At 37.9% G+C, this 72,089-nt stretch overlaps 1 protein-coding gene and 2 long non-coding RNA genes across 3 annotated transcripts; 2 read left to right on the top strand and 1 right to left on the bottom strand.

Annotated features, from left to right (window-relative positions):
- Window positions 1–26,037: 26,037 nt before the first annotated feature.
- On the top strand, window positions 26,038–26,907 carry LOC122053806. Its single transcript, XR_006132371.1, has 4 exons — window positions 26,038–26,069; window positions 26,151–26,206; window positions 26,302–26,414; window positions 26,836–26,907. It is a non-coding gene; the product is annotated as an uncharacterized LOC122053806 (long non-coding RNA).
- A 2,443-nt stretch (window positions 26,908–29,350) lies between these two features.
- Window positions 29,351–33,472, top strand: LOC122051964 (auxin response factor 17-like). The gene is made up of 9 exons (XM_042613328.1): window positions 29,351–29,866; window positions 30,038–30,078; window positions 30,187–30,466; window positions 30,545–30,728; window positions 30,951–31,045; window positions 32,081–32,116; window positions 32,699–32,809; window positions 32,966–33,113; window positions 33,203–33,472. The coding sequence occupies exons 5-9, from the start codon at window positions 31,028–31,030 to the stop codon at window positions 33,310–33,312; spliced, it is 423 nt and encodes a 140-aa protein (XP_042469262.1). The 5' UTR covers window positions 29,351–29,866; window positions 30,038–30,078; window positions 30,187–30,466; window positions 30,545–30,728; window positions 30,951–31,027; the 3' UTR covers window positions 33,313–33,472.
- A 33,417-nt stretch (window positions 33,473–66,889) lies between these two features.
- On the bottom strand, window positions 66,890–69,326 carry LOC122051965. The gene is made up of 5 exons (XR_006131639.1): window positions 68,695–69,326; window positions 68,306–68,350; window positions 68,093–68,235; window positions 67,351–67,384; window positions 66,890–67,091 (listed from the first exon to the last, which is right to left on the bottom strand). It is a non-coding gene; the product is annotated as an uncharacterized LOC122051965 (long non-coding RNA).
- Window positions 69,327–72,089: the final 2,763 nt, after the last annotated feature.

Raw genomic sequence — 72,089 nt, forward strand, 5'->3', positions numbered from 1 at the left:
GAATTTGGAATCAATAATGTTAAGTTCTGTTTGCGATTCCAAATTTAATTTCTAAAGAACATAATAGGTTGTTAGGAATGGTTCAGGACTTGTACAAAATTTTTGTATAGGGGAACCGGTATGATTTTCCGAGTATCAATCGACAAGCCAGCCCTTAGCCGTTCGGGTGGTCTAGCCCTTTGGCCGAGCGAAATGGCCGCTCGCCCAAAATTCTACTGTCTGAGTTCGGTTGTTGCGTTGTGATCCCTTTTCACCAGCTCTGAGGTTTAATGTAAGTTCGAGCGAGCTGGCCGCTCAGCGTATGTCTTGTTTTGAGCGTCAGAAGCTTGGTGCCTGGCCGAGCTGTGGTGATATCTGATCGGTACTTCTTTATCCCGGTCGAGCGAGTGAGTTGTTCGACCAGGCAGTGACACATGGGCGTCGACCGCCTAGACTTTGACTTCCACCATGGCCCTGACCCTCTGAGGGGTGGGCCCTTATCACCGGATAACATTATATGGGCGTCGAATGCCTAGACTTTGACTTCCACCATGACCCTGACCCTCTGAGGGGTGGGCCCTTATCACCAGATCACATTACATGGACGTTGATCGCCTAAACTTTGACTTCCATCGTGGCCCTAACACTCTGAGGGGTGGGCCCTTATCATTGGATCAATATGGATTTCATAAGATGGACAAATAAACAAATAGTCTTGTTCATCCAATGATACAAGAGTTACATATGATGTAATTGGTAAATCTTGCCTACCTATATTATACTAAGTCTTGGGTGATTTGTTAGAGTGTATACTAAAAGTCTACATTTTTGTATAAACATTTATTTAGAAAAAGAATCACATGGGTCAAATTTCTACATTTATGCAAAGTGTAGTTGTTCAATTAATTTATATTGTAGATAACATTGTGTGTGGTGTCATACACAGAAGATCATATTATCAATTCCTTATAAATTATAAAAAAGTAGCTCACAACTAAGATAGAAAGGAACAAACCATTGGAATAGTCGTAGTGTAATTTGGTATTAGTTTATCTTAACTATAAAATTACACTAGTACACTCTGAGTGTATTGAGCAGGATCATTTAAAGTAAGTTCCTTTTATACTGGCTGAATAAAAGAATAAGACCTTTGTTATTATGGAAATGTGTGCTCTTAATCCTGATATAAAAACAAGCGCATATATCTAGTATTTATTTCTTTGACTTATTAATGGGTGAGATTTAGTTTGATAAATCAAGAGGCTCGATAAGTTGGGAAATAATATTATTTATAGTGTGTGTTGTTGATTATAGAAGGAAATTGTGTCCTACTGATCTAGGTTGATAATGCCCCCAAGAGGAGCTCATAAGGAGTATCATGTAAACCCTGCAGGTGGACTTAGTCTGACATGACAATAAGGTTGAGTGGTACTACTCTTGGAGCTAGATATTAATTAAGTGAGTTGTCAGTAACTCATTTAATTAGTGGATATTTAATATCTTAAACACAGGGAGATTAACACACTCATGATAAGAAGGAGCCCATATAGTAATATGTGATTGGTACAGTAGTTCAATAATGACTCTTTAGTGGTATGAGTTATTATTGATGAACTCGAGTTGGGTATTCGGGGCGAACACGGGAAGCTCAAGTTCATCAGGAGACCAAAACTAATTCCTCCTCTTGGTCCATATCATAGCCTCTTAAATATAAAGTGTTATACCCACCCATACCCACCTTCTTACCCACCTTAAGGTGGTCGGCCAAGCTTAGCTTGGAGCCCAAGCTAGGGCCGACCAAACCAAGGTTAGATGGGTCAAGTAGGTGGTCGGCCCTAGCTTGAATCTAAGCTTAGGTGGCCAGCCACAATAAAATTAAAAGGATTTTATTTTTTAAAAATCTTTTTTTATGTGGAAGCCATGGTTTTAAAAGAGAGTTTAAAATTTAAATCTTTCTTTTTATAGCTTTCTATAAAGGATTAAGTGAAAGGTTTAATATCTTTCCTTATTTGTAGTTAAAAGGAAGATTTTAATTTTTGATAAAACTTTCCTTTTTTGTAACCATCCTCATAGTTTTAAAAGAGAGTTTTTAAAATTATAAATCTTTTCTTTTATAGCTTTCTACAAAAAATTAAAAGAAAGATTTGATATCTTTCCTTGTTTGTAGATTGTAAAGGAAGATTTTAATTTTTGATAAAACTTTCTTTTTTGTAATCTTCCACATGTTTTAAAAGAGATATTTTAATTTATAAAACTTTCCTTTTATAACCAACCATGAAGGGAATTTTTTAAGATAAATTTTTATTTTAAAAATTTTTGGAAACAAATTAGGAAGTTTTAATTTTGTGTTTAAAACTTTCCTTGTTTGGAGGAATTAATGTGGTCATCCATTAAAAGAGTTAAAAGGAAATTTTAATTAAATTTTCCTTTCATTGGCAAAAAGAATAAGAAAGTTTTATTAAAACTTTCCTTATTTGCCAAGACCAAGGAATATAAAAGAGAGGGTAGAGGTGCCTCACCTCATAACAATACTTCTAATATTCCTCTCCTCTCTTCCTTGGTGTGGCCGACCCTCATCCTCTCCTTCCTCTCCTCCTTTTCTTCTTCTTTGGCCGACGGGATTAACTCTCTAGGAGACTCTTGGTGGCTGAATTTTACTTGGAGAAGAAGTAGAGAAAGGAGGCTTTGTTTCTTTGCATCCCTTGGAGCTTGGTTGGTGGCTAAAGACCTTCATCTCTAGGAGATTCTTGGTGGCCGAAACTTGTTTGAAGAAGAAGGAAGCTTGGGTGGATTCTCATCTCGATAGATTGTTGCCCACACGATGTCCGAGATAAGAAGAGGAATACGATAGAAGATCGTGAGGCCTATAAGCTACTAAAGGTATAACTAGTTATTAGTTTTCGCAACATAACTAGTTTATCTTTTTGTGTAGATATTGAAATACCAAACACAAGAGGCTAACATTTCTAGTTTTCAAATTTATGATTCGAGTTTGTGTTTTCTTTTGTTTTTTCGATCTTGTGATTCGATTGTTCTTAATGGTTAAACCTAGGGTTACTATAAGGAGATTAAATATTGAATTTCATTGAAAGACTTTGTCTAGGAAGTGGTGGATGCTCCCATAACCAAGAAGGCCTAGTGCCTCACCATGTTTAACCTGGAAGCCAATCTATGAAATAAATATTTAATCAAATTTGTAACATAGACGGATTTGGATCAATAATATTAAGCATCGTTTGCGATCTAAGTCTAAACCTCTAAGAACAGATAAGTTGAATTTGGAATCAATAATGTTAAGTTCCGTTTGAGATTCCAAATTTAATTTCTAAAGAACACAATAGGTTGTTAGGAATGGTTCAAGACTTGTACAAAATTTTTGTACAAGGGAATCAGTATGATATTCTGAGTAGCAACCAACATGATTAGCCAAAGCTAATTCAAGATGAGGTATAATATGGATTTTATCCCACATAAATGTCATTGCGATTAGATTTGGAACTAGTAGTGTGGATAAAACCACATCCATGACTTACTCCTACCAAAGCTTTACAATTCAGTAAAAGAATTATTTAATTAAAGGCCTAATTAAATGATCTAAGTATGATACTTATTTCTATATTTTATTGTTGTAGATCACCATGTCATCAAATACGTCGAATACTCTCTCTCTCTCTCTCTGCGATCTATCCTTGATAAGGACAAGATCAATGGAGCTAATTTTCTGGACTAGTACAGAAACCTGAGAATAGTTCTCAAGCAAGAAAGAAAATTGTACATTCTAGAGCAACCCATTCCTGAGACACACCCCACAACTGCCACTAGAGCCGATAAGGATGCTTACAAGAAGCATCAAGATGATACATTAGACGTATCATGTCTTATGCTTGCCACCATGAACTTTGAGCTTCAGAAGTAACATGAGAACATAGATGCTTATGATATGATTGAACATCTTAGACAACTATATCAAGGACAAGCAAGGCATGAGAGAGTTGAGATCTATAAGTCTGTATTTCAATGCAAGATGTAAGAAGGAAGTCCCATAGAGCCTTATGTGCTCAAAATTATCGGGTATGTAGAAAGCCTACAAAGATTAAGATTTTCACTGGGCCAAGAAATGGCCGCTGACCTTATTCTATAGTCATTGCCTAAAAGCTATAGTCAATTTATCCTGAACTATAACATGAATGAAATTAACAAGTCATTGCCTGAGATGTTAAGCATGTTGAGAACTATTGAACTTAACCTTAAGAAGGCAAAGCCTAGCACCATTTTATTAGTACAAAAGGACAAAGGCAAATGGAAGCCCAAAGGTAAGGGTAAGACCCAAGACAAAGGCATGGGCAAGACTTATACATTGAAGCCCAAAGGTTGGACTGCTAAGGAAGGAACATGCTTCCACTATGGTGAGACCGGACACTTGAAGAGGAACTACAAGTTGTACCTAGAGAAACTGAAAAGGAAGAGAAGTGAGACTTCTGCCTCACGTATATATCTTATAGAAGTCAATCTATTTATTTCTTCTTCATGGGTGTTAGATACTGGGTGTGCATCTCACATTGGTACTCATGTGCAGGGGCTGAGAAATAGTAGATCATTGATAAAGGGTGAAGTAGACCTATGAGTAGGCAATGGCGCAAGAGTTATTGCTATAGCTATAGGAACATATTCCTTATCTTTGCCCATTGGGCTTGTCTTAGAACTTGAAGAGTGTTGTTATGTGCCTGCCTTGACTAAGAACATTATCTCTGTTTCTTATTTGGATAAGAAAGGTTTTCATTTGTAATAAAAGACAAATGTTGTTCTATTTATTTCAATAAAATGTTCTATTATAATGCACATCTTATGAATGGACTCTATGTTCTTGACTTTGACAACCCAATCTATAACATAAATACCAAACGATTTACGTCTAATGATTTGAACCAAACATATCTTTGGCATTGTCACTTAGGTCACATAAATGAGAGTCACATATCCCAACTCCATAAGGATAGACTTTTGACTCATTTGATTTTGAATCATATGAGGTATGCAAATCTTGTCTTCAAGGCAAGATGATAAAGACTTCATTTAATGGACACAAAGAAAAGGCTAATGACTTGTTAGGACTCATACATACTAATGTATCTGGTCATTTCAAAATACCAGCTAGAGAAGACTATCATTACTTCATTACTTTTATTGATGATTTCAGTAAGTACGGCTATGTGTATCTGACGAGACACAAGTTAGAATCCTTTGAAAAGTTTAAAGAATTCAAGAATGAAGTACAAAACCAACTTGGTAAGCGTGTTAAGATGCTTCGATCAGATCAAGGTGGAAAATACCTTAGCCAAGAATTTCATGATTGTTACGCAACCGCAAGTGCACGGTTTCATCATCAGTAATAAAAGAATATTGAATCTACAGGGACTGTTGATTAAGCACTAGTTAACTTCGCACGGTGAATTATCTAGACAAATGTAAGATTGGTTGGGAAAGAAAGTATGAGAAATAAAAGAGGGAAGAGAGAGAATGGATCTTGAGAGGGGATTGAGCTAAGAGGATGGAGGATGATTTAAGTTATGATTCTAGGATTTTGATTTCCTTGTGATGCTATGCAATGTTGCATAGATTGCTTAGTTCCTATCCTTTATATTCATGCTCTTGTAGGAAGTTAGATTCATTACCAACTCTCCCCTGCAGTGGATAAGCCGGCATGATCTCCTACTCCATGTCCTATGCTACTAAATGGAAGTGATTCCTATGAAGTCCGTTAGCAGGACAACCCTGTCACGACGCCCCTCGGTCATACAACATAGAAACACACTAACACACAATTAAATAGAAATAGAAATAGTGATTATGCCCGATCCCCTACTTCCTTGTGGAAATCTTCTCTTTTCAAAGTGATACCCTAGATGTCTGTTAGCGGGGCAGCCCTATCATGATGCCCCTCAGTCATATGATCTAGGGTATTCTCCCTACGGGATTAACAATTCTACAGAACCATTATATTTGATAAAATATGCAAAAGATATATATATATATATATATATATATATATATATATATATATATATATATATATATATATATATATATATATATATATATAAGCTTCACACACATACTTCATCAAACATGAACAAGGCATTAACAAGTCATTAAATAGAAATATGGAAAATTTACATAATTTTACATCTCCATCACATCACAAATACTTCCTACATCCTAGATCTAGAGATCTACTCCATTGCAAAGGAAGAACAATCCCAAAACATAAAGTAAAGAATACTTACAACCCTAGATGTGAGAAGAAGGGGAAGAAGAGATGCTTTCCAATGTTTCCGATGTCTTGGGGATGCCTCCTTGCTCCGAAGATGGACGGATCGTCAAGGGATGAAGGTGAATGAAGCTCTAGGATTTCCCCCTAAGGGGAGAACCCTTCCCCAAGGAGAGAGATGAAGTCCCAAACCCAAGATTGGTGAAATGGAGAGAAAACCCCCTTTTATAAGCGTCCAAACTGGTCATGACATGACCCCGTCACACGACCATGTGGCCCACATGGCCATGTCTTCTTTCTTCTCTGGATTAGTGACACGACCGTGTGGATCCACACGGCCTCATACATCTTTCTCTCTGCCAGGATGACACGACCGTGTGGCTCACACGGCCTAGCTCAACTTTTTCTCTGGAAATGTGATAGGGTCATGTGGCTCACACGGACATGTTCTGCTTCTTCTCTGGAAATGTGACACGGCCATGTGGCTCACACGACCATGTTCTGCTTCTTCTCTGGAAATGTGACACGGTCATGTGGCTCACACGGTCATGTTCTGGTTATGCTAGTGGGATGACAGGGTCGTGTGGCTCACATAGCCTGGGTGACAAGGCCATGTGGCTCACACGGCCATGTTCTGGTTATGCTGGTGGGCTGACAGGGTCGTGTGGCTCACACGGCCTGGGTAACATGGTCATGTGGCTAACATGGCCTAGCCTTGTAGGCCATTTTAGCACCTCTTAATATGGTATTCATGAGTTGAGGTCTTCAGAAAAGTTGTAGATCTTGAAGTTATCTACAATTTGGTATAAAAAATAGTCCAAAATTTCAATCGAGAACAAAGTCATGCCCATTTTACTATTGGTGTGCAGTGCAGGATTTGACACGGCCGTGTGCCAAGGGCGTGTCTCATAGAAACACATTTTTGGCCTTCAAGACGTGCTTTTATCTGGTTGATGTCTTCATAAGAGTTGTAGATATGGATGTTATCTACATTTTTTTATAAAGAATATCCGAAAACTCCAACGAAGCAAAGAGTTATAGTCAATTTAGTTTCAGTCTACAGTGCTGAAAATTCCACACGGGCTTCACACCTTGACATGGCCGTGTCGATTCCACATGGCCTCCACACGCCCCCACCCACATGGCCTTGACATTGCTGTGTCAATTCCACATGGCCAGAATATGGAAAAACATAGTTTTCACATACCCGTGTGAGTTCCACATGACCGAGACACTCTGGAAGCTCTAGACTTCATTTAAGCTCCGTTTTTGCTCCAAATAGCATCCTATCAATCAAAACAAGCAAAGAGTATATCTCCGAACAAAATGTAATGGAAGTATGACATTATGATGAAATAGGGTGCAATAAGAATACATTATATGCATGAAGTACAAGTAGATATGCATCAAAGTATACATAAAAGTGTATATAATCTGCACACATCAATGACCATGTCGTTGAGTGTGGTATCATATCTCAACTCACTCGACCTAAAACACCACAATGGAATGGTGTATCAAAAAAGGAGAAATCATACTTTATTAGATATGGAGACATGCTCTAGAGACGGCCGCTTTCACACTTAACCACATTCCATCTAAGTTCATCATAAAGACATCATATACTATTGGATCATGATCGTTCGATAGAGAGGGGGGGGTGAATATCGATTTAAAAATTTCGTCGAGTACGCAGCGGAAAATAAATAAGCGAAAAGAACAATGCAGACATAGTTCGATTTACTTGGTTCGGAGCCTGTGTCGACTCCTACTCCAAGGCCCGCACACAAGGATACTTTCGATGGGCAATCACTATCAATTTGAAAATAGAATTACAAGATTAAAGTACAAGAACTGATAGAAAGAAAATACCGACTATAGAATAAAAAAATAAAAGACAGCACTGAGTCAGAGAGCTTTTCGCAGTGTCGCAGGAGCACTAGAGATCGAATTCAGAGTTGTTGTTAGAGCTCCACCTTTGACCCTCCTTATATAGGAGGCTCGGGGCGCATGGAACCTTCAGGGTGCCTCGACCATAACGTAGCTGACCTAACCAGGAGGCGCCACGTGACGACGATGCGAGGAGGATAAACTTTGCCTTCGGATGCCCGGGTACCTCCGGGCGCCTGGGTACCTCCCAGGTGCTCGGACCCAAGTTTCCAACAGACTCCTTCCTGCAATAAAAACTTTAGTCCGAGGTAATTATACCCTGCAACACAGATTGTTAGCACAGTTTTATAGATAAGAAAAATAGTAATTAGATTCCGTCTCTCCGAGCCCAGAATCTAGTCAAGATCTCGACTAAGAGTTCCGAGATGGTTCTAAGTCGGATCGGCGCCTAAGTTCCCTTCCCGGGAACGCGTCCTCAAAGTCACTCCCCTCCAGTGGCTTACCTCCAATTACCTTCCAGACGTTTGGTCAGCCCTTCGACCCGTCTGGAATTTGTGCCAGCTATCCGGTCAGCCCGTCGACCTAGCTGGACTTCGTGTCAAACATCCGGTCAGCCCATCGACCCATTTGGACTTTGTGATAGCTATCTGATCGACCTATCGACCTAGCTGGGCTTCGCGCCAGACATCCGGTCAGCCCGTCGACCTGTCTAGACTTCTCCTGCACACTCGGTCAGAGTGTTAGATTAATAGCAAAACTAACTTAACCTATTTTGTCATTCATCAAAACCTGGGTTCAACCATTAGTGCTAACCACACCAACATATATGATATGGACTAGGAAGAGTCCCAAAATATCTTTCATGAAGATTTAGGGATGTGAGGTGTATGTTCGACGACAAGTCCCAGATAAACTAGGACCTAAATCAGACAAGTGTTACTTTGTAGGATATCTCAAGGAAACAAAGGGATATTATTTCTATAATCTCACATAAAGTAAAGTGTTTGTTGCCAGAACTAATGTCTTTCTAGAAAAAAAAAATATTTCTAGAAAAATTAGTGGGAGTAAAGTCAATCTTGAAGAAATTCAAGATACATAAACTAGCACTTATGCCTTGATGGAAACTAAACAGGTATCACAAGATGTTGTGGATCATGATTTTATTACATTGGAAAAAGTTGTGAAGCAACAACATGTTCAAATAGCACAAGCTCTATGCAGATCTGATAGGACCCATCGTCAACTTGAGAGATATTCTTTTCTCTTGTCTAGCCACGATGATGTAGTGCTTGTTGGTCTTGATGAGCCTACATCTTATTAGGAAGTTATATAGGGCCTAGATTCTGAGAAATTGCTAGAGGCCATTGATGTGCGTAGATTATATACATTTATTTATCATGTTTTAATACACATTTACATATTTTACGCATGCTTTATCTATACACTTTCATACTCTTTGACTTACTTTCAGCATAAATACTTTTCTTTGTTCGGAGATCTGCTCTTGTGTATTTTCTGTCTTCAGGAGTCAAATTTGGAGAAGAAATGATGTTCGTGGCAGATCTAGGCAACAAACAAAGGAACACAACATTGGGCATGTGAACCACACGGCCGTGTCAATGGAGCAAAGAGGAAAATGACCTTGGCCGTGTGGAGCAGATAGACCGTGTAGCTTCACCAGAGGAGGAGAATGACATGGCTGTGTGGATTGGCACGGTCATGTCATCCTAGCAAGCATGACCAGAACCTGTCCATGTAGATCTACATGGCCCAAGAAACTTCTCCACATGGTCGTGCAACATTTCCAAAGAAGAGGCCAGCCCAGGTTTGTGTGCCACACGGCCGTGTGAGGTTTCCAGAGGTAAAGATTGGCACGGTCGTGTGATCCACACGACCGTGTGAGCCAGCCAGAGGCAGAGAGTTACATGGTCATGCGAAGGCCACACGGTCGTGTGACCTTGGCCGTGAAAAAGTAGTGTCCGGTCCGTGTCATCCGAGTTCATCTGGTGAAGTTTGGTGATGCTATAAAAGGGTCTCTTCTTTCACACATCTTTGGCTTGAGGCTCACCCCCATTCCTTGGAGGAGGGTTCTCCCCCTTGGGGGAACCTTAGAAACCACATCTTCGTTGATCAGTCCACCTCCGGAGCAAGGGAACGCCTCTAAGGACGCCCCGCATTAAGGATAAGCACTCTCTACTTCTTTGTATTGGGTTGTAGTTTGCTTCTTTCTTCGTCTTTGGTTGTATTTTCTTTGTTATGGAGTAGATCTCTAGATCTAGGATGTAGGAAGTAGCTGTGATGTGATTGTGAATGTATGAACTATGTATTTGGATATTTTCCTATGCAATGAAGTGTTTATATCATCATCTATGTATGTTATGCCTTGTATGCGTTTGACAAAATGTGTGTGAGGTAAATCCATGTAGATGTAGGGTTAGATCACCATGTAGAGGAAGAGTCTTGGATTGTAAGATCATGGGACCTTGTTACAGAAGGTATCCCTTACTTTCTATGGCAGTTCCTTGAAACAGGGATCGACTCTCTACTAGGAAAATTAATTAGAGTTTAAAGGGGTTCTCCCAAATTAATGTTAGGAAGTGGCTTGTGTAATTTAGGAATGCGGACTGTGAGTTGTATGAGAAGGATATTCCTTATAATCGGACTTCCTAAATTAAGTCTTCTACTTATTTGCATTAATCTACAGTTAGGAAGTGATCTGAGTAATCTAGGAACGTGGATCATGGGCCCTTGTGACAGAAGGATGTTCCCTATAATCGAACTTCCTAAATTACCTCTTCTACTTAATGGCGGTACAACTTAGGTAAACTCTTTGGTGCAATCTTCGCGGGATTGTACCGGACTCTAGTTAGAACTCTTACACGAGTGTAAGCATGGAGTTAGGGAGATGAATAATTCATAGAGACATTAACTAGTATCATAACGAAACCAAAATCCTAGTATCTATCCATCCCTAAATCTAACTCTCCCTCTTTCTCTACTCTTTACATTCTCTCTTTTCTTTAATCTCTCTTTTGCAACCAATCTTACGTTTGTCTAGATAATTCACCGTGCGAAATTAACTAGTTCTTAATCAATAGTCCCTATGGGATAGATAATCTTTTATATTACTGACGACGTAACTGTGTACTTGCGTTGACGTAACAGCCATGAGATCTAAAATGGAATCCATGTACACTAACCTGTTAGTTGCTACTCGGAAAACCCAATGGCTCTACTGTACAAAAATTTTGTACATGATCTGAAATTTTCCTAGCTACCATGTGTTCTTTTAAGTTAAACTTGTATCTCCTGCGGAACTTAACACGTTTGATTCCAAGTTTAACTTATATGTTCTTTTAGGTTTAACCCATTAATTTTATTATCTTGTCAACCTAATTTTTTGACAAATAAAATTAATAGTTGGTATCCTTCGGTCACACAAATAATAGCAGTGACTCCGATGGGGAGGATACTATTAGTTGTGCCTAAGTGTATACCATTACTTGACATTAAGTCCATTAATAAAATTGTGCCCATTCCGATGGGGAAGATCACACGCTCTTAATTAATTTCCTATAGTCATCCGAAATGGAAGTTTGGTCTAGTGATCCGCAAACAAACTCATCCGATATGGAGGAAGGCACTCAGAGCTAATGCGCAAGTTTGTTTGCATCACTTACAAACCAGTAATGGAGAAAGTGGAATTCAATAAAATAAATTCCTCTCCCACTTAGTTATTTAAAGTGAGGAATTTTGATGATGCTAGCCTACTAAACATGTACACTAACATTCACACACAGCACAATACAAAAGCAATAAATAGAAAAACTAATTTTCAACTATTATGGCTTTTATCTATTGTTGTCCTCCGTGTGTCGCCATCCCTAGCTGCTGCCATCTTTGGCCACCGCCACCGGGTCTAGTTGTCGCATTCATCTTGCTCCTTGTTCCGCTGCGCCACTCTGATCCTCAAAAGGTTGCACGCCTTGCAAGATTCGATCCGCGATATAAATAGAATTTTACATTTTTCGATCCTATATTCCTCGAAGGAATGTACATGTAAACTAGATCAAACATAAAATAAAATTTACATCCATCGATCCTATATTCCATAAAAGTAATGTACATGTATCTAGATCAAAAAATAAAATCCTAATAAAACTAAATACAGCTCCTGCTGTATTTTATAATACAATCATGCACACATAATAAATGCCCTTGACATGTCCAAGGGTCCAATCATACACATAATAACTATAAGCCATAATAGTTGGATCCTGCATCCACAAAGTTAGCACAGCCTACTATTAACCTGCCTAAATTATGTATGACATGTGCATAATTAAACTAATACCAAATACACAGAGGCAAAACCCTAGCTCTGATACCAATTGTTGGTTGCTACTCGGAAAACCCAATGGCTCTACTGTACAAAAATTTTGTACGTGATCTGAACCTTTCCTAGCTACCATGTGTTCTTTTAAGTTAAACTTGTATCTCCTGCAGAACTTAACACGTTTGATTCCAAGTTTAACTTATATGTTCTTTTAGGTTTAGATTTGGATCTCCTACGGAACTTAACACGTTTGATCCAAATCACCTAGGTTATAAATTCAATTAAATATTTGTTTCCAAAATTGGCTTCCAGTGCTGCATGGCGAGGCACTTGGTCTTCTTGGATATGGGAGCAACCACCACCGACTAGACAAAGCCTTTTAAGGAAAGTTAATATTTAATTTCCTTATATAACTCTAGGTTAACCAAAAGGAACAATCAAATTACAAGGAAAAAAGAAAAAGAACACAACATCGAAATTAAATTCGAAAAATAAGAATCGAATGCCTCTTGTATTTGGTATTTATACAAAGAAAAATTAAATAGCATGATGCGAAAATTAAATACTAGTTATACCTCTTCCTTGTATGCTAAAAACCTCGAGATCTTCTGTCGTATCCCTCGCCTCCTCTTAGACGTCGTGTGGGCGACGATCCTCCAAGACGAACACCACCCGGAAAGCTTCTCCTCCTTCTATAGAATTCGTCCACCACCACAATAAAGGAGCAAAAGAGAGCAAAGGGAAGAGAGGGAGAGGGGTCGGCCACTTGATGATCTCCAACAACACAATATCAATTGTTATGTTTTTCAAGGCCTCCTCTTCCCCCCTTTTTATATTAGTTTCCCAACGGAAAATTATAGAAAGAGTTTTATAAAAAAATAGACTCATTCCTATTTCCTTTTAATTTTTTCTTTTTCTTTCCTTTTAATTAATCAATCCTAGATTGATTTATTAATTAAACAACTATTTGTTGATGTTTAATTATTTGACTGGCCCCTTGCTTGGGCACCAAGTACGGTGGCCGACCACTTATTAAAAGGGAAAGAAAGAAAAAAAATTTATAAAATTTTAAAAGAAGAAAACTTCTAATAAAATTTTACAAACTCTCTTTTTTTCTAATGCGGATATTAAAAGGAAAGTTTTAAAAATTTAAAACCAAGTTTTAAAATTTAAAACATCTCTAATAATATTTCTTTTTAAAAGAAAGTTTTATAAATTTTACAACTCTCTTTTAAAACCTTGTGGCCTAATTTAAATTAGAAAAATTTTATAAATTTTTAAAATCTCTCTTTTTACAAATTGTAAATATCTAAGGAAATTTAAAAATTCAAAAACAACCTTCCTAATTTAAATATTGCGGCCGACCCCTTTGCCCAAGGCAAGGGCCAGCCACTTCTAGAGAATATGTGGTCGGCCATTGCTTGGTCACCAAGCAATGAACCGGCCCCTTCTTGGACACCAAGATAGACTTTTCTTTGGATGGACTTGAGGCTTTATTGAGGCTACAATAGGGACCTAGAGGAGAAATTGGTCTTGGCCTTCCGATGAGCTTGAGTATCCTATGCTCTCCCCGAACACACAACTCAAGTTCATCGATAATAACTCATTCCACTAGAGAGTTATTACCGCACTACCGCACGAATCCCAAATTACATTATGGGCTCCTTCTTATCATGAGTGTGTTAGTCTCCCTGTGTTTAAGATTACGAATGTCCACTAATTAAGTGAGTTATTGACAACTCATTTAATTAATATCTAGCTCCAAGAGTAGTACCACTCAACTTTATTGTCATGTTGGACTAGGTCCACCTGCAGGGTTTAACATGGCAAACCTTATGAGCTCCTTTTGGGGACATTCTCAACCTAGATAACTAGGACACAAATTCCTTCTATAATCAACAACACATACTATAAGTAATATCATTTCCCAACTTATCAGGCATATTGATTTATCGAGCTAAACCTCACCCTTTGATAAGTCAAAGAAATAAATATTAAATATACATGCTTGTTATTATATTAGGATTAAGAGCACACACTTCCATAATAACTAAGGTCTAGTTCTTTTACTAAGTCAGTACAAAAAGAACTTACCTAAATGATTCTACTCAATACACTTAAAGTGTATTAGTGTAATTTATTAGTCAAGATAAACTAATACTTAATTACACTACGTCTATCCTGATGGTTTGTTCCTTTCCATCTTAGTCGTGAGCAACTGTTTATAATTTATAGAGAACCGACAACATGATCTTCTAAGTGTGACTCCACACTCCATGTTATCTACTATATAAATTAATTGAACAATTACATTTAACAAATAAATGTAAACATTTGACCAATGTGATTCTTTATTTCAAAATAAATGTGTACAAAAGCTAAACTTTTAAGTATATACTCCAACAATCTCCCACTTATACTAAAAGTCTAAGCTGCCATATCTGTTGCCATACATCTGATTCCCATCCCCTCCACATGCCGATCAAAAGCTTTCGCCGGAAGGGCCTTAGTGAAAGGATCTGCCAGGTTATCTGCTGATGCTATCTTGGCGACGACAACTTCTCCTCGCTTAACGATGTCTCGTATCAGGTGCTACTTGCGCTCTATATGTTTACTTGCCTTATGGGCTCATGGTTCCTTCGAGTTTGCAACTGCTCCACTATTATCACAATAAATTGTGACGATCTTGGGCAAACCAGGAATCACATCTAAGTCCATTAGAAAGTTCCTGAGCCATACAGCTTCTTTGGCTGCCTCAGAGGCTGCCACATACTCAGCTTCCATGGTTGAGTCTGAGATGCATTTCTGCTTAACACTCCTCCATGCAATGGCTCCACCTCCTAAAGTAAACACATAGCCTAATGTAGACTTACTGTTGTCCCTATCTGATTGGAAGTCCGAATCCGTGTAACCCACCGGGAGTAAATCGTCTGCTTGGTAAACTAGCATATAATCTCTAGTCCTTCTCAGGTACTTTAATATATGCTTTACTGCAGTCCAATGTCCCTGTCTCTGCTAACCATGCCCACGGTAAAACAGATATCAGGTCTCGTACACAACATTGCATACATAAGGCTTCCTACAGGCGAAGCATAAGGAACTGCCTTCATATCCTCAATCTCCTTTGATGTTTTTGGAGACATCTCTTTAGATAAGGCTACTCCATGCCTAAAAGGTAAGAAACCTTTCTTGGAGTTTTGCATGCTAAAACGAGCAAGGATTGTATCTATATATAAAGCTTGGGATAGGCACAACATTATTTTCTTGCGATCCCTTATAACTTTGATCCCAAGGATGTGTACACATTCTCCTAAGTCTTTCATATCAAATTGTTTAGACAACCATACGCTTACGTCTGATAATACCTTGACATTGTTGCCAATTAACAAAATATCATCTACGTATAATACAAGAAATATCACCATATTTCCGTTACACTTCTTGTATACACAAAACTCATCTGGACACTGAATAAATCCATATGACTGGATTACTTCATTAAACCGGATGTTCCAAGATCTTGAATCTTGCTTCAGTCCATAAATGGACCGATTAAGCTTGCACACTAGATGTTCTTTACCCTTTTCAATGAACCCTTCTGGTTGCTTCATATGGATGTTTTTTTCAAGACTTCCATTAAGGAAAGCTGTCTTGACATCCATTTGCCAAATCTCATAATCCATATGAGCGGCAATGGATAAGAGTATCCGGATAGACTTAAGCATAGCTACCGGCGAAAAGGTCTCCTTACAATCGATTCCCTCTTTCTAAGTGTACCCCTTCGCAACAAGCCTTGCTTTGAAGGTTTCTACCTTCCAATCTGTCCCTCTTTTCCTTTTATAGATCCACTTGCATCCAATGGCTTTTACACCATCAGGTGGTTCTACAATCTCCCAGACCTTATTAGAATACATAGATTCTATTTCTGAATTCATTGCCTTTTGCCAAGATACTGCATCTATATCTTGGAGTGCTTCATCATTTGTCCGGGGATCTGGTTCATGTTTGCCTGGAATCAAGTCTGAAGACTCACCCAAAAACATGAATCTCTCGGGTTGCCTTACAACCCTCCCACTACGACGAGGCACCATCTGTGGTTGTGTATCATGTGTGACATGTGTTGCAGTATCTTGTGGTACTTCATCTTGTACTGTTAGTACTGAAGTAGATGTGTCCTCTCTAAGTTCTTCTAGAATAACTTTACTACTGGACTTGTGATCCATTATATAGTCTTCTTCTAAAAACTGGGCATTGGTGCTAACAATGACCTTCTGGTCTTTAGGACTATAAAATAAACCGCCTTTCGTTCCTCTGGGATACCCCACAAACATACGAACTTCTGTACGAGATTCTAACTTATCAGCATCTTGTTTCAGCACATGTGCTGGACTACCCCAAATCCGAATATGTCTTAGACTGGGCTTCCGCCCATTCCATAATTCTATGGGAGTAGAAGATACTGATTTAGAAGGTACTAAGTTCAGAATGTGCACTGCTGTTTCCAGAGCGTATCCCCAAAACGAATTTGGTAATTCTGAATAACTCATCATCGATCTAACCATCTCCATAAGAGTCCTATTCCTTCGTTCTGCCACACCATTCTATTGGGGTGTACCAGGTGGGGATAATTGGGATTGAATCCCGGCCTCTGATAAGTAATTCCTAAACTCTCTTAAGAGGTATTCACCACCACGATCAGACCGTAGTGTCTTGATACTTTTACCTAGACATTTCTCCACATCAGCCTTGTATTCTTTGAACTTATCAAAGCACTCAGACTTGCGGCGCATTAGGTAAATGTATCCATATCTTGAATAATCATCTATAAAAGAGACAAAATATTCAAAGCCACCTCTAGCGTGGATAGACATAGGACCACACAAATCAGAATGAATCAATTCTAACGCTTCTTTGGCTCTATACCCCTTGGCCTTAAAAGGTCTCTTGGTCATCTTACCTTCCAAGCAGGATTCACACATTGGAAAGTTTTCCAACTCTAATGGACCCAAGAGTCCATCGGCTACAAGCCTTTGAATCCTACTTAAGTTAATATGACCAAGCCTTAGATGCTAAAGATGTGTTTGGTTCATTTTCGAAGGTTCTTTTCTCTTATTAGAGTTAGAAGATGTGTTATTAATTTCCATATTTTGCTTTGTGGGAGAAATTGGATTTAAAGTATATAAATTGCCAACCAATGCACCAGAACAGATAATCACTTTATTTCTCTTTATAACCACATTGTTACTAAAGGAAACTGAATATCCATCCAAATACAGTTTAGAAACTGAAATTAAATTCTTTCTAAAACTAGGTACATAAAGACAATTCCTTAAAACCAATTTCCTATTCCTATCAAATGATAAGTAGACGTCTCCCACTGCAACAGCCGCCACCTTAGTAGCATTGCTCATGTAGACAGTTATCTCTCTATCAAATAGTCGTCGGATTTCCTGGAACCCCTGCAAAGAATTGCAGACATGATCAGTGGCTCCCGTATCTACACACCAGGTGCTGGTAGATAACACCGCTAAATATGTTTCAACTACTAGAGTATGAGATATACCTTTATTGTTCTGTTTCCTACGAGGACAGTCCGCCTTCCAATGTCCAGTCTGCTTGCAAATAAAGCACTTGCCCTTCGGCTTCTTTAATCCAGCTTTTTGTCCTGCACCTTGAGGTTTATTCACCTTCTTTGCTGAGCCATTTTGTTTCTTCTTCTTCTTGCCTTTCGGCTTAGATGTAGAACCATTTTCAGCATAGTGAATTTGAGAATGTTGACGAAACAACCCTTCGGCTGCCTAAAGTTCTGTCAAAAGTTCCGCCAATGAATACATCCTTTTATTCATATTATAGTTCAGGCGAAAATGCTCAAAACTTCTGGGCAGCGTCTGGAGGATGATATCGACCTGGGTTTCCCCATCAATTTCCCCTCCAAGAACTTGTATTTCGTTTAAGTAAGTCATCATCTTGAGAATATGATCCCTCACGGGAGTCCCCTCAGTCATGGTGGCTGTCATCAGTTTTCTCATTGCCTCTTGCCTAACAGCCCGATTCTGATGTCCGAAGAGTTCCTTGAGATTATTCATTATATCATAGGATGTTGGTAAGTCCTGATGCTGATGTTGCAATACATTTGACATCGAAGCCAAGATGTAACACCACGCCATCTCATCAGCTTTTACCCATTTACTATGATGTTGAATCTCCTCTAGGGTAGAATCATTGTTAGGTGTTTCTGGGCATTCCTCTGACAGTACAAACTTATAGCCCTCAGCAGTTAAAACAATGTCCAGGTTTCTTTTCCAATCTATATAGTTGGGACCAGTAAGTCTGTTTTCTTTTAGAATAATGGCCAGTGGGTTGAAAGTCATCCTAAGAATCACAAAATAAATTTTGGTCAAAACTCTAAATTTAGAATAATATTGATTCCTCAAACAATACTATTTTAAATTAACCAACACCTTAAAACACCGTGAATTTTGTATGCCACGATAGTGTGGACGTATACAAATTCAACATTTGTAAAAGGAGGGTATATCCCATTAATTTTATTATCTTGTCAACCTAACTTTTTGACAAATAAAATTAATAGTTGGTTTCCTTCGGTCACACAAATAATAGCAGTGACTCCGATGGGGAGGATACTATTAGACGTGCCTAAGTGTATACCATTACTTGACACTAAGTCCATTAATAAGATTGTGCCCCTTCCGATGGGGAAGATCACACGCTCTTAATTAATTTCCTATAGTCATCCGAAATGGAAGTTTGGTCTAGTGATCTGCAAACAAACTCATCCGATATGGAGGAAGGCACTCAGAGCCAACGCGCAAGTTTATTTGCATCACTTACAAACCAGTAATGGAGACCGTGGAATTCAATAAAATAAATTCCTCTCCCACTTAGTTATTTAAAGTGAGGAATTTTGATGATGCTAGCCTACTAAACATGTATACTAACATTCACACACAGCACAATACAAAAGCAATAAATAGAAAAACTAATTTTCAACTATTATGGCTTTTATCTATTGTTGTCCTCCGTGTGTCGTCATCCATAGCTGCTGCCATCTTTCGCCACCGCCACCGGGTCTAGTTGTCGCATCCATCTTGCTCCTTGTTCCGTTGCGCCACTCTGATCCTCAAAAGGTTGCACGCCTTGCAAGATTCGATCCACGATATAAATAGAATTTTACATTTTTCGATCTTATATTCCTCGAAGGAATGTACATGTAAACTAGATCGAACATAAAATAAAATTTACATCCATCGATCATATATTCCATAAAAGGAATGTACATGTATCTAGATCAAAAAATAAAATCCTAATAAAACTAAATACAGCTCCTGCTGTATTTTATAATACAATCATGCACACATAATAAATGCCCTTGACATGTCCAAGGGTCCAATCACAAACATAATAACTATAAGCCATAATAGTTGGATCCTGCATCCACAAAGTTAGCACATCCTACTATTAACCTGCCTAAATTATGTATGACATGTGCATAATTAAACTAATACCAAATACACAGAGGCAAAACCCTAGCTCTGATACCAATTGTTGGTTGCTACTCGGAAAACCCAATGGCTCTATTGTACAAAAATTTTGTACGTGATCTGAACCTTTCCTAGCTACCATGTGTTCTTTTAAGTTAAACTTGTATCTCCTGCAGAACTTAACACGTTTGATTCCAAGTTTAACTTATATGTTCTTTTAGGTTTAGATTTGGATCTCCTACGAAACTTAACACATTTGATCCAAATCACCTAGGTTATAAATTCAATTAAATATTAGTTTCTAAAATTGGCTTCCAGTGTTGCATGACGAGGCACTTGGCTTTCTTGGATATGGGAGCAACCACCACCGACTAGACAAAGCCTTTTAAGGAAAGTTAATATTTAATTTCCTTATATAACTCTAGGTTAACCAAAAGGAACAATCAAATCACAAGGAAAAAAGAAAAAGAACACAACATCAAAATTAAATTCGAAAAACAAGAATCGAATGCCTCTTGTATTTGGTATTTATACAAAGAAAAATTAACTAGTATGATGCGGAAATTAAATACTAGTTATACCTCTTGCTTGTATGCTAAAAACCTCGAGATCTTCTGTCGTATCCCTCGCCTCCTCTTAGACGTCGTGTGGGCGACAATCCTCCAAGACGAACACCACCCGGAAAGCTTCTCCTCCTTCTCTAGAATTCGGCCACCACCACCACAAAGGAGCAAAAGAGAGCAAAGGGAAGAGAGGGAGAGGGGCGGCCACTTGATGATCTCCAACAACACAATATCAATTGTTATGTTTTTCAAGGCCTACCCTTCCCCCCTTTTTATATTAGTTTCCCAACGGAAAATTATGGAAAGAGTTTTATAAAAAATTAGACTCATTCCTATTTCCTTTTAATTTTTTTCTTTTTCTTTCCTTTTAATTAATCAATCCTAGATTGATTTATTAATTAAACAACTATTTTTTGATGTTTAATTATTTGACCGGCCCCTTGCTTGGGCACCAAGCAAGGTGGTCGGCCACTTATTAAAAGGGAAAGAAAGAAAAAAAATTTATAAAATTTTAAAAGAAGAAAACTTCTAATAAAATTTTACAAACTCTCTTTTTTTCTAATGTGGATATTAAAAGGAAAGTTTTAAAATTTAAAACCAAGTTTTAAAATTTAAAACTTCTCTAATAATATTTCTTTTTAAAAGAAAGTTTTATAAATTTTACAACTCTCTTTTAAAACCTTGTGGCCTAATTTAAATTAGGAAAATTTTATAAATTTTTAAAATCTCTCTTTTTACAAATTGTAAATATCTGAGGAAATTTAAAAATTTAAAAACAACCTTCCTAATTTAAATATTGCGGCCGGCCCCTTTGCCCAAGGCAAGGGCCGACCACTTCTAGAGAATATGTGGCCGACCATTGCTTGGTCACCAAGCAATGAACCGGCCCCTTCTTAGACACCAAGATAGGCTTTTCTTTGGATGGACTTAATGCTTTATTGAGGCTATAACAGGAACCTAGAGGAGAAATTGGTTTTGGCCTTCCGATGAGCTTGAGTATCCCATGCTCGCCCCGAACACACAACTCAAGTTCATCGATAATAACTCATTCCACTAGAGAGTTATTACCGTACTACCGCACCAATCCCAAATTACATTATGGGCTCCTTCTTATCATGAGTGTGTTAGTCTCCCTGTGTTTAAGATTACGAATGTCCACTAATTAAGTAAGTTACTGACAACTCATTTAATTAATATCTAGCTCCAAGAGTAGTAACACTCAACTTTATTGTCATGTTGGACTAGGTCCACCTGCAGGGTTTAACATGGCAATCCTTATTAGCTCCTCTTGGGGACATTCTCGACCTAGATAACTAGGGCACAGATTCCTTCTATAATCAACAACACATACTATAAGTAATATCATTTCCAAACTTATCGGGCATATTGATTTATCGAGCTAAACCTCACCCTTTGATAAGTTAGAGAAATAAATATTAAATATACATGCTTGTTATTATATTAGGATTAAGAGCACACACTTCCATAATAACTAAGGTCTAGTTCTTTTACTAAGTCAATACAAAAAAGAACTTACCTAAATGATCCTACTCAATACACTTTGTATCAGTGTAATTTATTAGTCAAGATAAACTAATACTTAATTACACTACGTCTATCCTGATGGTTTGTTCCTTTCCATCTTAGTCGTGAGCAACTGTTTATAATTTATAGAGAACTGACAACATGATCTTCTAAGTGTGACTCCACACTCCATGTTATCTACTATATAAATTAATTGAACAATTATATTTAACAAATAAATGTAAACATTTGACCAATGTGATTCTTTATTTCAAAATAAATGTGTACAAAAGCTAAACTTTTAAGTATATACTCCAACATAACCAAGTATGGACCTTGGTTGACCCACCTGAAGACATCAAACCCATTTGGTGTAAGTGGATCTTCAAAGTGAAGACTGACTTGGATGGTCATATGTATACCTATAAAGGTAGATTGGTGGCTAAAGGATTCAAGCAGATTCATGGTATAGACTATGATGAAACATTTTCACTAGTTACAATTCTCAAGTCTATTCGGATCATGTTTACTATTACAGCTTATTATGATTATGAGATTTAGCAGATGGATGTCAAAACTATATTTCTTAATAAGAATCTACTCAAAGATGTGTACATGACACATCCTAAGGGTTTTGTTGATCCAAAGCATGCTGGAAAGGTATGTAAGTTGCAACGATCCATTTATAGATTAAAGCAAGCTTCTAAAAGCTAGAATTTTCAATTTGATGATGCAATCAAAGCATTTGGTTTCATCAAGAATAAAGATGAACCTTGTGTCTACAAGAGGGTTAGTGGGAGCACAGTCATCTTTCTCATATTATATATAGATGACATACTTCTCATTGAAAATGATATCTTTACTCTTCAGTCAGTGAAGACATGGCTTGAGAATTGTTTCTCAATGAAGGACTTTGGTGAAGCAACCTACATTTTAGGCATCAAGATCTATAGAGATAGATCTAAGAGATTGCTTGGCCTAAGTCAGAGTATATATATTGACAACGTGCTTAATCATTTTGCCATGAAGAATTTCAAGAAAGGATTCTTGCTGATGTCACATGGTGTGAGTCTTTCGAAGACTCAATGCCCCTCTTCAAGGAAGAAAGGGACCGAATGGATCAACTTCCTTATGCATCTGCTATAGGCTTTGTCATGTATGTCATGCTTTATACTTGCCTAGATGTCTTGTATGCATTAAGCATGACGAGCAGATACCAATCAAATCTAGGTGAAGGTCACTGGACACTTGTCAAGAATATTCTTAAGTACTTGAGAAGAACTCAAGATTATTTCTTGATCTTTAGACGCGATGAAGAGCTTACTGTAAAGGGGTTACAGTGATGCTAGCTTCCAAATTGATAAGGATGATTCTATATCCTAGTCAAGGTATGTATTTTACTTAAATGGTGGTGTTGGATATTAGATACTTCAGTAGTTCCATCTCATTCAAGAGATCATAGATAGAGGAGATGTGAGACTATACAGAATATCGACTGATGCTAACATTTTCGATCCTTTAACCAATGCTTTAGCATAGAGGAAGAATGATGGTCACACTAGGTCAATGGATATTAGATATCTCAGTAATTGGCACTAGTAACATAAGGAGATTGTTAGTATTAGCCCTAGTACCAATTATGAGATGATTGACAAGGGTACTTTTTGTATCATATTTTTCTTATTAATAAAAGGTAAAGTTGATTATTATATTTGCTTCAATTCAGTGCCGAATGAATAAATATAATAATGTCCTAGAGTAGTAAGTTCTAATCTACAACATATTAATTGGTTGAATTGATTGTCGGATATTGTAGATTTATATAGAACGCTGCTCTTAACTATTCCTAGTCAAGCTTTAATATATAAGGATAATATTAATGTGTTAAGACTAGCATATAGGTCAATAGATGACTTAATCTCACAAGTCATGGATATGAGATATCAGGTTGACACATGGGTATCTATTAGAGAACATGTACTGAATGTCCTATCATGAGAATGATTCATGGATCATTATATGAGTGTCATAAATATTCTCATATGACTATTAGTATGAATAGTCCTTAGACTTGAAGTCACTACAGTTCCCTACGTAAGGAGTTGTGTACTTTGGTATCGGCAAACTTCACCTATAACAAGATGGACTATAAAGTCGATCATTGGATATGCAATGAGTTATGCGGAGGGTTGTGAGTGATGTAGATAGGATATATCTCTTCCATATGATGGAAGCGATATCTATGGGCCCCTTGATTAGTAGCACACAAGAATTTATGGGCATGCTCAAATGAGTTAATATGAGATATTGAGCTTATTTGTTTGAATGTGTCTACTTAGATATCAAGAAACATAAAGATTGATAAGAGGATGACACGATCTATGTCTCATTGATCAATCTAGATATCAAGGATAGAAGGACTATGTAATATATCAAAAATATAAATAAAGATATAAAAATAATTAAAATTTAATATAATTAAATTATTTTAAGGAAAATAAATATTTTAATGGATAATTTATCAAGAAATATATTTATATGAATTTATAGAATTTTAAGAATTTTTCTAGATTTTATATGAGTATTTTTATATTTTATAGAGATAAACAGGTAAGAACAAAAGCCTGTTTAGAATATATATTTAAAGTGGGAGTTGATTGAATCAATTTTTCTAAGTTTAATTTCCTAAACCTAAGTTTTATTCCCTCCTCTCTCTCACCCATCTGCGTTTTCTTCTTCCCTTGCACGTCCGCAGTGTTGCTCAGCCGCGCGGATCGACCGATGCTGCCATAGCGTGAAATTTTCAATAAGTAATACTTTATGAATAAGGAAATTAGACTCGAGATCAATGTTACCTGTACCTATTACCTTAAGTTTGCCATTATTTCCAAATGTGACCATTCCTAGGCTTTTATATTTGAGTTTGGTGAATTTGGTGTGATCACCAGTCATGTGTCTGAAGTAACCACTATCCAAGATCCACTTACACTCCTACAAAAAGGAAGGAATTAGGAATAGGTTAAAATGTTTTAATAATAGGTAAGTTAGGGTATTAAGTTTAATTTTAAGTTTAAGTTTTAGTTTTAGTTTTAAGTTTAAGTTTAATTTTAAGTTTAAGTTTAATTTTAAGTTTAAGTTTAAGTTTAAGTTTTAAGTTTTAAGTTTAAGTTTAAGTTTACACTACAAGAAAATCATCATTCAACAACACTCAAACGATAACGGTTTTATACCAAATCATTATTTTTTTTGCCTTTTAACAACGGTTTAACAAAAATCGTTATCTTTTAGCAATTTTTTTTGGCCTACGACAACGGTTTTTAAAAATCATTGTCTATTTATGCTTTTTTGGGGCTACGACAATGGTTTTTAAAGGCTACGACAACGGTTTTTTAAAACCGTTGTCTATGTGCGCTTTTTTTTGGGTTACGACAACAGTTTTTAAAACCCGTTGTCTATTAAATGTTGTTGAATACCATTATTTTTTCCCTCGCCATTTTTTCCCTTCGCCATTTTTTGCCACCGAGTTTTTCTTTCCCTCTCCCTGAAATTTTTTGCCGCCGCGTCTCCCTTCTCCTTTGCCTTCTCAAACCCTAAGCATTTTCATCCACGATCTCTTCACATTTTTCTTTCTTTATCTCTTCACGCTGCCGAACCCCCTCTATGCCGACGATCCCCTCTTTGCGAACTCCTCTCTGCCTAACTGCTCCTCTGAACTCCTTTTCGCATAACCCTTTTAAGTTGAATCCTTCTTTTGCTGAAAATCTCCGCCGAACCACCCTCCTTCATTCCCTCTTCATAGCAAGCTGAACCAGCGCTCTTCGTTTCCTCTTCATTTACCAACTCTCACCAACGAGTTCGTCACCGCCGCTGAGCGGTGGCGAGAGCATTCGATTTTTTGTGGTAGTTTACGGAACCCATAGACAGCCATTTTATTGTTGTTCTACAGTCGATGCCGACGGTGAGCATCAGGAGGGACCACCTTTTTGCTTCTCTCGGCGAAACTTATAGTAACTCTCATTCGATTCTCCCTGTCTCCTTCTTTCTCGTCGTCTGTGTTGCTGCTTATTTTTCAGTTTTAACGATCTCAGCGCAGAAGGAGTTCGAGGAACTATGCTTCAAATTCGGCATCGAGCTCGATGATGTTGTGAGTCCTTGTAGATTTGATTTTATCTTACTCTTTCTTAGTATTCGTTGACTTTATTGTAATCGACTTATTTTATTTGTTCCCTTTCTGCGAAGACTACGGAGAAAGCCATTATTCGGAAAGAGAAGCATCTTGAAGAAGAAGAAGAGGCAGAAGCTGGTGACGAGGATGAGGAAGTCATTTATAAGATCGAGGTCGCAGCCAATAGGTAAAATTTGAATCTTTCTAGTAGGTCTCTAAATCTTAATTAATATTCTGTCTGGTCAACTTGTGTTATTGAGGTGCAAAGAGAAATCATTGCATTAGTTGTTTTCTTTTTTAAATTCAGAATGTATTTAACATACAGAGATGATTAACATCGTTGTCTTTGTACTGTTATTGTATTATTATAAACATTTTATAGATACATGGTAAGCATAGCACTTCATCATCCAGTGTCGATTTCTATTTTCTAATTGGATCACATTATGCATTGTATTTGGCCTTGAGTTTCTAGCCTTTATCTGTTATCCACATACATGCATTTTCAAGAAGGAATAACAATGCAGTATACTTTTGTTGTTCATTTGATGATGGTTGTAATGTTGGTTTTATACCTTCCTTTCCCTATGTGGTAAATTCAACTACAGATATGATTTGCTCTGTCTTGAAGGAATTGCTCGAGCTCTCAGAATTTTCATTGAAAAGGAAGCAAGCCCTTTCTATAGTCTCTGATGTATCATCTAAATCAATACTCAAAATGCATGTCAAACCTGAGGTGATTAAAATCATTGAGACTAGCTTCTCAGGCTTTCTTGTCTTAGTTGTTGCACCAAAAATATTGGCTTGCCAACATATCTTTTTTCTTTATTTTGTGTGAGTAGAACAAAGTTTCTAACAGTGTTCTCTTATTTAATAGACCTCATTGATCCGGCCTTTTGTTGTCTGTGGCATTCTAAGAGGAATCACCTTTGATGAAACAAGATACAACAGCTTCATTAAACTGCAAGATAAATTACACAAAAATATATGTAGGTATGTTTCAAATCTTGCCCGATTTCTCCTGCCTAGTTCTTGCTTCTGAATCATTGTCAAAACTTATCCTTCTTTGAACACCAGGTGAAGAACCTTAGTTGCTATTGGGACACATGATTTGGATACAATACAGGGTCCTTTTTCATATGAGGTAATACACACACCTTGCTTTATGATAAGTCAACGGCAATCCTTCGTAATTTTAGCAAGTGGATGTGTCTATCCTGCAACTTCTAGGTAATCATTTTTTTGTGAGAAAATCTTATAGAGGTTAAAATTTTATACCTTTAGATTGTCATGTTGATTCAAGATGTTCATAACTACTATGGTAAAAGGGCATATGAAGATGTTGATGAAACTCAAGATGATGAGGTGTGCATTGGATTACTCTTTTCCAGTTAGATAAAGTTTCTATATAAAGTGCATTTTTTTTCTCAATAAGAGTCTTGGCCAGTCAAGAGTGTAAGCATGGTTGTTTAAGATAAATTTCTGTATCTCCCTGTGATGTAGGTATTATATTAAGTTATACTACTAACAACCTAATTTCTTTTGTGCTCTGTCTTTCCTTTGGATGTAGATTGACGAAGAGGAATTCAAGGAGGAGCAAAATTCTATTGCATGTCTTATTCACATGTTGTATAATGATGACTTAGAGGAAATGTTGAAGGTAGATCTAGTGAAGTTATGCATTCCAACAACTGTATTCTGTTTATTGACAATCTCTTGGTTATTTGAACTACTATAATTTTTGTTTCTTTCATTTTTCTTTTTGAGGATTCTGTATCATCCTTTCTTTCTTTGTATGAAAGGGAAAAATATTTTAGAGGACCAGGCAATATTCTAGATCTAGAGAAATTAAAGGTCCACCATATAAAATATACTCAGTGTCATTTAGATGGAGTTCTAAGAAACTTTGTATGCCTCTGCACATTCTGGAGTTTCAGGAAACCTTTTTTTTACTAAACTCCATTTCCATTTTTGTATATATAGCCTACATAATTGGCTGATTTCACTTATTGGCCAATTATTAGATGTCGTACTGGACAATTTCACTTATTGTGAAAAGAAAGGAATATGTAGCTAACCAATAGCCTTAGATGAAGATTAAGATGAAATTGCTATTGTGGATTTTGGATTCCAAATTTTTGTGGAAGGCCCTTCACTGATTTGCATTCTGAGGTGGGTTCAAATTAAAGCTTCAATGACATGATGGGGATGATCTAGAAATTAGGAAATACTTCTTCCTTTGTGGCCTATATTTTGAACACAATCTAATTGCAATTTCCTAGGAAGAAGTTTGAATGTTACATATTGATCCTGTCTGAGAAGCTTGACAAAATGGAAAGCTGGGAAGAGAACTTACTATTGATGAAGAAGAACACCTGAGAATTTCCAATCTGAGAAAACCAAAGCGGATCCAAAAGAATAAAGTCACCGAACAACCTTCTTATGTGAAGACCTCAGGACGAAAGAAATGATCCACTGAAGAACACCGAGATCTGGAACTTCCAAGACTTTCTGCGCACAAGAGATCAACTAACACTATTGTCAGTGACCTAAGACCGGGATGGGAATCCCTGGCTAGGCCCTCCGACGCTTAAGTCAATGATCTCTCTTCGTGTGGAAGGAAGGAAGAAGATGAACAGTGATTGAAATTAGGGTTTGTAATGGATAGTTGTGAGTGTGGGGAGCGTAAGCATACCTGGCCAACGGAGAGGATTCCCCTTTTTATACCACTTCATATAACCTCCGTAGTCATGAAGTGGACCCCGGTTTGTTAGAGTTTGTTATGAGATGATGTAAGTCATGTACTTGCAGAAAATACACTACAAGAAAAACCTTCATAGACATCAATGGAACAACAGCAATTTTAAGTAAAAACCGATGTCTTTGAGTATTTTACATTGGTTTTTCAAAAAGCCGGTGTCTATAAGCGCAGATTTTCACTCATAGACATCGGTTTTTAAGCCGATGTCTATGCACGTCTTTTTTTTGTTAATAGACACCGAATTTAACAGCGGTTTTTAAAACTCGGTGTCTATGATAAAATAAAATAATTTAATTTTCCCACCAATACTTAGCCAAAATTTGCAACACTTCACTCTCCCTCCAAACCTAAATCTATATCGCATCGTCCACCGTATACCTTCACGATGCCACCAACACTTTCCTCCTCGCTGTTGGCCGTCCGACCATCTCTCTTAGCCTCATCTCCCTCTTCCCCATCCTAGATCGGCACCCCTTCCTCTCCCGATCAGGATTAGCACACGACGCCCTTTCTTCTCCATCCAACCACACCGCATCTCCTCCAACCCCTCCTTTTGGGTGAGAAGAGGAGCCCTTCTTCACATTCCGGTGATTTTTCCTTCATCCATCTCCAATCCAACATTCCAGCAACTGTTGCTCCCTACCGACTCTATTTATTTGGAGATCGATCTAGTTTTGTGGCGACTTACAACAATTAAAAAAAAGTTTTCTTTGTCCTGCAAGAAGTAAGTCAGGGAAGTTCTGATCGGAAAGGAGTAAACTAGTTGGCAAAGCTTGAGCTTTTTCTAGTTTTCTCTTGCCAAAATCCCATCTGCGGGGAAATCTGTGGCATAAGAAGCATTGTTTCAGCGCTTTGTGGTCTCAGTTGATGCCATTGAAGTAAGGAAACTATCTTCTCGTGATTTCTGTGTTTGACTTTTCTTTCTTCAACCTGTGGTTGTCGTTTATGGAACGGTAGCTGTACCATTCGTGATTATTTTGCGGTTCTTGAGATACCTAGGGATTTTTTTGTATTTTTGTGGAAAATAATTTTTCATTCTATTTTTACAGTGAAAACTACGGCTTTGGCGACTTAGATGCAACCAGTGTCGGTTTGTTCTTTGATCTTTGCAATGGGTCCAAAGACCAGTAGTTGTCCTTTTGAATTTCCATTAGATTTGGGGAAGCTGTATCCACTTGTTTCCTAAATGGTCTTGCAGGGAAAATGGGAATTCTACTTTGAAGGCACTCCTTAATCATTGTACCTTTTCCTTTGCATGTTTGAGTGTTGATTTGCTGATGTCCGTGGTAGCGGAGAAAGCCGAGCCTTTGACCGCCTCTTCATCTTCTCTAGAGGTGGATCCACTTCTCAAGGATTTAACAGAGAAAAAGTTGATCTTTAAGAAGAACGTAGCTACGTTGGCAGCTGAGCTGAAAGATGTCCGACACCGCTTGGTTTTGCAGGAGCAGTCTTTTGCGAAAGAGGCCCATGCTAGGAAGGTAGGTTTTGATTGTAGTTTTGTAGATCAGGTTTGGTGGATGCCTCAGTGGAGGATGAAATTGTGAAGTCCCTGACAGGTAGCAGAGATGAGAGCAGGGAGCATGGAAGAGGAAATAGGCCGGTTGTAGATGTGCTTGCAAGAGAAGGATGAGAAGCTCAATGCAACCTTGAGTACCCCTCAGCAAGTAAAAGCATTAGAAGTTTTATGGTAGATCCTGCCTTGAGCGATGGCTAAAACAATGTGGAAAGAATGTTGGAAAGGTACTTGTCTGACTTCTGGAACTAGAATCCAATTTCCAATTAAATTATGCATTTTTTTTATTTTTATAACGTATCTATTTGTTAATTCTTATTGGCACAATTTGGCAGTGTCCTCAATGTAGTAAGAAGTTTAGGCGAAAAGAAATTGTTAATCTTTATGCACCAGTGATTGTTGTACCTAATGCTGATCTAGAAAAGGTTTCATCTCTTTCTACACTACAGGATCTATTTATTCATGTTGTCTAAATGCTGAATAATTTGGTCATCTTCAGGAAGTGCAATGTTTAAAGAAGGAAAACATGTCTCTTAAAATAGAGGTAAGATTAGAGGACTCATTGTTCTCTATGTGCTGTATTCTGTGTATTTTTTGTTCCTTTTTTTTATTTGTAACCATTGGATATTGATATCGTAATCTTTTTATTTTTCCTTTATCTTATCCAGTGCGTTTTATAAACTGCTCAACATTCTCTTTTTTTAGTTTTTATATAAAAACATCAACCATGTATCTTGCATGTGAACTCAACAAACCATTTTCATTGGGTAAAATGAACATTTCAAAACTATTATACCTTGTGATTAGTACAAGCCATTATATAATTGGTAGACGATTCGAGTATCAATTTATTTGGAAATGTGTATGCAAATGTTCCTATAAAGAAAAATCCAGTTGCTTATGCACTATTTAACATTATTAACTTGATCTATGGCTCTTTCCTTAGGAATGAAACCTTTGGATGCCAATAGGAATTAATAAAGTAACTGCATTGTTCCAATGAGTGAGGAGCTTTTAGCATTTGATCATAAAAAGTATTTTACATGTTAATAAAATTCCCAGTTTGTTAAAGTCTAAGTCAATGCTAGCTTGGAATTTTGTTAACATATTAAATCCTTTATGTGTCATATGCTATAAAGCTCCTCACTCCATAAGCCTATGAAGCCACGTTAAACAGTTTATGTGGATGCATTTTATAACAATGATGGTTATCATTAGGGCCTTATGTTGCATTTTTTTTTTTTGCTGGAATAGGCAAATTATATCTTTTAGTCATTGGTGTATTATTGTTGCTTTAGCATAAACCCATTAGTTTAACTTAGTCGAGGTCAACTAATTGAATTAAATCAATATATGCTGAAATACATTGTTTGACTTGCATATTTCTAATTTGACTGACCCTTAGGAATCTTGCATTCACATGGATGCATGTGCTTCTCTTTATAATATATTTTCTGAGGGATATTTTGAATGAACATTAGGATATCTGAGAATGTGAAAAATTATCATATATGTAATTTGAAAGAATTTACTCAGTGTATTTTCTTATTATTTTTTATGTTTTTTATTGTTTGTGCAGAGAAATGTATTGCTCAAGGAGATTAATAAGCAAAAGGTGATTTCATCATGCAGTCAATTGCATGTAGCATCTTCTTATCATTTTTCATCATTGGAGAGTCATCCTAAGAAATTGTAGTAACATGACCAGCAAAATGTCATGTCATTGGCTATTTTGTTATAAGTTTTCCTGCAAATTTGTTGTGCATATGAATTGTGTGCATTCGGTAGTCTCTGGATAGTGGATCTCATGTTATATCTTAAGGGTTATGTTAGATATTTTCTTGCCTATTTTATGGATAGGATATTCTACAGAGTTGGAACCAAAGCCTATCTAAATTTGTCTTGACTTATTTGATTATGATTTTTTTTCCCCATTATTTGCACCTAGAAATATTTCTGTAATTTGTACCCACAGCTCCTACATGGATCCATAGCTAAATAGGATTTGGATGCATATGACTTTTATTATATGAAATATAATTGACTTAATGTGTATACCAATTTCTCTTGTTTGTGATAAGCTGCTTTTCCAACATGAGTGTATTATTATCTTTGTAATTTGGTGTCAATTCCAATTATTTCAAAGTAAAAAAAAATCAAGGATGGATCTATATTTCTTTTACCTGCATATTTATAGAGTGAGCTAGAGATACATGAAGCACGGGTAATGGGAATAGATAGATCCAGTCACATTGTAATAGTCTCAAGAAAGTCCCCTGGAATTGAACGAGAGCATGTCCTTGACAAGGTAAATCTTCACTCTCAGAGCACTCATGTTGAAACTTAAAAATATTATGATTCATAACATGTAAAAGTGTTGCAATCCATTAATGTTTCTTGAATGCCACCGCTAAGTTCTTAATTTGCCAGTTCCTCTTGAAACTGAATCTGGCTTTTCTTGTAGGTTGGCTGGGATGAGTCAACTTCTGGAGAGAGGCAGCCAAGAGTCTCTCTTTGGGAGATTGAGCCTTTAACAACGTTTCCAATGTATCCATCTTCCTTTCCACTTAGGCTCAAGCGCCCTTGGCCTTCTGACTTGCCCTCACTACAAGGTACTTATCATGTTTGCTTGCTGAATCTTAACTAAATAGGTATGAACTCCTTGCTACTGCCATCTCACTTCTGCCACCTATATGTTTAGGTGGGAGAGATGATCTTATGTGGCTTCGAGACGGAGACAGAGCAATCCAGTCTTGGAATTTCCAGGGATTCTGTAATAAGACGTTTACTGAGTGTTATTTCAAAAGCTAGAAATATGAGTGGCTGAAGGGGAAGAGAACACTAGGGAAGATTTAGTTAAATCTCTGCACAGAGCAAGAAGGATAACGTTGGCACCAGTAAGAAGAATATTTGTGTACTATCTATTACCTTTTGATGTTGTAAGAAAAATAGTTATGTGTAATTTGTGGATACTGACTTGATGTGCACAATATCTATTATCTTTTTATGTTGTAAGAAGAATATTTATGTGTTGGTTATATGGATATTGACTTGGTGTGTTTAGATACATCAGTGCATTTTTATTTGTGATTTTCATAGTGAATTAATAATATTAACTTTATTTTATGATTTGCTTGGTGATAATATTGGTTTTTCACTATTTCGGAAATTGAATTTGTGTCGTTCAACAATACTGATATTACATCGGTTTTTCACCGCTGCAAAACCGGTGTCATTAACTAATATTACATCGGTTGTATACCGCTACCAAAATTGGTGTTATTGACATATAATATTACATCAGTTTTACTCCCGATGTCGTTAAGTGATACTACATTGGTTATAACCCGATGTCTAAAATGGCAGACCTTTTACATCGCCTTCATAGACATCGGTCGAAAATGTAATAGACATCGGTGGAAAACCGATGTCTATGAGGGTTTTTGTTGTAGTGATAACTTTTAATGAATCTTTTTTGTACCCCAGATATACCTTCTTTGTCGCCTAGTGCATGCAGAAGAGTCTAGAAATATTCTTCCCGCCAAATTAACAAACCTATTATATAATCACATACTACAGATATCTTCATTAAGCTATTTAAGAATATTTTTGAAATATTTGTTCTCGCCCTATCTTATAAGCTATATGGAAATATATTTATCGTCCATACTTACTTACCCTGTTTTTATTATGTTACAGACAGTCCGATCTTATACTATGATTTGTATCGGACGAAATTAAACCTAAGTTATGTCCGGGCGAGTTACTACTATTGTTCAACATACGTCCTAATCGTTCGATAATATACTATAGATCTTGTAAGGCCTTGTATCTTTTCACATCCATGCGATCATATATGTCCGCCCAATGCTAATATACATCCAGATGTACTAATTCAAGCAATCTTAGTTTATCTATCTTAAACGTGTAAACCCGGTCGATACTTGACCCATCTTTCTTAAGGTCTTTTACTGGCCAATATTGACCTATTTTCCTTAAGCATATTATCCCGGCCGATATTGGCCTATATTTCCTTAAGCATATTATCCTGGCCGATATTAACTTATATTTTCTTAAGCATGTTACCCCCGGTCGATATTCATGTTTGTTTAATTCTGCTATCTCCTTTCCCCTTTTCACCAGGGACCCACTAAACCTAACCCATATCACTAGCCTTCCCTTCAAGTCTAGTTGAAGGAGGTGTCAGCTGACTGACTAGACATGAGTTTATGTTTAGTTGAGTTATATAGCTTGGGCAATATTACTTGCTCGATCAGACTTTGCCTATTGAGTATATGCAAAACTTATTTGTTTTTTTTTACTGATGATATACTTCGAGCTATACTTCGAGCTATATAAGGCTAAATGCCTCAAATACAATCGATATGTTATACTCAATCAAACCCTTTTTACCTTGGCTGATACTAACCTATTTATGGTAGACATGTTATCCCGGCCAAAATTAGCTTGTCTATTATAGACATATTATCCCGACCGATGTTAGCCTACCCTTTATAGTTATATTAATTCAGACAGTGCTTCATGCATGAGTACTGCCTCTTATTATTTCTTATTTTCTATCTCCGACCCGGGATTTGTCAGACCTAATCCATCCTTCTTGATTGCACATAGTAAACTATGCCCTTTTTCCAGAATTTCCTTGATTGTGATTGGCTTTTCAACGGTAAGAGAATGTTGGAGGCGCGCAATGAAGTGCCACCAACCCCTACATGATTCGATTTGTCACGTCCATCACAAATGCCCATTTATGGTCATATGACGCGTGTCTTTTCTCATCTTCTTTGTAACACCAGCGTCTGCATGCTTCTATAATCAACGGTATCTGTTGCAAAAAGGTATTCTAATATGACAGTTATTATATGTTCTTTCAACCCTAAACCCTTTATCATCTTGTCGACTTTGTCCCTTTCTCCTTACCTTAGTGTTTCTTCTTTATTGCACTCTTTGATCAATTCTCGCACTCACCGTCTTCCAGTGATCTTCTCTTTTAATTTTCAGTAAGTAACTTGTTGTTCTGTTAACCCTTACTTCTATCTATGGCTGAAGAAACGATTACCCCTTGGTATGCTCAAATTTCATCCTCTTTCAACAAGGATGCTAGACTTGCTATTCGTAGGCAATTTGAAATTCCTAGGGAATATGACTTTATAATTCCTAAACCAGATGAGCATATGTTGGTTGCTACTCAGAAAACCTAGAGGTTCCATTGTACAAAGGTCTGAACCTTTTCCTAGCTACCATGTGTTCTTTTAAATTAAATTTTGGATCGCCTGCGGAACTTAACACGTTTGATCCAAAACTTAATCTATTCGTTCTTTTAGGTTTTGACTTGGGTCTCCTGCGGAACTTAACACGTTCGACCCAAATCACCTTAAGTTATTAATTCCATTAAATATTAATTTCCATAATTGGTTCCCAGTACTGACGTGGCGAGGCACATGGCCTTCTTGGATATGGGAGCAACCACCACCGACTAGACAAAACCTTTTATGGAAAGCTAATATTTAATTTCCTAAAATAACTTTAGGTTAACCGAAAAGAATAATAAAATCACAAGGGAAAAAAAACAAAAGAACACAACATCGAAAAACATATTCGAAATACTAGAATCGCATGCCTCTTGTATTTGATATTATTTCCAAAAATAACTAGTATGATGCGGAAAGAAAAATTACTAGTTATACCTTTTAGAAAGACCTCTTGATCTTCTACCGTATTCCTCTTCTAACGTCGGATGTTGTGTGGGCAACGATCTTCCGAGATGAGAACCACCAAGCACCTTCTTCTTCCTTGCAAGTTTCGGCCATCAAAACCTCTTCTAGGACGAAGAGGTTCGGCCACCACCATCATGCTCCAAGGGATGCTAGAAAAGAGGCTTCTTTTCTCTCCTTCTTCTCCTTCTTAGATCCGGCCACCAAAGCTATCTCCACCATGAGAAAGTTTCGGCCACACAAAGGAGAGGCGAGAAAAGTAAGGGCCGGCCACACCCAAAGAAGAAAAGAGGGAGAAAAATAATAGAGACATTCGCCTTGAAGCCTCCTCTACCCCCTCTTTTATAATCCTTGGTCTTGGCAAATAAGGAAAATTTAATAAAAACTTTCTTAATTCTTTTTTCAATGAAAAGGAAAATTTATTTAATTAAAACAATTTTTTCTTTTCAAATTTCAATGGCCGGCCACAACAATAAACTTCCAAGCAAATAAAATTTTAAACACCAATTAAAACTTCCTTATTTGCTTCCGGAAATTTATAAAATTTCTCCAATAATTTTATCCCTTCATGATTGGTTTATAAAAAGGAAATTTAATAAATTAAAATCTTTCTTTTAACATGTGAATAAAAAGAAAGTTATCTCTAAAAATTAAAATCTCTTTTAATCTACAAATAAGGAAAGATATCAAATCTTTTCTTAATCTTTTGTAGAAACTTATAAAAGAGAATATTTAATTTTAAACTCTCTTTTAAATCATGAACATGGTTAAAAAGGAAAGTTTTCTTAAAATTTAAAATCCTCCTTTAAACAACAAATAAGGAAAGATTTCAAATTTTAAACTCTCTTTTAAACATGTAGATGATTTACAAATAAGGAAAGTTTTTACCAAAAATTAAAACCATCCTTTTAAACTACAAATAAGGAAAGAAATTAATCTCTTCTCTTAATCTTTTGTAGAAAGTTATAAAAGGAAATTTTTAATTTTTAAACTCTCTTTTAAAATCATAATATCCACATAAGAAATAATTTTAATAAAAATCCTTTTTAATATTCTAGTGGTCGGCCACCTAAGCTTGGGACCCAAGCTTTGGCCGGCCACCTACATGGCTCATCTTGGCCGGCCCTAGCTTGGGTTCCAAGCTAGCTTGGCCGACCCCATTGGATGGGTAAGAAGGTGGGTATGCGGTGGGTATAAATCTCTATATACTAGAGGCTACGATAGGGACCGAGAGGAGGAATTGGTTTTGGTCTCTCGATGAAATTAAGCATCCCGTGTTCGCCCCAAACACACAACTTAATTTCATCAATAATAATTCATTCCACTAAAGAACTATTATTGAACTACCGCACCAATCCCAAATTACATTTTGGGCTCCTTCTTATTATGAGTGTGTTAGTCTCCCTGTGTTTAAGATAACAAATGTCCACTAATTAAGTAAGTTACTGACAACTCACTTAATTAATATCTAGCTCCAAGAGTAGTACCACTCAACTTCATCGTCATGTTGGACTAAGTCCACCTGTAGGGTTTAACATGACAATCCTTATGAGCTCCTCTTGGGGACATTCTCAACCTAGATCACTAGGACACAGTTTTCTTCTATAATCAACAACACACACTATAAGTGATATCATTTCCCAACTTATCGGGCTTATTGATTTATCGAACTAAATCTCACCCATTGATAAATTAAAGAAACAAATATCAAATATATGTGCTTGTTATTATATTTGGATTAAGAGCACACACTTCCATAATAACTGAGGTTTTTGTTCCTTCATAAAGTCAGTATAAAAGGAACGACCTCAAATGGTCCTACTCAATACACTTTAAGTGTATTAGTGTAATTATATAGTTAAGATAAACTAATACCTAATTACACTACGACTTTCCAATGGTTTATTCCTTTCCATCTTAGTCATGAGCTACTGTTTATAATTTATAAGGAAACCGATAACATGATCTTCTGTGTGTGACACCATACACCATGTTATCTACAATATAAATTAATTGAACAACTACATTTATCATAAATGTAGACATTTGACCAATGTGATTCTTATTTCTAGATAAATGTTTATACCAAAAGCTAGGCTTTTAGTATACACTCTAACAATCTCCCACTTATACTAAAAGACTAAGCTGCCATATCTGCTGCCATACATCTGATTCCTAACCCTTCAACATGTCCATCAAAAGCTCTTGCCTTAAGGACCTTAGTGAAAGGATCTATGTTGATACAGTCTGACCTGGCTGTTGTTTTGATGTTGACACTGATTTAAGTTTGTATCAGATATTAATTAAACTCAGACTGATTAATTATCAAGGTTGATCATGCGAATAGGGCTCGGTAGCTCGTTCTCCGGACTAGGTCAGAGAGGGCTTGGTAGCTCGTTCTCTGGACCGGACGAAGTTGGAGAGGGCTCGGTAGCTCGGTCTCCGGACTAGGTCAGAGAGGGCTCGGTAGCTCGTTCTCTGGACCAGACGAAGTCGGAGAGGGCTCGGCAACTCGTTCTCCGGACTAGGTCAGAGAGGGCTCGGTAGCTCGTTCTCTGGACCGGACGAAGTCGGAGAGAGCTCGGCAGCTCGTTCTCCGGACTAGGTCAGAGAGGGCTCGGTAGCTCGTTCTTTGGACCGGACGAAGTCAGAGAGGGCTCGGCAGCTACGTCGGAGAGGGCTTGGTAGCTCGTTCTCGGACCAGGAAGATGTTAGGGTTTAGGGCGGAGGCTCTAAAACTAACACGAGGAATCGGATCGGTTGGCCGATCGGAAACTCTGTTATGCGGATCGGTCCACGATCGATGATACTAAGTCACCGATCGGTCTCGTGATCGATCGGGAACCACTGAAAGTTTACGTGGGCTATCGATCGATGCGTGGACGATCAGAACCTGAAAGTTTACGTGGGTTATCCGATCGGTATGTAGACCGATCGGTAACCTACGTACATTCTGGGTTATCGATCGGTCTGGACCGATCGAAAGCGATCGGCGGCGGGACTCAGCGAGAGGTAGATCGATGCGTGGACCGATCCACATAGGCCGATCGGTCCACGCCGATCGAGACTCTTCGAACCGATCGGGATGTGTCACGATCGGTCGAGCTGGATCGGTCTGGCCGATCCACAGCCGATGTTGTTTGTATTCTCACGCAACTTCTGATTTCTCTGAACTAACGATCTGCTGTGAGCTTTTTGAGTTACAGGTTGCAGGTATCATGACGATGCTTGAATTCAAATTAAGGTCTATCAGAGGAATAAGACAAAATGATTTTTCTACTGAGCTTGGCTGCAAATGGTGCATTTGAAGCATCAACGGATACTGGCGATCTGGGTATGTTCTGGCTGCAATCAGCTTGACTCCTTGGCATTGGTTCGAGCTCAGAAGACACCAGTGAAGACCATGGATGGTATTGGTGTGAGTTCAGAGGACCAGATGAGGAGGAGGAGTGATTGGCGACGCCTGGTTTGGTTGCAGTGATTCGATACAGGTGACAGCGATTCTCTACGGTAAGCAGGCAGAATAAGAAGAAGGAAGAAGAGAGGTTTGCTAAGGTTCTGAAAAAAAACTCTCTCTGTCGATCAAGCAAGAGGTTGTGTGTGTTGTTGAGCTCTTGGCTGATTCCTTCGGTCTTTGTTTTTCTGCTTCGTGGCTGTAAGTTAAACTGTTCAATCCTTTAGCCACACTCTGTAAGTAATTGTGCTTCACTTTCAAATCTACTTTTGTGATCTTTGTGGAGAGGTTACTCCACCGAGAAGGAGAGATTCTTAGCCGGAATTTGTCCGGGGTGTGATCTACCGAAAGATCAAGGGATCGTCCACCTTACGGACACGCCGAGGAGTAGGGGCAAGTTATCCCCGAACCTCGTACATCATTTTGTTAGTGTTGGTTGGTTTTCTTTCCTTGCATCAGTTTTTGTTCTTGTTTATATCCGCTGTGCTAACAAAGTTTTGTGAGGAAATTGGTTGATTTTTAGTGGAGGCTATTCACACCCCCCTCTCTAGCCACCCCAAGATCCTAACAAGTGGTATCAGAGCTTGGTGCTCTTCATCCGGAGTAACACCCAAAAGAGCAAGAAGATGGCTATGAAGGAAGGCTTTAGTACCAATCGCCCACCCTACTTCGATGGAGCGGACTTCCAATATTGGAAGAGCCGTATGGAGTATTATCTCAAGACCGACATCTCCATGTGGTTCTCGGTCAAGGAAGGTTTCACACCTCCGAAGGATGAAGAAGGTAAGGAACTAGAGTCATCAAGGTGGTCTGTCGAGCAAACTCGCAAAGGACAAGCCGATGCCAAGGCGGTGGTCACCCTACAATGTGGAATAGCCAAAGATCAACTTGTCAAGGTAGGCCCATTTGTGAGTGCAAAGGACTTGTGGAACAAGCTCATCGAGCTCCAAGAAGGAACTCGAGACTCTCGGATCGCCAAGAGAGACTTGTTCCTCAACCAACTACAAAATCTTTCCATGAAGGAGAGTGAAACGGTAAGTGAACTACACGGAAGGTTCAAAGAGATCATCAATGGTCTTCATTCCGTGGATGAATGCGTAGAGAATCGCGATCTCGTAAGGTACGCTCTCAAAGCTTTTCCAAGGAATGTCTTGTGGTCATCTATGGTAGATGCCTACAAGGTCTCCAAGGACCTTTCAATTGTTAAGTTAGATGAATTCTTTTGTGAAATGGAACTTCATGAACTTGCTAACAAAGGTCAAAAAGAGAAAGGTATTGCTTTAGTTGCAGGAGAAAAGAGCAAGGATGAAAGAAGGAAGAAAGAAAAGAAAAAGGAGAAAGAAATTCCTACATCCTCATCCTCCTCCGAGTCCGATGATGAAGGAGGATCATCATCAAGCGAGATGGCCAACTTCGTGAGGAGAATCATGAGAAGGAGCCGAAAATACAAAGGGAAAGGTAAATCTATTGATCAAAATATTGATAAGACTAACGTTACTTGTTATGAGTATAGCAAGAAAGGACACTATCGGAGCGAGTGTCCAAAACTCAAGAAGAAGGAAGAAAGGGCCAAGAAGAAGAAAGCTCTCAAAGCTTCTTGGGATGAATCCTCCTCAAGCTCATCGGAGGAAGAGAAGGAGAAAAGCACTCGTCAATTAGCACTCATGGCAAGGGAGGAATCGGACTCCGGAAGTGATACATCAGCCGCGGCTTCATCATCTTCGGATGATGAAGAGGTAACTTCCCCACATTTAGAAAAATGCTATAGGACTATTGCTCATTTGTCTACCATGCTTAAGAAATCAAAAATAGAAATTAAATCTTTAAAAGAAGAAGTAGAACACTTGAGACTCTTAGGGAAGATGAGGTTGATGACCTTCATCAAGAGCTTCTTGAGGATGAAAATAATGCCCTAAAGAGTGAAGTTGAGAAACTCAAGAAAATGCTTGAGAAATTCTCAACTAGCTCTAAAACCTTAGATATGATTCTAAATGCCCAAAGGGCGGTCTACAACAAGGCTGGATTAGGATACCAACCTAAGGAGTCTAGTTTCATTTCCTTAGTGTCTAGAACCCAATTTCATAGATCACATGCTTCTAGGGTTCATGAGACTAGGAAGGGTGTGACCAAGGCATGGGTTCCTAGGTCTTTCATTGTAGATGCATTAGGTCCCAAGATTTGGGTACCTAAAACATCTATCTTTCGTGTCTTGTAGGCATTTGTCGAGGGGGAGCATCTATCAACTTGGTTTGTTGATAGTGGATGCTCCAACCACATGACCGGGGACAAGTCACTCTTTACCACCCTTCAAAACAAAAATAGAGGTAATGTGTCCTTTGGTAATAATGGTAGCCTTAATGTTATAGGAATTGGAGATATTCAAATATCCGAATGTCTCCAAATAAAAAATGTCCTTCTAGTCAAGGGGATGACTTTTAATCTCCTAAGTGTCAGCCAATTGTGTGATACGGGTTACACAATTGAGTTTCATTCAAGTCAATGTTTGGTCAAACACATTGACACACTTGACACGGTACTAGTAGGCACAAGGGTAGATAACATTTACCAAGTATCCTTTAAAAGTGCTACTAATGCCTCTGCTAAGTGTTTCATGTCAAAAGAAGAAGAATCGTGGTTGTGGCATAGGAGGTTGGCCCATGTGAACATGAAGAATATTCGAAAGCTGGCCAACAAAGGATTAGTGCGAGACTTACCAAGCATCAAGTACCAAAAGACAAAATTATGTGATGCGTGTCAAAAGGGTAAGCAAACAAAAGCGGCTCATAAAGGTAAAAGCGATGTAAGTACATCTACTGCTTTAGATTTATTGCATATGGATTTGTTTGATTGCAGTAATGTTATTTCATTGAATGGAAGTAGATATTGCCTAGTGATCATTGATGACTTTACTAGATATACATGGACCTTCTTTTTGAAAAATAAGGATCAAACCATAGATGTTTTTGTTTCCTTTTGTAGAAGAACTGAAAATGAAAAATCAACAACAATTAAAACAATTAGAAGTGATCATGGTGGAGAATTTCAAAACCATAGATTTTTAGAATTTTGTCAAGAAAAAGGATATAGGCATGGGTTCTCTACTCCAAGGACCCCACAACAAAATGGGGTTGTGGAGAGAAAGAACCGAGTCTTGCAAGAGGCAGCACGAAGCATGCTCAATGAGTACTCACTACCGAGCTACTTATGGGCTGAAGCGGTAAATACCGCTTGCTATGTGCAAAACCGAGTCTTGATACATAGGTTTTTAGAAAAGACTCCCCATGAACTTTGGTTTGGGAAGCCCCCTACAATTAAACATCTTAGGGTGTTTGGTTGTAAGGTGTTCATCTTGAACACCAAGGATCATCTTGGAAAGTTCACAGCTAAGGCTGACGAAGGGATACTAGTCGGGTACTCTCTCACCAGCAAAGCCTATCGAGTCTACAACTATAGGACTAAACTGATTGAAGAGTCCTCGGACGTAGCTTTTGAAGAAATCCCTAAATCAAATGATCAACCAAGGGATGTAGAAGAAATTCAATTTGAACTTAGAAATCTAAGTTTAAATGATCAAAACATAGAAAGAGTCGAAGTTGACTCCGATGACGATGAGCAAAGGCAAGATAGGACTCAGTCTGATCCTTTACCTGATATTGAGCCCTTGCCTGTGTCTAGTGAGACCATTCATGAGGCACCGCCAACACCAAGGCAATCGAGGATGGCCTCTAGTCATCCCCAAGACCAGATTGTGGGAGACATTCAACAAGGGGTTAGGACTAGATCATTCTTTAGGAATGAGTCTAATGAGGTCGCCTTGATCTCAGAAATTGAACCAAAATTAGTTGATGAGGCATTGCACGATCCTGATTGGATCATAGCTATGCAAGATGAGTTAGGCCAATTTGAAAGGAGCCAAGTGTGGGACTTGGTTCCTAGACCTAAGAAGACCACCATTATTGGAACCAAATGGGTCTTCAAAAATAAGTTAAACCAAAAGGGAGAAGTAGTAAGAAACAAGGCAAGACTAGTAGCCAAGGGCTATAGTCAAATCGAAGGTCTCGATTATGATGAGACTTATGCTCCCGTGGCCCGATTAGAGTCCATTCGTTTAATGTTAGCTTTTGCTGCACATAAAGGCTTCAAGCTCTATCAAATGGACGTTAAATCGGCCTTCTTAAATGGTTTCATTAAAGAAGAAGTCTATGTTGAACAACCACCGGGGTTTGTGAATACCGAAGCTCCAAACCACGTGTACAAGCTCAAGAAAGCTCTTTATGGGCTTAAACAAGCACCTCGAGCATGGTACGAGAGGTTGTCAACTTACTTACTAGAAAAGGGTTTTGTAAGAGGTCAAATAGACCCAACACTGTTTCTTCGTAGAGATGGTGAAAACATTTGTAGCCCAAGTGTATGTCGATGACATAATTTATGGCTCAAATAACAAGGGTTATTTGAATGAATTTATCACTCACATGGAAAGTGAGTTTGAAATGAGTCTGGTGGGAGAATTGACATTCTTCCTTGGACTTGAAATCAAACAAACTCGAGATGACATTTATGTCCATCAAACAAAATACACTCAAGAGATGCTCAAGAAATTCAAAATGAGTGACTCTAAGGAAGTATCCACTCCAATGGCGACAAACACTCGCCTTGACAATGATGAGAGTGGAAAACCAGTTGATCTAACGCAATATAGAAGCATGATTGGTAGTCTTCTATATCTCACAGCTAGTAGGCCGGACATACTTTTTGCTGTGGGCATGTGCGCTAGATATCAAGTCTGTGCCAAGGAATCTCATTTAATTGCAGTTAAGAGAATTCTGAGATACCTTAAGGGCACAATTAGAGTAGGTCTATGGTACCCTCGCATGGAGTCTTTTGACTTGATAGGTTATACCGAATCCGATTACGCTGGGTGCAAATTGGATCGGAAAAGCACTAGTGAGGGTTGCCAATTTTTAGGTTCATCATTAGTTAGTTGGTCAAGTCGGAAGCAACATTGTGTTGCTCTCTCCACGACCGAGGCTGAATACATTGCCATGGGAGAGAGTGTATCACAATTATTGTGGATGATCCACACTCTAGAAGATTATAGACTTTCGTATAAGGGAGTGCAAGTGTTGTGTGACAATATCAGCACAATAAACCTAACAAAAAACCCAGTCCATCATTCAAGGACCAAACATATTGAAGTGCGTCACCACTTCATTAGAGATCACGTAACTAGGGGAGACATTGTACTCACCTATGTTGAGTCAAAGTCAAACCTAGCCGATATTTTCACCAAACCTCTTCCGGAAAATGAATTTAGTCATTTGAGGAGAGAATTGGGAATGTGTTTGGCTCAATAGGCCATTAGGACTTCATCATGATCAATAAGGACAATTAAAACAACAAGAGTAATAGGGAAATTAATTTGGGCAACTTGGGAACATCTCACACAAACTATAAGGATTAACAAATGATTTTTGTTTGCAAGAAATGGGGTGAGATGCTAAGATCAGCCGAATTATTCAAAATGTATCATGCACCCCTTGAATAATTAGGTTGAAGAGACATGAATTGAGTATGGGGAAAACCATTACATAATTCATGTGTATTTGGTTCCTAGATCTTACTCATATATTCCAACCAAGGAAACTTGGTTGGACCTTTACCTAGAAATTATGAAACATTGGTTAATGGACTGTTTGATACACTTGAACGATGCTTTTCATGATTTTGATTGATACTAGGACAAGTCCTTGAAAGAATGATAGCAAGTTGGTTATATTTTGACAAACTTGAAACTGAACATAACAAAGGTCAAAAATTTCAGTTTTCAGGTGTTTTCTAAATGTCTGTAACTTTAGGGCTATAAACAAGTTCAGACCATAATTTTTAGGTAATCATTATGCGTGTAGATCCTCCAGGTTCTAGGTTCTGAACTTGGAAGTTTTCCTAGACAAACTTCCACGAACTATCGAAGATCTCTATGAATTTCAGTTACTGAAATTACTAATTTCTGTTACTGAAATTACTGGAGAGACAGACACTGATCGGTCTACAGACCGATCAGGTCAGCCTGGCACGCTACTGATCACTTTCTGATCGGTCTACAGACCGATCAGGGAGTTCCCTGATTGGTCCGGAGACCGATCAGATCAAATCCGGTACGCAGAGGACTAGATTATTTCCTGATCAGTCTGCAGACCGATCAGGAAGTTCACTGATCGGTCCGGAGACCGATCAGGGTAATCTGGCAAAGGGGGCATCGCCTTCTGATCAGACTACAGACCGATCAGAAGGTTCTGATCGTCTTCTGATCGGTCTACGGACCGATCAGGATGTTCCTGGATCGGTCCATGGACCGATCAGGAGGCTCCTGATACCTCCTTATCGGATAACCGTCCGATCATTTCATCAACTGTACACCCATCAGCAAACCCTTAAAACTTCCCGATCCTTTCTTTTCCTCTTTCACGCGGAACCCTAGCCGACTCTTCCCTTCCCTCACCCCTTCTCCTCTCTTTGCACACCGGAACCCTAGCCGAAGTTCTAGCCCTCCAAAGCTCTAGCCAAAAGTTCAATGGCACCAAGGTAACTCCCTATTTCTCGAGAACTTTGGCATTTCGATTTCATTTCTCACATATCTGTGGTTTTTGTTTCTGGCGGCTCCGGTGCTCATTTACTTCCCATTGTATCCCATTGTTAACATCTTAGAAAGAAAACAGTGGGTGAGGGGACCTCTAAGTCACCTGAGAAATCGAAGTCTAAGGCTCCTTCCCGACCTCAACCATCTCTTTCCGGGAGATTCCCGAACCACAATTTTGAGGAAGCCTTTAGACAAAGAACTTTCAAATTACTCCCGTGTAGGTCTGTAGATCGTAAATTCATGGACGAATTTTGTCCAACTGTGTCTGAAACCATTTCCTACTACAAACTTGACTCACTTGTCTACTTAGAACGGGATATCAACTATGACTTGGTCTCTGAGTTTTACAACAACCTTCATCAGACTGCTAATGATGTAGGTTATAAAACAAGAGTTGCTAAGCGGACTATTGATTTCAGTTTCTCATCCTTCTTTGAGTATCTCGATTGTCGGAGGTGTTCTGGTAATGTCTTTTCGATATTTCCTGATCTACCAGACCCCCTACCCTCACCTTTTGATGTCACACCTGACTCCGTCTATGAGTATTTCTTCAGACAACCTAGACCGGGTGGGCTTGATGAGCTAGATGTTGACTTCCCTACTTTTGCAGCCTTGAGATTATCTCCTCAAGACTACATTCTTTTTAAAATTGTCACAAACTACCTTCTGCCTATCACATCTAAACCATTGTCTGAGATCCGGCCATACCATTGCTTGATGCTTTATGGTTTGTGTCGACGTCTCGATTTTGACATCGTATCTAGCATCTACTCTTCGATCATCTCCTATAGTGAGCCGAGCGGCTACACTGTTTATATGCCTTATGGGCATATAATTACAGATTGGCTCGAGACCCTTCAGATAGATGTCTCTAAGGGCAGAATAGTCAAGATGGTCAGACAGGATTGCAGACTTGGGAAGAGGGCATTTTCCAAGTCTGGAATCATAGGACAAAATGGGGATGTTTGGTGGAAGGATGGGAGAGCTCTAGGTGAGTTGCCACGGGGACCTCCACGACAGGTTGCAGCTGCTCCTGTTGCTGCTCCTCCTGCTGCTGATGATGGAGAGGCCGATCCTGATCTGCGCTGGCAGATCGCCGAGCTGAAGAGTCTCTTTGATCGGCACGATGAGCTGCTGGTTGCTGAGCTTCACGGGCTGCGCGTCTGGATTGACCAGCGCTACGATGAGTTACGCAGTCAGCAGCTGGTGACACATCAGACGATTATGGATTGGATGGCCAGATACCCACCTCCGCAGGATTTCCCGGGCTATCCATCCTCGAGCAGTGGCATGCCACATCAGGGACCCATTCCTCCCACTGATGTTGCTGATATTCCTCATGATGAGGAAGCTGATTGATACACTTTGTTCTACGGTGTCAGTTTGACTGTCTATGTTTTTGATGTTGTTTGTTGGATATTTTTTTTGTCTGACCTGGATACTTGTTCATTTCATCTATGTACGCTGTTCATTCTCTTGTTTTCCTTATGTTTCACTTCTTTTTGGTTATTGATATGCTGTTCATATGTCATGTCTTGTATGTCTCTTATTTCTTTATCACTGTCTTATAATATATGCAGAGGTATTCTAGGTGAATTAAGAAAAAGACAGTATGGGTTAAGGGGGAGTCCGTAACGTTCTCTTACCTAATTCGCACCTTTTCGGTGTTTGACAAAGGGGGAGAAGATAACTAAGTTTAGAGATAAATGGAAGTCTGGCTTTAGGGGGAGGACCTTGATTCCCCTATCCCTACATATCTTATATCTGTCTTAGGGGGAGGATCTTGATTCCCCTAAAATTAGGGAAATATGAACATTTCTGATCTAAACTTAAATCGTGTTGTCAAACAACAAAAAGGGGGAGATTGTTGATACAGTCTGACCTGGCTGTTGTTTTGATGTTGACACTGATTTAAGTTTGTATCAGATATTAATTAAACTCAGACTGATTAATGATCAAGGTTGATCATGCGAAGAGGGCTCGGTAGCTCGTTCTCTGGACTAGGTCAGAGAGGGCTCGGTAGCTCGTTCTCTGGACCGGACGAAGTTGGAGAGGGCTCGATAGCTCGGTCTCCGGACTAGGTCAGAGAGGGCTCGGTAGCTCGTTCTCTGGACCAGACGAAGTCGGAGAGGGCTCGGCAGCTCGTTCTCCGGACTAGGTCAGAGAGGGCTCGGTAGCTCGTCCGCACTGAAGTCGGAGAGGGCTCGGCTCGTTCTCCGGACTAGGTCGAGAGGGGTAGCTCGTTCTTTGAACCGGACGAAGTCGGAGAGGGCTCGGTTCTCGGGACTAGTCCGAGAGGGCTTGGTAGCTCGTTCTGGACCAGGAAGATGTTAGGGTTTAGGGATGGGAGGCTCTAAAACTAACACAGAGCTATGGATCGATGCATTGACCGATCGAAACTCTGGTTGTCCGGATCGGTCTGACGCATGCATCCAATGATATTTAGTCACCGATCGGTCTCGTGACCGATCGGGAACCACTGAAAGTTTACATATCCGATCGATGCATGGACGATCATGAACCTGAAAGTTTCGTGGGTTATCTCGATCGGGATCGACGAACCACGTACATAGGTTATCGATCGGTCTGACCGATCGTAAACGCGCGGGACTTAAGCGAGAGGTGGATCGGTGCGTGGACCGATCCACATAGTCGATCGGTCCACCGATCGATCTTCTCGACCGATCGGATGTGTCCCGATCGGTCGAGCTCATGGATCGATCACGACCGATCCACATGTCGTTGTATTCTTTCTACGCAACCGATTTCTCTGAACTAACGATCTGCTGTGAGTTTTTTGAGTTACAGGTTGCAGGTATCATGACGATGCTTGAATTCAAATTAAGGTCTATCAGAGGAATAAGACAAAATGGTTTTTCTACTGAGCTTGGCTGCAAATGGTGCATTTGAAGCATCAACGGATACTGGCGATCTGGGTATGTTCTGGCTGCAATCAGCTTGACTCCTTGGCATTGGTTCGAGCTCAGAAGACACCAGTGAAGACCATGGATGGTATTGGTGTGAGTTTAGAGGACCAGATGAGGAGGAGGAGTGATTGGCGACGCCTGGTTTGGTTGCAGTGATTCGATACAGGTGATAGCGATTCTCTACGGTAAGCAGGCAGAATAAGAAGAAGGAAGAAGAGAGGTTTGCTAAGGTTCTGAAAAAAAACTCTCTCTGTCGATCAAGCAAGAGGTTGTGTGTGTTGTTGAGCTCTTGGCTGATTCCTTCGGTCTTTGTTTTTCTGCTTCGTGGCTGTAAGTTAAAATGTTCAATCCTTTAGCCACACTCTGTAAGTAATTGTGCTTCACTTTCAAATCTACTTTTGTGATCTTTGTGGAGAGGTTACTCCACCGAGAAGGAGAGATTCTTAGCCGGAATTTGTCCGGCGTGTGATCTACCGAAAGATCAAGGGATCGTTCACCTTACGGACATGCCGAGGAGTAGGGGCAAGTTATCCCCGAACCTCGTACATCATTTTGTTAGTGTTGGTTGGTTTTCTTTCTTTGCATCAGTTTTTGTTCTTGTTTATATCCGCTGTGCTAACAAAGTTTTGTGAGGAAATTGGTTGATTTTTAGTAGAGGCTATTCACACCCCCCTCTCTAGCCATCCCAAGATCCTAACAATCTATACGTCATCACCTGATGCAATGTAGGCGGCAACAACTTCTCCTCGTTTATACGATTTCTCATATTGGGTGATACTTGCGCTCTATTGTGTTTACTTGCCTTATAGACTTATGGTTTCTTCGAGTTTGCTACTGCACCAACATTATTACAATAAATTGTAATAATCTTTGGACAAACCAGAAATCATATCTAAGTCTATCTTGAGGTTATTGAGTCATTCAGCTTTTATGGCTACCTCAGAGGCTTGCCATATACTAAGCTTCTATGATGGAGTCCAGAAAAACACCTATGCTTATCACTCTTCCATAGTTATGACTTTACCTCCTAAAGTAAACACAAAACCCCGAGGTTGACTTATTATTGTCCCTATCCGATTGGAAGTCAAAATCCATGTAACTCACAAGGACCAAATTAACTGCCTTGTAAGCTAGCATATAATCTCTAGTCCCTCTAAGGTACTTCAATATATGCTTTACTGCAGTCCACTGTCCTTGTCCTGGGTTACTTTGATATGCATAGCATACATTAGGCTTCCGACAGCAGAAGCATAAAGAACTGCCTTTATTTCCTTTATCTCCTTTGATGTATACAGAGACATATCTTTAGATAAAGTTACTCCATGCTGAAAAGGTAAGAAACCTTTCTTAAAGTTTTGCATGCTTTAAAACGAGCAAGGATTTTTCCGATGTATGAAGCTTGGGATAAGTAAAATATTCTTTCCTTGCGATCCCTTATTACTTTGATCTCAAGAATATATACATTCTCCCAAGTCCTTTATATCGAATTGTATAGACAACCATACCCTTACTTCTGACAACATTTTGATATTGTTTCCAACTACCAAAAATGTTATCTACGTATAGTACAAGAAATACCACCACGCTTCCATCACACCTTTTGTATACACAAGACTTATCCGGTTACTAAATCCATAGATCTGGATTACTTTGATAAACCGGATGTTCCAAGACCTTGAAGCTTTGCCTCAGTCCATAGACTGATTGAGCTTGCACACAAGATGCTCTTAGCCCTTTGCAATGAACCCTTCTAGTTGCTTTATATGGATGCTTTCTTCAAGACTTCCATTAAGGAATGCTGTCTTGTCAGCCACTTGCCAAATAGATAAAAAAATCCGGATAGATTTAAGCATGGCTACCAGTGAAAAAGTTTCCTTTTTCATCAAGCCTTGCTTTGAAAGTTACTACCTTTCTGTCTATCCTTGTTTTCCTATTATAGACCTTTTTACACCTAACGGCTTTTACACCATTTGGTGATTCTACAAGCTTCCAGATTTTATTAGAATACATATATTCTAATTCTGTTATTCACTACTCTTTGCCAAGATGCTGCATCTTTATCTTGGAGTACTTCATCATATGACCGGAGATCAGGTTCATGTCCTCTAGGGATCGAATCCAAAAACTCTCCCAAAACATGAACCTATTTAGGTTGCCTAACAACCCTCCCACTACGACAAGGCACTTTCTGCAATTGTGTATCATTTGTGATACGTGTTGCAGTTTTCTTGTGGTATCTCATCTTGTATAGTTGGTACTAGGTTAGACATGTCCTTTATTATTTCCTTAAGAACAAATTTACTTATGAGCACGTGGTTCATTATATAGTCCTTTTCTAAAAATCAGTCATTGATGCTAACAATGACCTTCTGATTTTTAAGACTATAATCTTACTTTTGTTTATCTAGGATAACTTACAAACAAGTGAACTCCTATCCAACTTATCATTGTCTCTCTTTAACATATGTGCTGGATTACCCGAATCCGAATATGCTTCAAAATAGGTTTTCACCTATTCATCAATTCTATATGAGTAGAGAGTTCTAACTTGGAAGGTACTATGTTCACTTTCGTTTTCAGAGTTTATCCTTAAAACAAATTTGGTAATTTTCTGAATAACTCATCATCTATCTAATTATTCCATAAGAGTCGTTTACCTTCTTTCTACTACACCATTCTGTTGGGGTGTACCAGATGCAGTTAGTTGGGATTGAAATCCAACTTCTGATAAGTGACTCCTAAAATCTCTCAAGAGGTACTTGCCACTACGATCTTCCATAGTGACTTTTTACTTTAACATTTCTCCGCATCAACCTTATACTCTTTGAACTAATCAAAGTACTTAGTCTTGCAGTACATTAAGTAAATTTATCTGTATCTTGAATAGTTGTCTATAAAATAGACAAAATATTCAATACTACCTCTTGTCTGGATAGTCATAGATCACACAAATCAGAATGAACTGATTTCAACATATCTTTGACTCCATACCCCTTGGACTTAAAAGCTTCTTGGTTATTTTCCTTCCAAGTAAGACTCGCAGGTTGGAAAGATTTTCACTACCAATGAACCCAAAAGTTCATCAGCCACCAATGAATCCTACTCAAGTATAACCTAGCTTTAGATGCCAAAGATATAATTGGTTCATTTCCGAAGGTTGCTTTCTCTTAAAATTAGAAGATGTGTTACTAATTTCTATTTGTTGCATCATGGGAGTTATTGGATTATAAATTGTCAACCATCATACCAAAATAGATAACTTCCCTATTTTTCTTGATAACAACTTTGTTATCAAAATAGACACAATATCTATAATAGTTTAGAAACTGAAATCAGGTTCTTTCTAAACTTGGTACGTAAAGACAATTACTTAAAATCCATATTTTTATCTTTATCAAAGGATAAACATCTCCCACTGCAACAGCTACCACTTTTACAGTAGTGCCCATGTGGACGGTGATTTACCTTTCATTTAGTTGTCGGGTTTCCTGGAACCCTGCAATGAATTGCAGACATGATTAATGGCATCTTGTATCTACACTCCAGGTTCTGGTAGATAACACCACTAGACATGTTTCAACTAATGAATTAAATACACCTAAATTATTCTTAATTCTTAGAAGACAGTCTACCTTAATGTCCAAGTCCTATTTCCAATCATTACAATTGGGACTACTAAGTCTTTTCTATAGTATAACAACTAGGGAATTGACAAACATTTTAAATCCTAAGAATCACAAAAATATTTGGTCAAGATCAATTCCTTAAAATCCCCATGAATTTTATATGCCACGATAGTGTGGACGTATACAAAATCAAAGAGGAGATTTTATCCATTAATTTTATTATCTCGTCAACTTTACTTTATGACGAATAAAATTAATAGTTGATCTGTCTTTGATCAAATATTTGGTCAAAAACTTTTGAATTTAAAAAAAAATATTGATTCCTCAAACAATATTATTTAAATTCACCAATACCTCAAACACCGTGAATTTTGCATGCCACGTTAGTGTGGACGTATACAAATTCAACATTTGTAAAAGGAGGGTTTTAACCCATTAATTTTATTATCTTGTCAACCTAACTTTCTGACAAATAAAATTAATAGTTGGTATCATTTGGTCACACAAATAATAGCAATGACTCCGATGGGGAGAATACTATTAGATGTGTCTAAGTGTATACCATTACTTGACACTAAGTCCATTAATAAGATTATGCCCCTTCCGTTGGGGAAGATCACACGCTCTTGATTAACTTCCTATAGTCATCCAAAAATGGAAGTCTGTTCTAGTGATCCACAAACAAGCTCATCCGTTATGGAGGAAGGCACTCAGAGCCAACGCGCAAGTTTGTTTGCATCACTTACAAACCAGTAATGGAGACCATGGGATTTACTTAAAAATCCCTCTCCCACTTAGTTATTTATAAATGAGGAATTTTAACTATGCTAGCCTACTAACATGCACACACAGCACAATATAAAAGCAATAAATAGAAAATCTAATTTTCAACTATTATGACTTTTATCTCTTGTTGTCCTCCGTGTGTTGTCATCCCAAGCTGCTGCCATATTTGGTCACTGCCACCGGGTCTAGCTGTCGCATCCATCTTGCTCCTAATTCCGCTGCGCCTCTGGTCCTTAGAAGGTTCCACGCTTTGCAAGATTCGATCCGCGACATAAATAAAATTTTACATTTTGATCCTATATTCCTCGAAGGATTGTACATGTAAACTAGATCGAACATAAAATAAAATTTACATCCATCGATCCTATATTCCATAAAAGGAATGTACATGTAACTAGATCAAAAAATAAAATCCTAATAAAACTAAATACAGCTCCTACTGTATTTTATAATACAATCATGCACACACAATAAAATGCCCTTGACATGTCCAAGGGTCCAATCACACACATAATAACTATAAGCCATAATAGTTGGATCCTGCATCCACAAAGTTAGCACATCCTACTATTATCCTGCCTAAATTATGTATGACATGTGCATAATTAAACTAATACCAAATACCCAGAGGCAAAACCCTAGCTCTGATACCAATTGTTAGTTGCTACTCGGAAAACCTAGAGGTTCCACTGTACAAAAATTTTGTACAAAGGTCTGAACCTTTTCCTAGCTATCATGTGTTCTTTTAAATTAAATTTTGGATCGCCTGCGGAACTTAACACGTTTGATCCAAAACTTAATCTATTCGTTCTTTTAGGTTTTGACTTGGGTCTCCTGCGGAACTTAACACGTTCGACTCAAATCACCTTAAGTTATTAATTCCATTAAATATTAATTTCCATAATTGGTTCCCAGTACTGACGTGGCGAGGCACATGACCTTCTTGGATATAGGAGCAACCACCACCGACTAGACAAAACCTTTTATGGAAAGCTAATATTTAATTTCCTAAAATAACTTTAGGTTAACCGAAAAGAATAATCAAATCACAAGGGGAAAAAAAACAAAAGAACACAACATCGAAAAACATATTCGAAATACTAGAATCGCATGCCTCTTGTATTTGGTATTATTTCCAAAAATAACTAGTATGATGCGGAAAGAAAAATTACTAGTTATACCTTTTAGAAAGACCTCTTGATCTTCTACCGTATTCCTCTTCTAACCTCGGACGTTGTGTGGGCAACGATCTTCCGAGATGAGAACCACCAAGCACCTTCTTCTTCCTTGCAAGTTTCGGCCATCAAAACCTCTTCTAGGACGAAGAGGTTCGGCCACCACCATCATGCTCCAAGGGATGCTAGAAAAGAGGCTTCTTTTCTCTCCTTCTTCTCCTTCTTAGATCCGGCCACCAAAGCTATCTCCACCATGAGAAAGTTTCGGCCACACAAAGGAGAGGAGAGAAAAGTAAGGGCCGGCCACACCCAAAGAAGAAAAGAGGGAGAAAAATAATAGAGACATTCGCCTTGAAGCCTCCTCTACCCCTCTTTTATAATCCTTGGTCTTGGCAAATAAGGAAAATTTAATAAAAACTTCCTTAATTCTTTTGTCAATGAAAAGGAAAATTTATTTAATTAAAACAATTTTTTCTTTTCAAATTTCAATGGCCGGCCACAACAATAAACTTCCAAGCAAATAAAATTTTAAACACCAATTAAAACTTCCTTATTTGCTTCCGAAAATTTATAAAATTTCTCCAATAATTTTATTCCTTCATGATTGGTTTATAAAAAGGAAATTTAATAAATTAAAATCTTTCTTTTAACATGTGGATAAAAAGAAAGTTATCTCTAAAAATTAAAATTTCTTTTAATCTATAAATAAGGAAAGATATCAAATCTTTTCTTAATCTTTTGTAGAAACTTATAAAAGAGAATATTTAATTTTAAACTCTCTTTTAAATCATGAACATGGTTAAAGAGGAAAGTTTTCTTAAAATTTAAAATCCTCCTTTAAACAACAAATAAGGAAAGATTTCAAATTTTAAACTCTCTTTTAAACATGTAGATGATTTACAAATAAGGAAAGTTTTTACCAAAAATTAAAATCATCCTTTTAAACTACAAATAAGGAAAGAAATTAATCTCTTCTCTTAATCTTTTGTAGAAAGTTATAAAAGGAAATTTTAATTTTAAACTCTCTTTAAAATCATGATATCCACATAAGAAATAATTTTAATAAAAATCCTTTTAATATTCTAGTGGTCGGCCACCTAAGCTTGGGACCCAAGCTTTGGCCGGCCACCTACATGGCTCATCCACTTGGTCTTGGCCGGCCCTAGCTTGGGTTCCAAGCTAGCTTGGCCGGCCCCATTGGATGGGTAAGAAGGTAGGTATGCGGTGGGTATAAATCTCTATATACTAGAGGCTACGATAGGGACCGAGAGGAGGAATTGGTTTTGGTCTCCCGATGAAATTAAGCATCCCGTGTTCGCCCCGAACACACAACTTAATTTCATCAATAATAATTCATTCCACTAAAGAACTATTATTGAACTACCGCACCAATCCCAAATTACATTTTGGGCTCCTTCTTATTATGAGTGTGTTAGTCTCCCTGTGTTTAAGATAACAAATGTCCACTAATTAAGTAAGTTACTGACAACTCACTTAATTAATATCTAGCTCCAAGAGTAGTACCACTCAACTTCATCGTCATGTTGGATTAAGTCCACCTGCAGGGTTTAACATGACAATCCTTATGAGCTCTTCTTGGGGACATTCTCAACCTAGATCACTAGGACACAGTTTCCTTCTATAATCAACAACACACACTATAAGTGATATCATTTCCCAACTTATCGGGCTTATTGATTTATCGAACTAAATCTCACCCATTGATAAATTAAAGAAATAAATATCAAATATATGTGCTTGTTATTATATTAGGATTAAGAGCACACACTTCCATAATAACTGAGGTTTTTGTTCCTTCATAAAGTCAGTATAAAAGGAACGACCTCAAATGGTCCTACTCAATACACTCTAAGTGTATTAGTGTAATTATATAGTTAATATAAACTAATACCTAATTACACTACGACTTTCCAATGGTTTATTCCTTTCCATCTTACTCGTGAGCTACTGTTTATAATTTATAAGGAAACCGATAACATGATCTTCTGTGTGTGACACCACACACCATGTTATCTACAATATAAATTAATTGAACAATTACATTTATCATAAATGTAGACATTTGACCAATGTGATTCTTATTTCTAGATAAATGTTTATACCAAAAGCTAGGCTTTTAGTATACACTCTAACAGCATACTCACCATCCTCCAGCTAACTGTGTAACTTTCTTTAGGGATCAGTTGATAGGGAGTTTAAGGTTTCCCATTCCTCCTTTTTTTATCGATGTAAGTCAATACTTTGACATTCCTCTTCAACAATTTGTGTCTAATGCCTTTCATTATTTGTGTGGTGCATACATGTTGATTCGTACATTTGATATTCCTCCTACTCCTCAAAATGTTTTCATATTTTCCTATCCAAAGGTAGCAGAGCCGGGTGTCTTTCTTTTCCAATCTTGGACTAAGATGGTCCTTTTTGATGATATGTCTTCTTCTCTTAAAGCCTGGAAACCTCGCTTCTTCTTTATAAAGTTTTCGGGACCTATTCCTTGGTCTCATGCTTGGAGATCTTCTTTACCTCCTTTACCTGATATCAAGGAGTTTCATCTTCACCCTTCTTTTCCCCTTTATTATGAAAAGTTACTATGTCGTCGCCTTTTTATCACTAAACGGCTGCGGAGCGATCTTCTGTATCTGTTTGGTTTGAGCCCGGTCAAATATAAGATACACGACTCCTTAGGTAAAGTTCTGTTACTTCTTCTATCAATTTTTACTAACTAAAATATTTTCTTCCATTTTGTGCTGCTCTGATTGATGAAGAATTACGTATAGAAGAGGCCGCACTTCATGCTAAAGAGCAACAACTTCTTGCTGCAATTAATCCGTCATCTTCAATTGGAGCTTCAGTTCCTCTGGTTGAAGCTTCTAGCTCTCAAGTGGTTCTTGAAGTTCTTGAGGTTCTTCCGGCAGGAATTACTGTTATCCTTTTGCCAACTGTTTCTTCATCAGTGGCTGTTGCTTCCTCACCAGCCACTTCCCTTCCCATTGTCGAGCTTACATCCCCTGTAAGCTCAAAAAAATCCCTTGCTCAAATTGCCCCTATCAAACGCCTAGGACGCAAACTCACTAGAGCTCCCCCCTCTAAAAGGAGACTCATTCTTCCTGCTGAGGAATTACTCCTGAAAGGTTTTTCTTCTGCTACCCTTTCTTCTGGCGAGCCTACTCTGGCTGATCTCTATCCTTCCCTTATTTTTTCTTCCTCTTCCTCTTCTAACAATACTGCCCCTGGCAGTACTTCTTTCACTTTTCCCCTATCTGTTCCAAAATCTGGGTCTTTACCTCCTTCCTCCTCTTCTTATTTAGTTTTCGCTCCCCCTTCTATTCCAACTTCCTCTTTTTCTACCACTTCATCTTCTATCCCTGTTCTTCCTATATTGCTGGGAGGTTCTTTCACCACTGCTTGAGAGGAAATTTGCCCCCTCTTTGAAGAGCCTATCCTTCCCGAGATATTTGATCAATTTTCCCATGAGGAAACCAAGGTATATTTATTACTACTCCTTTATTATTTATTCTTGACTATTTTATGACCCGTTATCATATTCTTAGTGATGGATGGCCAATATGGGTCGGGCCCGACTAATGAACAACTTATATCATGAGAACGAGAAGCTGAAATGACAAGTTGATGAGATGTCCTCTACCACACTTTCAGAAGAATCTAAGAAACAATATGAAGCCCAGCTTGAGAGCCTTCAGTCTCAATTTAAATCGGCTATGGACCTCAACACTGAATTATCTTCCAAGCTAGAGAAATAGATTGCTGAGACAAATAAACTGAAGTCTGATTATGAATCTGCCTTAGCTGACAAACTCAAAACTCTGCATTTGAAAGACGATGAAATAGCTTCTTTAAACACTTCCTTGAACACAGCTAAAACAGAGGTTTCTACTAAAGATGACGAATTGAAGTCTTCCCAGTCAGCTTTAGTTGATTACAAAGCTGGTGAAGATGATCACTTTAAGGATCGAGCCGCGACCCTAATCAGATCTACTGAATTCAACAGACCGATCGTAAAATCTATTTTGGCATCTTATATTGCTGGAGCTGTTAAACAATTACGGGAGCAGAGCTTCCTATCTCGTGATCCTCCTCCTAGCTTCTTGGATCGACACAAGCTAATTGCTAATAGGCCTGACGATCTGTTTCCTCAACTATCTATAGAGTAACTTTTTTACTTTAATTCTGATTATTGTAAAGTTAACTATGACTTGCTATGACAATTCTTATCAGAAATTGGTTTATTTGTGAGAGGTTAACCTTTTTGTGTTAATGAATTCATCTGACTAATTGGTTTGTATGCTTATTTCATGCTCTTTTTTTTATTGGTATGTTTAAAATTATCCTTCCTATGCTATCAAACCTATTTTTCCATTTACGGTGGTTTGCTGCCCCCTTCCTAAATTTATCCCCTTTTCATAACTGGCTTCTCATCCTTATCCTTATCATATTTACCGATCTATTACTATTTACACAAGGACCTAATTTTTACCAGTATATTATAACATCATCAATCTTGACCAATTTACTATAGCATCATCAATCTCGACCGATTTACTATAGCATCATCAATCTCGATCGATCTACTATAGCATCATCAATCTCGATCGGTCTATTATAACATTCTCAATCTTGACCGATCTATTATAACCTTCTCAATCCCGCCCGATCTATTATAACCTTCTCAATCTCGACCGATCTATTATAACCGATCGATTTACCCTTATGTTTACAAATATCGTTCAGTATTTTATACTTAACCAGACTTTGTCCAGACTGGTATACTCGTACGGGATTATTGTTTAGTCAAACAAATAGTCTTGAGTTACTTGATCGTCGTTATACCCGACCGATTTTCCTCATACCTCTTTGATTCTTTAAGAATCAAGTGCAGAGAGAGAGAAAAAATTGTCACGTTTTCCGAGGATGATTGCTAAACTTACCCTCCTTTCCTTAGAATCCGACCTTCTTTTTGAATGTGATCCCCTTCTTCGAGGACATCCCCTTTCTATGGCAGTTATGATTACGTGTATTCTTCTTTATTGCGTTTATGACAATTATGGCATCCCCCTCTCTTTTTTGTACTTAAGTTTTTCATAAATTATTATTGATCTCTGGGTTTCTTCTCTTTCCAGCTTTCCCCTATCTTTTTAAGGGTTTTTGGTATAGGGCACAGAAGAAGGGCAAAGGTTTAAGACGCTCTCTTCTGCTCCCCGACTATTCCTTCTTCTTCCTCTGTTCACCTTCCTTCTGCTATTCAGCCATGGTCACTCCTTCCCTAGCGTGGTTTCTTTCGTGTACTTCTAGCCTTATTGATTCAGAAGAAGTGGAATTGCAAGCGAACTATTTTCCTTCCTATATGGTTCGCCCCACTCCTCAGAATGGTCTGCATCTTCCTCATTTAGGAAGTATATCGATCTTTTGGGCTCAAGCTTTACAAGGTTTCCGATTCCCTCTTCATCCCTTTTTCGCTGATGTTAGTATCTATTTCAATATTCCCCTTAATCAGCTTATTCGTCAATCTTTTTCTATCCTTGTGGGGTTTGTTGGGGTATCTAAACTACTAGATTTCCCTTTGTCCCCTCGCCTTTTTCATTACTTCTTCGTTCCTCAACAAGTAGACATTGGTATTTTTAAGTTTCGGTCTCGCCCTAAAGCTATTTTGTTTAGTGGGATTCCTCCTCAAGAGGAATGGCATCACAAATTTTTCTTTATGCGTCTTCCTTCTCCCACCTCCCCCCCCCCTTTTCCTATTGCCTGGATATACGATCTCCCCCCAGTCCCTAACACTGACAACCTCCTCACTGATCTGTCTGTCTCTTTCAACTTATCCAAGCTAAAGGGGGCTAAATTTTGCTTACCGGCCTTGATTGTGGAGGGTTTGATATTTCCCTTTGGAATAAGCTCCATCGAAACCCCCTTGGAGGTCTCTTTTGGTATGTTTAAATATTCTTGACTATGTTTATTAGTCATTTGTTAATTATTTTCTATAATAACGCCTAATTCTTAAATTTCAGTTGATGCTCTTCTACCTGCTTTCATGTACAAGAATATAACTATGACCAAGTCTTTTTTGAATAAACTTGGAGAAAAATTGCTACAAGCTCGTCGAGCTAATCCTACTACCTCTACTCTGGGTTTATTATCTAAGAAAGAACAAGCAGTGGAAGCTATTGCTTCCCTGGAAAAGGAAGAGGAACAACCTTTTGTTGCCATACTCAAGAAGCCCAAGCTTACTACAGAGGTTCCCTTTCGTGATACCTTCGGTACTTTCGTGCAGATCCCCATTGTTCCTTTAGCTATTTCTTATGAGAGAGGTAAGGCACCAATGCTCCCTACCCACCTTATCTCCAACCTTTTTCTTAATATGATGAGACCGGATCTACTTATTCCTTCCTCTTCTATTATTGTTTCAGTTACTTCTGCCTCCCAGGTGACTACTACTGCTTCTGCATCCTCTCAACCTCTTCCCTTGGCCTTATCTCCCCTGGCCTCTGGACCACGAGCTAAAAGAACACCCTGCAGGAGATTTTCTTCGAGTCCAGGGCCATCAGCTATCCGTGCCCCATCAACTGACTCAACTTTCCTTGCTTTGCCCTCTTCCATCCCATCTGGCTCCTCCCCGGTTGTTCCCAGTTCTACTACTTCCTTCCTTTCTCTTCCTTCCTCTTCTACCCGGCCTCCTTCACCTTCTGTCCCTACTTCTCTTTTTAGGAAAGCTTTTGGTCTGCCCTCTCAGCTGGGGCAAACCTCGGATCCTCCTAGTTTCGGCTCTATACAGCTTCAGGGCTCATTGGCCGAATCTTGGCTACATAGCCAAGAACTATTAAAGGGCACGAGTATTTCAAGTCGTGTTGACAGTCACAGCCGTCAAGCTGCTGCTGTAAGCATTTTTAACTATATGTTATTAACTTCTTATTATTCCCTCTAACTACGTTATTGTTTTGTTTAGTTCTTTGCCTCAAGTTTTCATCTAGAGCAGCTGCTTAATACTTTGGAAAGGGATAATAGCAAATTAAGGGCTCAAGTAGAGGCATTGAAAACCACTCTTCCTCCTTCCCATATTGAACTTACTCAATCATGAGAGAGGATAGCTTTACAGACTCAACAATTAGAGATATAAAGAAGAAACTGCAGCATAGGCAGCAGTTATTGGAAAACAAAGAGCTTGAAAGGAAAACCTTGGAGTTACAAGTGGATCGGTTAAACTCTCGCCTCCAGGTGGAAACTGCTTTGAAAGACAAAGTTATCTCAGATATTTCTCATAAGAACACTGTTTTAGAGAAAGTGGAGAGACTTCACAATATCTTTCTTTCTGAGTAGGCTTAAGATTCAGCCTCAAGTGAGTTTGCTCTTCTACAAGAGCAAGAATAGAGAAAGGCTCAAGATGCAGAGATATCCTCACTCCGAAAGGAACTAGAGCAGCTTAAATTAGAAAGAAACACTTTCAAAGACCAAGCTTCTAAACTACAAATTGAATTTCAAAGTTATAAGGAGCATGAGGAAGACCGATGGGAAGATAGGCGCTTAACTTATCTGAGGTCTCCGACGTTTGTTGGTGAATATGTTTGTCGAATAATAGGGACTCTAAATCATTCTGTGACAAGGGTTATTCAACAACTAAGGGAAGATGGTTATCTATCTCGTGAACCCCCTTCTCAATTCATAAATTGTCGCAGACTTAACCAGGAATTACCCGAAAATTTGACGAGCCACTTTAAGTGAACATGATTGTGTATTTGTAAAAGACTTTTAATCAAGTACTTGCAATTTTTGTAAAAATTTGTACTTACCTATTTTTCTGACCTTTATTATCTGGCTGCTGCTTCTTGAGAATAAGTACTATCTTGCTCTAGCTTTTCTTGTTGTGGTATCTTAATTGATCATATGGCTCTAAACAATAAGACTTTCCATAAACTCCTTGATCTTTATTCAGGCATGACTATATATAAAGAATTCCAAAGACATCAGTGCTTCCGAGGGACGTGTAATCCCAAGCAACTTTATATGAAAAACTCCATAGGATTTATGTATTCTTGGTCGAGTGTACAATCCCGAGCGATTTTAAATAGAGAACTTCATATGATTGTGACTTATGATAGGGAATGTAATTTTGAAGGATTATATATATAAATAATTCCCTCTGAACTTTGAATCCTAGTCGGGAGTGTAATACCGAGTGATCTTTATAAAGAAATCCAGATGGCTTTGAATCTAGGCCAAGCCTATAATCTCGGACGATTTAATATGAAGAATTTCATCAACCTTTGAATTTTCGATCGAGCATGTAATCCCGATCGATTTAATATGAAGAATTTCCTCAACCTTTGAATTTTCGGTCGAGCGTGTAATCCCAATCGATTTAATATGAAGAATTTCATCAACCTTTGAGTTTTCGGTCGGGCGTGTAATCCCGATCAATTTAATATGAAGAATTTCATCAACCTTTGAGTCTTCGGTCGGGCGTGTAATCCCGATCGATTTAATATGAAGAATTTCATCAACCTTTGAGTTTTCGGTCAGGCGTGTAATCCCGCTTAATTTGAGTCAATAGAGTTCTGTGCTCTATCATATTTTGATCAGGTACTCAATCCTGCATGACTTTTCTAATGATAGTTTCAAGTCTCCGGTTCCTCCCAGGAAGGCCCGTCCGGGTTACTTCTAGAGATTTCTAGATCGACTATGTTTATGCTAGTTTAAAGTCTCCAGTTCCTCTCAAGAAGACTCGTCCGAGTTACTTCAAGAGATTTCCCAATCGACTATGTTTATGCTAGTTTAAATTCTCCGGTTCCTCTCAAGAAGACTCGTCCAGGTTACTTCAAGAGATTTCCCGATCGACTATGTTTATGCTAGTTTAAAGTCTCCAGTTACTCTTAAGAAGACCCGTCCGGGTTACTTCAAGAGATTTCTCAATCGACTATGTTTATGCTAGTTTAAAGTCTCCGGTTCCTCTCAGGAAAATCCGTCCGGGTTACTTCAAGAGATTTCTCGATCGACTATGTTTATGCTAGTTTAAAGTCTCCAGTTCCTCTCAAGAAGACCCGTCCGGGTTACTTCAAGAGATTTCCCGATCGACTGTGTTTATGCTAGTTTAAAGTCTCCGGTTCCTCTCAGGAAGACCCGTCCGGGTTACTTCAAGAGATTTCCCGATCGACTATGTTTATGCTAGTTTAAAGTCTCCAGTTCCTCTCAAGAAGACCCGTCCGAGTTACTTCAAGAGATTTCTCGGTCGACTATAATTTGAGTGAAACTAAAAATGCTTTCACTAACATTGTGATGGTTTAACGCCTTCGAGATTCCTTAAGGAAACCTGATCGGTCATTCCTTAAAGCTCCCAATTGATGGCCGCTTGAGCAGAATAAAAATGTTTGCCCGATAATCACCACGCTGTTTAAACTATGTCTATTTTTCAGGCGATACTTGGCCTGCATTGTATTTACCTAATTAAATGAAGTACATAAATTATGAGCATACTTGTTATCTGTTCGCAGGGTCGAACGGAGGGAAATTGCCTAAAGTAAACTTGATTTGTTCTTTTGGACGTGCTAAGTTTCACATCATTGGATGATTGGAATATACTGAAGAGGCGTTAGTCTGCTCATTCAGGGATATCTATATTTCTCAAGCGATATAAGCTTGTTAAGTTTGGTAGAGCTGTAAATGATTTGCACTCCATGGGTGCCCGAGAATTTTTCCTTCTGTGTCTTGGAGATAATATGAGTCTGATGCCAGTTTTTATACCACCTTGTAGGGCCCTTCCCATTGTGGTGCTAATTTGTTAACATCCCCAACGGGCTTGACACGCTTCTACACTAGATCCCCCGCTTGGAAGAATCTCGGGATGACTCTTTTGTTATAATTTTGTCTCATTCGTTGTCGGTATGATATAAGATGAGTTGTAGCTTTGTCTCGAATTTCTTCTATCAGATCTAGCTCCATAAGTCATCTACTTGCATTGTCATCATCATATAGGTGTCTTCTATCGGATTCTACTCCCACCTCAATAGGAATTACAACTTCTCCTCCATAAACTAGTTGGAAGGGAGTAATCCCTGTAGCTTCTCGGGGTGTAGTGCGATATGCCCAAAGAACATTGGGCAATTCATCTACCCAGCTGCCTCCGACATGATCAAATTTGGTTTTTTGACCTCTTATAATCCCTCTATTGGTTACTTCTGCTTGACCGTTACTCTGTGGATACGCCACAAAGGTGAATGCTTGAGTAATACCGTAGCTTTTACACCAATCTAAAATTATGTCTCCTTGAAACTGCCTTCTATTATCAGAGACTAACTTATGGGGAATACTGAATCTGCAAACAATATTTTTCCACAAGAATTTAATAACCGCATCTTCAATAATCCGAGCAAGTGGTTCTGCCTCTACCCATTTAGAGAAATAGTCTACTGCTACTAATAAAAATCTTCTCTGTGAAGTTGTCTTAGGAAATGGACCAACTATATTCATGTCCCATTGATCAAAGGGGCGAAAAACTATAGAGGTTCTTAATAATTGTGTAGGATGATGTGAAATATTCTGATGTTTCTGACAAGAAATGCAAGTTCTTACAAATTTGACAGCATTTTCATATAAAGTAGGCCAGAAATATCCTGTTAATAAAATTCTGCAAGCTAAGGATCTTCCTCCTATATGACTACCACATGAGTCCTGATGAACCTCTTGCAAGATAAATTGTATATCTTCTATTCCAATACATTTAAGAAAAGGTCTAGAGAAAGCCCTTTTATATAACTATTCCCCTATCATAGTGTATTGGGAAACTCTCTTCTTAAATATTCTTGCTTGTTCTGCATCAATCGGAAGAATGTCCTGCTGCAAATATAATATGATTTGTGCTCTCCAATCACCTTGTATCTCTATTTCAGCCTGTCTTTCAATACAAGATACTAATAATGTCTGCTCAACTGGACGATCTAAGCTCCATAGTGTTATAGCATAGGTCAATTTAGCTAATTCATCCGCTACCTGATTCTTAGATCAAGGAATTTTTTGTATATTACTTCTTGAAACTGAGCCTTCAATTTATCAAATGCCTCAGTATATAACCTAAGTTTATTATTATTGATTTCGAAGTTACCTGATAATTGTTAGGTTGCTAATTGAGAGTCAGAATAAATATAAACCCGGGATGCTCCCACATGCCGAGCGACCTGTAACCCTCACTACAAAAAAAGTTCCAATCTAGGACAAATTTAGGGACAAATTTATAAAAAAAATTCGTTGCAAAAAAATTTGGGATGAATTCTGGGACGAAAATATTTTCATCCCAAAATTATCGTCCCCAACTTTGGGATGAATTCTGGGACGAATTCTAGGACGGAGTATCTTTTTGTCACCAAATTTATCGCAAATATTCTGCAACGAAACTTAGATTTGGTTGCCAAATTTAGCAACGAAGTTTCGGTTTGTCGCCAAATTCGTTGCTGATTTTGCAAAAAAAAAAATAATTATCCCAAATTTAGCAACAAAAAAATATTTCGTCCCTGAATTCGGGTAGGCAAAATTTAGGGACGAATAAGAATTTCGTTGGTAATCTGCAACGAATTAATTTTCATCCCAGAATTTGTCCCAAAATCTGGGACGAATCTGAGAAATCGACCCAGATTCTAGGACGAATCTGTGAATTCGTCCCAGAATCTGGGACGAATTTTGGAACGAATATTGCGATGAATTTATTTTCGTCCCAAAATTCGTCCCAAAAGCTGGGACGAATATGTGAATTCATCCCAAATTCTGGGATGAATTCAGAGATTCGTCCCAGATTTTGGGACGAATTTTAGGACGAAAATTAATTTGTCGCAATATTATCGTTTCACAGTATTTTTAATAAATTGACAATGAATTATTTTGTCGCCAAATTTGTTCTTAAATCTAGAAAATTTGACAAGATTTTATTTGTTTCCTCAATTTATCGTGTTAATACAATACAACACACTTGTTTACAATAAAAACATACTACACATCCAATTTAACATATCACACATCCTAATTAACATTTCACACATCAAATAAATCTACAAAATAATATCAAATCTTAAACTAACATATCAAATACACACAAGTTCCATACCTCAAAGTTTGTTGTACCATACAACAAAGTACCATAAAAATCCATACAGATCATGATAAAATACACATCCAACAAGTTCACAATAAACTACACAAAAAAAACTTAAACTAACAAACTTCTTCTCAATCCAATCTTCTTTTCCTGCATCAAAACAAATAAACAAACAAACAAATAAAAATTTCATTTCTAACTAGAAAGATATTTACTTAAACTAACAAGAAAAATAATTATAATATGCAGAAACAAGTATGATATTCACAAGAAATATTGAAATAAACAAACAAACAAAACATTTCATTTCTAACAAGATTACTTAAACTAACAAGAGAAATAATTGTAACATATAGAAACAAGATATGTGCAATAAATTTCTTATGTTTGTAAAAAACTTAATACTTACCTTCTCCTCCGACATAGATTTCGCCTCACAAACTCTCTTCAAAACAAATAAACAATATTAATAAAAAGATAAAATATTGAAAAGCTCACAATCCATATACTCAATATTACTAGTTGTAAAATTCAAAACAAAGCAAGAGAAATTTATGTTCTTCAAAGTATAAAGACATGCCAACTTATCACCTGAAATTAAACACAAGATATAAAACAAAGCAAGAAAAACTTAAAAGAGCAAATTCCACTAGTCCTCCAATTATGTTCAATATTATTTCCACCATAAAGGATAGATACCACTACATCTCACAAACGAAACAGAAGAAAAAGAGTTACCCCAAGCAAAACTTCAAAGATAATGTAGATCACAAGTTAACAATAATGTGTATGTAACAAGAACCTATATATGTTTAATCCACTTGAAATTTTTTATTTATAAAAGAGAAAACTCCAATAGTACTCATCCAAGTATGTTTTCTATTGTTTTGACCAAAAAAGATAAAGACCACTTCATGGTATCCGCCTCACAGAAGATAAAGAGTTACTCCAAGCAAAACTTCTATGTTTAGTCCACTTGCGAAATTTAATTTTACTAGAACTTAAACATTAAGATATTTAGCCAAGGAAAAGTTTTAAAGTAAGCAAACTCAAAATATTTGCATGCTAAGATCCTTTACGTATCTAGAAAAGCACAAGAATATAAGTTAAAATGTTAGGATATATGAATGCAATTTATTTAAAGTACAAACCTTATCATCTTCTCAACTTGTTTTGTGACATTATATTCCAAATCTGCATACTTTTGTTTCGCTTGTCCAGATTTAGCTAACTTTTTGGATTCCAAAATGCTTGGAAGAAGATAAAGCTCATAATCTTCATGTAATAGATCATACTGTATGAAAAATGTTAAAATCTGCTTAGAAATTTTAACAAAAATACACTATAGTACAACACTTACCTACCTCATCTCTAAACAAAGTTTGAACCAAGTGTTCCTTCAATACTACCTGAAACAAAAAAGTGGTATTTGTTAAGAAAAGGGAAGAGAACATTTATTTTTGAACTTGTTTGAACTTGGATGCACTGATAAAAAACTATAATGATAATAATTAAAGAAAAATAACTTTCTCATTAAGGCGGGTAAGGTATATCAAAGTTCAACTTAAACAAGAAGGATTATGACACTCATAATCAACATCTCACTAACCCCTATTCGCTTAATCCCGCAATCCCATTGTTAAAATCAAATTACCCTACCCCATATCAACAACCACATTCCAATTTCATATTCTACTCAGTAACATTAGGTTAATTAACTTGTACCAAAAACTTAGGTAAGACAATTTGTTACCCTGTCCGTTAGCTCCTCCTCCGGCGGTGGTGGAATCCTCACAGAAGGTGACTGGTGATGAGATCAAATGAGGAATGCTGGTGGTCGCGAAGCTGGCCACGGTTGTGGCTGGCCGTAGTGGCTGCGGCTGCCGAAGAAGAGAAGGATCGGCTCTGGGAGGAAGAACAGGCAGCGATGACTTCGCTTATGGCAGCAGCAGTAGCTGCATGGGGACGCAAGCGTGGGGAAAGAAACAAACATAGATCTCCGGCATCGTCTCAGCCCTTCCGGTGACGGCGATGCCGAGTAGAGGATGCTGTGGCGGCCGATTATCCCTGGGAAATAGACGTGGATGTCATCAATGTTCTCTGACAGCTTCTTGCTCGTGGCCGGAGAGGGCTGGTGACGAAGAGGCGGTTGTGGCTTGAGACTAGGGCATGAGAGGGCGTCGACTTCGGGCTTCCCGCATCGAAATCTTCGACAAAGGGGAGGCAAGGGTGACCGGAAAGGGGTCGGCGGCAACCAGCATCTCACTGTCGGTGGTTGACGGCGATGAAGAGGAGAACAAGGGAGAGGGGTGGCGCGGTGGATCGGGGGAAGTGGGAGAAGAATCGGCGAAACAATGAGGAGAGGAGAAAATAATTATATTGGATTCTGGGACGAATCCCAGATTCGTCCTAGATTTAAGGATCAGGATTCGTCCCAAATTTAATTTTTTTAATAAAATAATCAAAAGACTTAAAAATAAATTTACAGATATCAGAATTTTAATGACACAAGTAATTAAATTTTACAACGAACTTAGAAATTCGTCCCTAATCTGGGACGAACTCTAAAGTTCGTCGCAAAATTTAAGGACAAAATTTCAAATTCATCCCTAATTATTTTTTTTTTAAGATTAGACTTTTAAAAATTGGAAGATGACTCTAAAGAGCTCAGAATGATACGAAACAAGTTTCTATGAACTTGTATCGATCTCTTGATCTTATTAGTAGGGTCAAACATATTTTTATACAAATACACTGATATTTATAAATTTTTTACCCCGAACGAGTAATAAATATTTAATTCTTATTCCAAAAATTTATAAACGTCAGTGTATTTATATAAAATTATGTTTGACCCTACTAACAAGACCAAGAGATCGATACGAGCCCATAGAAACTTGTTTCGTGTCATTCTGAGTTCTCTAGGGTCATTTTCCAATTTTCAAAAGTCTAACCTTAAAAAAACAATTAGGGACGAATTTGAAATTTCGTCCCTAAATTTTGCGACGAACTTCGGAGTTCGTCCCAGATTAGGGATGAATTTCTAAGTTCGTTGTAAAATTTAATTTTTTTCAAAAAATCAAAATAAATACGTATAAAATGCAGAAGGTGGACCTACAGAGCTCGGAATCGCACGAAACAAATTCCTATGGGTTCGTATCGATCTCCCGATCACAATAATAGCCTCAAACATTTTTTTCACACAATATATTTAGATGAGTAATCTTTCGATATCAAAATCACCTAACCATTTTCAAACTCTAACTCTTTTTAAGTCAAGTCTTAAGGCTTATAGACTTCGTCCAATTATTATTATGATTAAAATTTTTTATAAAATATTTGAGGCTATCATTGTGATCGGGAAATCGATACGAACTCATAGGAACTTGTTTCGTGTGATTCTGAGCTCGTTAGGTCCACCTTCTGTATTTTATATGTATTTATTTTGATTTTTGAAAAAATTAAATTTTGCAACGAACTTAGAAATTCGTCCCTAATCTGGGATGAACTCTGAAGTTCGTCGCAAAATTTAGGGACGAAATTTCAAATTCGTCCCTAATTGTTTTTTTTAAGGTTACACTTTTAAAAATTGGAAGATGACTTTAAAGAGCTCGGAATGACACAAAACAAGTTTCTATGAACTTGTATCGATCTCCTGATCTTATTAGTAGGGTCAAACATATTTTTATTCAAATACACTGATGTTTATAAATTTTTTACCCTGAACGAATAATAAATATTTAATTCTTGTTCCAAAAATTGATAAACGTCAGTGTATTTGTATAAAATTATGTTTGACCCTACTAACAAGACCAGGAGATCAATATGAGCCCATAGAAACTTGTTTCATGTCATTCCGAGCTCTCTAGGGTCGTTGTCCAATTTTTAAAAGTCTAACATTAAAAAAAAAACAATTAGGGACGAATTTGAAATTTTGTCCCTAAATGTTGCGATGAACTTCAGAGTTCGTCCCAGATTAGGGACAAATTTCTAAGTTCGTTGCAAAATTTAATTTTTTTAAAAATCAAAATAAATGCGTATAAAATATGGAAGGTGGATCTACAGAGCTTGGAATCGCACGAAACAAGTTCCTATGGGTTCGTATCGATCTCCCGATCACAATAATAGCCTCAAACATTTTTTTCACACATTATATTTAGGTGAGTAATCTTTGGATATCAAAATCACCTAACCGTTTTCCAACTCTAACTCTTTTTAAGCCAAGTCTTAAGGCTTATAGACTCCGTCCAATTATTATTACGATTAAAAATTTTTATAAAATGTTTGAGGCCATCATTGTGATCGGGAGATCAATACGAACCCATAGGAACTTGTTTCGTGCGATTCCGAACTCTCTAGGTCCACCTTTCGTATTTTATACACATTTATTTTGATTTTTGAAAAAAATAAATTTTGTAACAAACTTAGAAATTCGTCCCTAATCTGGGACGAACTCTGAAGTTCGTCGCAAAATTTAGGGACGAAATTTCAAATTCGTCTCTAATTGTTTTTTTTTAAGGTTAGACTTTTAAAAATTGGAAGATGACCCTAGAGAGCTCAAAATGACACGAAACAAGTATCTATGGGCTCGTATCGATATCCTGATCTTATTACTAGGGTCAAACATATTTTTATACAAATATACTAATGTTTATAAATTTTTTACCCTGAACTAGTAATAAATATTTAATTCTTGTTCCAAAAATTTATAAACATTAGTGTATTTGTATAAAATTATGTTTGACCCTACTAACAAGACCGGGAGATCGATACGAGCCCATAGAAACTTGTTTCGTGTCATTCTGAGCTCTCTAGGGTCATCTTCCAATTTTTAAAAGTCTAACCTTAAAAAAACAATTAGGGACGAATTTGAAATTTCGTCCCTATATGTTGCAACGAACTTCAGAGTTCGTCCCAGATTAGGGATGAATATCTAAGTTCGTTGCAAAATTTAATTTTTTTCAAAAATCAAAATAAATGCGTATAAAATGCGGAAGGTGGACCTATAGAGTTCGGAATCGCACGAAACAAGTTCCTATGGGTTCGCATCGATCTCCCGATCATAATAATAACCTCAAACATTTTTTTCACATAATATATTTAGGTGAGTGATCTTTGGATATCAAAATCACCTGACCATTTTTAAAC

This window comes from Zingiber officinale, chromosome 3A (genome assembly GCF_018446385.1).
Source record: "Zingiber officinale cultivar Zhangliang chromosome 3A, Zo_v1.1, whole genome shotgun sequence".
Taxonomy (NCBI): domain Eukaryota; kingdom Viridiplantae; phylum Streptophyta; class Magnoliopsida; order Zingiberales; family Zingiberaceae; genus Zingiber; species Zingiber officinale.

What these genes read in the sequence shown, in the direction of transcription:
- LOC122051964 (XM_042613328.1), top strand. An exon ending in AGGAGATTAATAAGCAAAAG is followed by an intron (nt 32,117 to 32,698) that starts GTGATTTCATCA and finishes GCATATTTATAG; the next exon opens with AGTGAGCTAGAGATACATGA. An exon ending in GAGAGCATGTCCTTGACAAG is followed by an intron (nt 32,810 to 32,965) that starts GTAAATCTTCAC and finishes CTTTTCTTGTAG; the next exon opens with GTTGGCTGGGATGAGTCAAC.